The sequence below is a fragment of the Hyperolius riggenbachi genome, chromosome 6 (genome assembly GCF_040937935.1).
Source record: "Hyperolius riggenbachi isolate aHypRig1 chromosome 6, aHypRig1.pri, whole genome shotgun sequence".
In the NCBI taxonomy this organism is placed as follows: domain Eukaryota; kingdom Metazoa; phylum Chordata; class Amphibia; order Anura; family Hyperoliidae; genus Hyperolius; species Hyperolius riggenbachi.
The window spans coordinates 136,546,033-136,618,121 of record NC_090651.1 but is presented as its reverse complement, the minus strand read 5'-3'; the positions used below and the strand labels follow the sequence as shown (position 1 = coordinate 136,618,121).

Sequence of the window (72,089 nt, the reverse complement as noted above, 5' to 3'; positions counted from 1 at the left end):
GCCCCTGGCAGCCGTCCTGTTCCTTCCCTGCAGCTCCAGTGGCTCCCGGTCTCCTCCGCTGCAAAAGCCGACCTTGCCAGGTCAGCTTTCCGGGCCGGATTCTTGTGCGCTCCACAGCAAGGGTCACGTGGTAGCGCCGACGTCATCAGGTCTGAACTGCGCAGGCGCAGAACTACTGGCGAGGTCGGCATCTGTAGCGCAGCAGACTGGGAGCCACTGTAGCTGCGGCGAGGGCCCAGGACGGCTGCCAGGGGCTGGAAGAAGCCACAGGTAAGTGGATTTTTTTTTGTGCCTGGGCGTATCCTTTAAGCACTCCCTACCCAAAGAAAAATAGAAAAAATTAAACAAAAAAAAGTATCTAGAGGTGACAATGTAAATCTATGCTCCCATTCTGCTTGGTAGCAAAAAAGCATTCAACATCAGCTAAATAAGATGCAGGTAGAATAACGTGAACTGAACCTTCAACCTCTTCCCGTCAAAATACAGTTTTGTGTGTGTGTCTCTTGTACATTACCTGTGCAGAGCGTTAGCAAATGACCATCTGGTGATCGTGTGTGTGTGTGTGTGTGTGTGTGTGTGTGTGTGTGTGTGTGTGTGTGTGTTCTGTACATCAGCATACACAGCCATACAAAGCACGGCCGCATACAGAGCACAACAGGCTACACAGCACAGTACATCAGCATACAGTGCACAGCAGCATACAGAGCACGGTACAGAAGCATGCACTGCACAGCAGCGCACGCTCCTTCAAATTTTCCAGTTGCATGTAATTCCTCATCTCTGTGTAGCTGTTCCTTCAGAAATAATACAGTAATTGCAGTGAGACCAGAGCAGGGACAAGGTCCTACAGCACCCAAGGCTGAGACGCCAAAGTGCGCCCATCCAACCCTGCCACCGCAGCCATCACACACTGATTGCTATTAGACTAAGAGGCGCCACAGGGCCCACAACCTCCCCAACACCTTCATATTTAGTTATCTGGCTTGCAGTCACTGCCATGTATCCCCTTTTCTTATTTATTTCTGCTTCAAACACAATTAGGAATGACAGCTAAATGAATTCTGCGTCCCCTCCTACACTGCGCCCTGAGGCTGGAGCCTCTGCAGCCTATGCCTCGGCCCGGCCCTGAGTGAGACTACTAGTGGTGACAGACTCCTATTAGCAATAGCATGGAACAGTAGTAGCAGTAGGGCCGTGGCCATGTAGATCCGCATGAGCCATCCTCAGCGGTACACGAGCAGCCACCTGCACACGTGCGTCAGCCCGGTGTAGTTTCAGAATGGGCAGCCCCGCAGATTGGGCAGCCCCGCATGCGCAGTAGGAGCCTGCGTCCCATTAAATTGTGCAGCCACGTAAAACGTCCTAAATATCCCCGCTTCCGCATCACGTACACTCCCGAAATTTTCAGGGGAGGGAGGGGACCCCCAGATCTAGCTCTGTGCCGTATTGCAGCCCCCGAGCCCCACTAGTTCCCGAAGCTGATTGCAGCAAACCTATCGTGGGAACTAGCGGGGCTCGGGGGCTGCAATTCGGCACAGAGCTAGATCTGGGGGTCCCCTCCCTCCCCTGAAAATTTTGGGAGTGTACGTGGTGCGGAAGCGGAGATATTTTAGTTAAATAATGTCTAACTTCCCACTGAGCATGCGTCATACTCAGTGAGGAAGGCTGCTTCCGGGCTGCCCATTCTGACATTACACCGGCACCCCCCATCCTGCAGATGGAGCAGAGGAGACAGACGTGCAGCATTTCGCATCCCCGACAGCCAGGAGCCTTCTCAGCTACGCCACCTACCGGCAAACCATCCAGGAACAAGAAATGGAACAGAGCAGCTGTCCAATCAGTAATACCAGCTACAGTCGGGAGCGCCCCCTAGGAGCTGGTAGGAGAAATAGCACTGTAGAGTTTAGAGTGAATGCAATGTAAAAAGATTTCCGCGAATATAAATAGGTTTATAGTATTACGGTACCAGGGCACCGGCCTTTGCCACAATGTTCCCCTCAGAAGGGGAGACGCTCTCGCCTCGTTATATTGCCCATGTATGTACTGCACTCCCATCCTCCACAGCTGTGTGCAGCAATAATATGGGCAGTGCAGAGTGGGGGAAGGCTGGCACTAGGGATTTATTTTCCTATTAGCACTAGCATGGTGCAGCAATAGCAGAAGGGCCGAGGTCACGTGTCACTGCATGAGCCATCCTCAGCTGTACACGAGCATCACACCTGCCATGACGTCATTCTGGCACCATCACCGCAGACCGAGCGGCAGAGAAAGGCATGCGGCCTTTCGCTCCGCATTCCCAATACGCAGGAGCCGTCTCAGCTGCCACACCCACCGGCAATCATCCAGGAACAAGAGCGGCTGTCCTATCAGCAATGCCAGCTACAGCTCGGAACTCCCCCTAGCGGCTGGTAGGATAAATGGCACTGTTGAGTTAGAATGGGTGCAGAGTAAATAGATGTCCGAGAGTAAAACTTAGTTTATTATCACCAAGGGGCCGGCCTTTGCCTCAGAAAAGGAGGAGCACAAGCCCCATCATATTTCCCAGTGGCATGTACTGCCTCATCCCCATCCTCCAGTCCACAGCTCTGCCCAGCAATAAGTGGCAGTGCAGAGAGGCTGCTGGTGGGGACAGGCTGGCACTAGGGATTTCTTTTCCTATTAGCGCTAGTGTTGTCTGGATCATGAACGATTCGGATCTTTGATCCGAATCTCTTTTGTGAGTCGAATCATCCGGATCACCAAAATGAATGATTCTGATCAAAAAAGGGGTGGAGCCAGGAGCAGCACGCCCCCCTCTCAGCGGGCAGTGAGGTCCTGGAAGCAGAGCAGAGATGGATCGCTCTGTTGGAAGGGAGCCAGCCTTGCAGGGACAGGTAGATGAGAGAGAGGGGACATGGGTGCCACTGCCAGATATGTGTAGAGCACACATACTGGCTATAATGTGCTGCTGATTTTAGGCTGTCTGTTCCATAGTTGTACATAGTGAACACATGGGAAACTTTTGGCTCAGAAGCACAGCTCAGTAACTTTGCAGACAGGTGCTGGGCTAGAAGGGCAGGCACTGTGATTGCTGTGCAATATGATCCTCCTGCATTCTGCTCTAAACTGCTGCATTTCACTTCTCCCTACATTTATGATGCGTGTTGGAGGTGAAAACAGGACACATTGGGGTGGGGAATGCTTTCTTTCACTGTGAGCATATGATTGCAACATGTGGGTAATGTGTGCAAAAAACATTTCTGCTCTCTGCTCACCCCTTTGTCCACTTCCTCCCTTCTCTATCTGTCCACCACCCTCCCCTTCTCTGTCCGTCCACCCCCTCCCCTTCTCTGTCCACTGCAGGGAGAGTCCTGTCCTGCTAGTCATTTCACCCCCCCCCCCCCCCCCCCCCAATGCTTCCCTAGTAAAAATGATTCGCAATTCGGATCAAAGATCCGGATCTTTTCAATGATCCGATTCGAATCATCCGAATCATTGAAAATATCGGAACTTCCCATCTCTAATTAGCACTAGCATGGTTCAGTAATAGCAGCAGAAGGGCCGAGGTCACGTGTCACTGCATGAGCCATCCTCAGCGGTACACGAGTGGCCCAGCTGCACACGTGTCACACCTGCCATGACGTCATCCTGACACATCCTTCCTGGTGACAGACGTGCAGCCTGTCACTCCAAATTCCCAATAGCCAGCAGCTCTCAGGCCTGACACCCACCAGCAGAACTTCTAGAAACGAAGTGAAGAAGAGAGGCCGTCCAATCAATAGAAACTACAACCCGGAGCGCCTCCTAGCAGCTGTCCAATCAGTAAAGACAGCTCCAGCCCGGAGTACCCCCTAGCAGCCATGCAATCAGCAGAGACCGCTACATCCTGAAGATCCCCTTATCGGCTGTCCAATTAGTGGGATAACTACAGCCTGGAGTACCCTCTAGCGGCTAATAGAAGAAATGACACGGTTGCTTTAGAATGGATGTAAGTAGATTTCTATGAGTAGTCATTTTTTTGACACTCGTCATGGGCTGATGCAGACTTAAAAAAAAAACTGCTGTGAATGCCATTTGGTATAAATTATACAATACTGGTCAGGGTCTTTTCCAGGTCTTGCCTTTGCCACAATGTTCCCATCAGTAGGGATGCATGGCCACTGTGAAGCCACGCCCCCAGATCAGCACAACACTTTGCCCCCAAATCGCCATGGTAAGTTCTGCCTCCAAACAGTCGTATGCTTCTGGCTGTGAACCTGGAGGTGAGCAAAATGTAAGCCTTAAGTAAAAAAAAAAAAAAAAAGTTTCACTTACCTGGAGCTTCTGCCAGCCCCTACAGCCACCGTGTGCCCTCAATGTCCTGGGACAATGCTCCTGTTTCCTGCAGCAGCTAAGTTTCGTTTTCGGCATTCACAGAGCCACGGTGCGTGCGCAGCCCTGGTCGTGCACATCCTCGCTCATATTGCCATCCGTGTCATGCGCACGACCAAGGCCATGCAGGCACAGTGGTTTGGCGACTGTTCAGTTGCCGAAAAAGAAAACTTAGCTGCTGCGGGGGACCGGAGCATCGTTCCAGAATGTCGAGGGAACAGGGGGGTAAAGCCTAGTACACACTAGCAATTTTGATTGGCCAATCATTGGTCAATTTTACCACCTCCATGTAGTATGACCATTTACCGATATAATCTGCATAGAATTGAAAATCTGTTTGGCCCTCATACTACATGGAGGTGGTAAAATTGACCAATCATTGGCCAATCAAAATTGCTAGTGTGTACTACCCTTAAGTGAAATTCTTTTTTAAATTTTGAGTGAAGATTCCCTTTAACTACTTCAGTCCACAGGTTGTTTTCACCTTAACCTGAACTCAGAACATCCTCTTTGCTCTAAAAGATACACAACAGCATAATAAACTTATTAAAGAACATTTCTTTGTTATAGCTGATAAAAATCCTGAAATAAATCTGCACTGTTTCTACTTCCTGCTTTCATGGAAGCAGACATATTGTTAACATCCTGTGTTTACCAATGACCTCTCTGCCGTGGCAGGCAGTCGATACAGCTCATGGAACAAATTACAAATTGTGCTTAGACAAAGATGAAGGGGAATTAGACAGGCAACTCTATCTAAATACAGATAGGGAACAATTCTATTTGTTTTCCTTCTGTCCTGTGCAATAGTTCATGTTATTGCTTTAAACATCTTATACAGATTAACAGTAGGGAAGGGGTACGCACATTGATGAGATTTAGATTAGATCAGGGATACTCTTGTACACAGACCTAACTACAAGTTATATTGGAGCAGGAGATATAGTAATGATGGTATTAGGGTAACTAGCACCAGACAGCATAGGCCAGTGGTTCCCAACCTTTTCCAGGTCGTGACACATCACGACAAACATTCAGATATCCGGGACACGTCACATCATGCCAAACATTCAGATATACATGACACGTCCCGTATGATAGAAAAGAGGGGCTCAGTAACAATCTGATGATGCTGCAGGCACAATGAGGGGCTCAGTAACAATCTGCTGATATTGCAGGCACAATGAGGGGCTCAGTAACAATGTGCTGATGCAGCAAGCACAATGAGGGGCTCAGTAACAATGTGCTGATGCTGCAGGCACAATGAGGGGCTCAGTAACAATGTGCTGATGCTGTAGGCACAATGAGGGGCTCAGTAACAATCTGCTGATGCTGCAGGCACAATGAGGGGCTCAGTAACAATCTGCAGATGCTGCAGGCACAATGAGGGGCTCAGTGACAATCTGCTGATACTGCAGGCACAATGAGGGGTTCAGTAACAATGTGCTGATGCTGCAGGCACAATGAGGGGCTCAGTAACAATCTGCTGATGCTGCAGGTACAATGAGGGGCTCAGTAACAATCTGCTGGTGCTGCAGGCACAATGAGGGGCTCAATGACAATATGCTGATGCTGCAGGCACAATGAGGGGCTTAGTGACAATCTGCTGGTGCTGCAGGCACAATGAGGGGCTTAGTGACAATCTGCTGGTGCTGCAGGCACAATGAGGGGCTTAGTGACAATCTGCTGGTGCTGCAGGCACAATGAGGGGCTCAGTGACAATATGCTGGTGCTGCAGGCACAACGAGGGGCTCAGTGACAATCTGCTGGTGCTGCAGGTACAATGAGGGGCTCAGTAACAATCTGCTGATGCTGCAGGCACAATGAGGGGCTCAGAAACAATCTGCTGATGCTGCAGTGCCCCAGTATAGTTAGTATAGTGCCCCAGTATAGCCAGAATAGTGCCCCAGTATAGTGCCCAAGTATAGCCAGTATAGTGCTCCAGTATAGCCAGTATAGTGCTCCAGTATAGCCAGTATAGTGCCCCAGGATAGCTAGTATAGTGCCCCAGTATAGCCAGTATAGTGCTCCAGTATAGCCAGTATAGTGCTCCAGTATAGCCAGTATAGTGCCCCAGGATAGCCAGTATAGTGCCCCAGGACAGCTAGTATATTGCCCCAGGATAGCTAGTATAGTGCCCCAGTATAGCCAGTATAGTGCCCCAGGATAGCTAGTATAGTGCCCCAGGATAGCTAGTATAGTGCCCCAGGATAGCTAATATAGTGCCCCAGGATAGCGCCCCAGGAAGGGAAGAGGACAATCCTGCGGCCGTCCTGCGGACCACAGGCAGGTTGGGGATCCCCGCCCTAACTCACTCCTCCATAGCCACCACTCCACCCCTTCTCCTCCCTGAGCCACTCATTCGCACCGTGGCTCCGTCCTCGATGCGCTGCCTCCGCCCTCTGCCTGTAGTTAGTGTACATCTACAAGAAAATGGCAGCCGCATGTCTGCAAATGTGAACGGCGGCGGCCATTTTCTTGTAGCCCTGAGAAGGGCGATCTGCGGGGGAGACGAGCAGGGGGAGCAGAGAGCGGCGACACATAGCTGGTGCTGCCGTGACACATGAATGTGTCGCGGCACACCGGTTGGGAACCTCTGGCATAGGCTATCATAGTGTAGTGAAGGACCCACTCTTAAAGAGTCCTCCTTGACGTGGTGGCTTTGCTTAAGATCCTATTGGCTAAAAGGGTTTTCCTTTTGGGCAGCTGGCTTATCTAAGGGACTCTAAATACTTGGATCACCAATCATAATTGCCCGAAAGTGCAAATTCTCAGCTTCCTTCACTTGAATGGAAGCTGATGTAGCAGCTGTGTGGTTTTTTTTACCAGCCCTCAGGATCGTGTCTTTTACATCTGGTTGCTGCAGATGTTTTTCCCAGTCTCTGGCGCTCCTGCCTTGCATTTTCCCAGTCTCTGGCGCTCCTGCCTTGCATTTCCCCCAGGACTAACAGTGCTTTATATATTGGGCCTGACGAAGGGCCTTGCCCGAAACGAACGTGTCCTTGCCTGCCTTTTCTGTAGCACTAAGTTGTTATATTCCTGTTTTGGAAGATATTTGCATATCTATAAGGAGCGTCTCACAGAGAGTAATTTTTTGGAAACCCTCTTTTTGTATTTGTGTCAATAAAGTATTTTTGATAACTTTTGTACCTAGAACGACTCTGCATGAACGTTTATGGTCCTTTCAATCTACAAATGGAAGCTGGGAAGCACATAAGGCCATCCGGGGTGAATGACCCTTGCAATAAATGCATGGTTACAAAAGAGTAGAGACAAAAAGGAAGATTCAGGAGCCCCAATAATGCAAAATCAATGCTATACAGGTTATTAATTGATAGATTAGTATACTCACAAACACAGGTTGCCGAGCTAGGCAAACACTGAATACACCAATAGGGAATTTTTCCCGTTCCCACTCGGGCTAAGATATCGCTTTCCGTAGATTGAAAAGGGTAGTAACACCCATCCAACGGGTGGGTAAAAGATCATTTTGAGGAACAGAGTCACCAATGAAGTATAAAATAAGTTAAAAACGGTTTAAAATTGGGGGGGGGGGGGGGGGGGGGGGGGGACTTACCTCCCCGCAAATGAAGACACAATAATGTGTAATAGACAAATTACATTTATTTCTTACTCCAAAAGATCTGCAACGCGTTTTGCGAGTCTCATGCCCGCTTCCTCAAAAATACAAAAGCAAGGTACAAAGGTCCAGGTCAGCACACCTTTTTCAAGATAAGAATTTTCTCAATTTATTGCTCCATAAGCACGTGAAAACATGACAATTGTTTCGGGGCCACGGCGGGTCCCCTTCTTCAGAAAGTGCAAACAAACAAATAGTTTGTTTGCACTTTCTGAAGAAGGGGACACGCCGTTGCCCCGAAACAATTGTCATGTTTTCACGTGCTTATGGAGCAATAAATTGAGAAAATTCTTATCTTGAAAAAGGTGTGCTGACCTGGACCTTTGTACCTTGCTGTTGAATTCTGGATGCTGGGGCTCAGTATCCACAGGCCATAGCACCCACATCTTGGGTAAGGTGTGCCATCTCCGCACTTGAACTTTACAAAAATACAAAAAGGAGCAACTCTAAGTGTGTCTATATGTGGTATACAGAGGCACTATACCACATATACACACTCTTAACCACTTGAGGACCCAGCCTTTACCCCCCCCCCCCCCTTAAGGACCAGCGCTGTTTTTTGTGATCTGTGCTGGGTGGGCTCTGCAGCCCCCAGCACAGATCAGGTGGCATGCAGAGCGATCAGATCGCCCCCCTTTTCCCCCCCTATGGGGATGATGTGCAGGGGGGGTCTGATCGCTCCTGCTGGCTGGCATGTTGCGGGGGGGCACCTCAAAGCCCCCCTCCATGGCAAAATTCCCCCCCTCCCTCTCCTACCTGTCCCCCCTGGTGATAGGGGCTGCAAAGGACGCTATTCGTCCTGTGCAGCCTGTGACAGGATGTCCTCTGTCACATGGCGGCGATCCCCGGCCGCTGATTGGCCGGGGATCGTCGATCTGCCTTACGCTGCGCCGTTCAATGTAAACAAAGGAGACAAACGTCTCCTGCGTTTACATTTAGTCTGCGAGCCGCGATTAGCGGCTCGCAGGCTATTCACGGAGACCCGCTCCGTGATATAACAGGAAACGGCCGCTCGCGCGAGCGGCCTTTCCTGATTAATTAGGGAGGCACCTGGCGACGCAGATGTGCGTCGTTGGTCCTCCAGCTACCACTTTGCCGCCGCACGGTATGAGTGTGCGGTTGGCAAGTGGTTAAGGTGGCCACACGATACAATAAAATGACCCGATTTTACGGTAATTCAATAAAAACGATCGGATCTCCTGAAAAAAATCGAAAGCTTTTTTTTTTCATTCGACTGAAAAAAATGATCGGATTTCCCATTTTCTTCGATTTTTATCGATCCGGAATGCCAGATATTTTTCTTCAATCTTTTTAAAGATTGTATGATGTGTGTTAGATTGCCAATTTATAAATATATATACCCTAATTTTGTCAGAGTATCCAATCATTTTTTTCATAATTGGGGAAAAAATGAAACAAAGGTGTGTGGTACATTGGTCATATTTTTGAAATGTTACAATCAGTCAGAAAAATTGATTGCAATTCTTAAATTGAACAGATATTTAACAAATTGTATGGTGTGTGGCCACCATTAGAGTTGCGCCTATTTTTGCCTTGTATATTACACATTATTGTGTCTTCTTTTGTAGGGAGGTAAGTCCATCATTAACCCCCCAATTTTAAACGTTTTTTAATTGATTTTATACCTCATTGGCGCCTCTGCTCCTCACAGTAACAAAAGAGTAGAGGGTCAGGCAGGAGCCCCCACTCCTTCCCACCCCAGTGATCAGAAGCCTGGGTGCAAAAGAGTTGAGGGACTGGGACTCCCATCCATCCTCGAGATCAAAGGAGGAGGACAGCGGCGAGGGACGGTTCAGGCCGAAGGAGGCTGGAGGAAGCCCCAGGTATGTATGAATTTCTTCTATCCCCCCCCAAATCCCAGGGCCCCTTGAAGGCTAATTTGATATACAGGCCTTGATTCACTAAAGCTACTGTGCACAAACAGCACCAGTTATTATTAGCACGAGGTCCAGTCAGTGTAGTGTGCGCTCTTAACTTATGCACAATGCTTTTAACTTCTGCGCAATGTGCTCACAGCACCACCGCCATAATCCACTGTAGCAGTGGCACTACAAGCACATTGCACCGCAGTTAGAAGCATCTCGTGTAAATTAAGCGCACACTATGTTGACAGGACTGCACGTGTGCTAATAATACCCTGCACTGTTTGTGCGCAGTAGCTTTAGGCCTCTTTTCCACGGACAGTTGAACTGCGTGCTCAGCAAGCAGTTGCCAGGCAGCAGCAGCAAGCATTTGAGAGGCATTTCACTGCCTATCAACTGTCCATGGAAAAGAGGCCTTAGTGAATCAAGGCCATTGCAGCAGGAGAGCTCAGGGCACACCAATTTCCCATGCATATTACACTGCGCCAAAGTGCACCGACAGGGTAATAGGTGTAGTGCTTCCCCCACTCAGTGATGTACTGCCTGCTGGACAGGAAGTACATCACTGGAATTTCATCGCTCTGTGCCTATGTGCAGCATTACTGCTGCAGTCGGGGATTCACACTTACCGTGGCATCATACACTTGCATTGTTGCATAATCCATGAGGTAGGTACAGATCATGCGGCAATGCACTGCAGAGTTTGGGGCAGCCTTGTGTCTATTGTAAGTCCCCATTGACTTACATTGCCCTTGCGTGGTGGTCAGAAGTCATGCCCAACTCTCCTCAGTAAGCTCCCTCACACCTCTGTCCAGCTACTACCTTCCCTTGTCTTCACTATCTTTCCTATTTTCATTCATGTCCCTTTTGGATTCTTGGTTTTTCTCACCATTTATATTTCACTTATACTTTTGGGATTCATTCTCATCCTATTGCACATTATCCATGATATATATATTTTCTTAAGCCCCATCTACACCATGCCATATTGCAGCGTGCCTCTTCCGCGTGCCCGCTGCGTCCCCGCTCGCCGCGCGTGCGCCGCATTCGATTCCCCGCTCGTGCCCACTCGTCCCCGCCAGCGCCGCTTATCTCCCGCACGATTCCCTGCCATTGTCCCCTCGCGGGGAGCGAGCAGGGAATCGGCGGTGCGGAGATCCGTCCTGTCGGATCTTATCAATCGAGCCGCATCAGCGGCTCGATTGATAAGGAGCATCGCGGCCGCATCTACTCGTGTAGATGAGGCTTTAGCACATTGCACTTTATAGTGGAAGTGCTGGCATAATTTATGCATATATTGCATTGCACTTTCAATAGTGTTTGAACCATATGTTGGCTACCTTGGAGTCATAGGGCCATATCATTTATCTGTATTTATTGGGATGATCAATATTATCATTATTTGTTGATACTCATTTTGAGCGCTACATCTCATGCATCTGGATTTTAAGTGTTTTTATGTGCAATATTTGTATTAATAAAGACTGATTCATATTCTAATTGGTTATTTGTGAGTGGTGAGGTACTTTTTAGGATCTTCTTGTCCTTATGTCATGCTCAAGGAAGGGGTACGTTTTGCTAGTGTCTCTTGCAAAGTACCTCATCATTCCCAGAATCATTACCATGTGGATGGGCTAGCGAGGAGGTTAGGAGGGAAATGCCTCATAGGTCCCTATTCCTGTGGGCCTCTAGCCATCATAGCTGGTCAGGGCTCTACTTACCATCCTTAGTAGTGCTACTGCTATGCATTTCTTTTTCCAATTTTAGCAAAAAAAAGGATGAAAGATGATCAGAAATGATATTTGAGGTTGCAGTGATGTTTTGTCATATAAATCTTCAATAGTAGATGAATTCCCCAGCACTGCGTAAACTTGGAATACAAAAAGCTTTGTGTTGGCTTACATGTGTCGTGCCCCACAGCCATTCCATCATTTAGGAACGGATGTATGTTTGTACATGCGATACGTGTCATGCTGGCAGCATACTGTTTTTTATACGGGTGTAAGCCAACTAGGGTTCCAACGGTATGAAATATGACGGTATGATAACTGCCTACAAAAACCACCGTATGACAGAATTACAAAATTATTTCCTTGCCGCTAATCTTTCGGGGGACGCGCTCAGCAACGGGGGACAACGGAGTAGCGAGGGAAGCCTCAATAGGATCCTGAGGCTTTTCTCTCAAGATAAGTATCTAATTTTGTACTCAAGCTTTGGCTCTGGTACACTTTGAAGTTAAAGTATGATACGGCCAGAACCCAAAAAATTTGGGGTCTGGCCAGCCAATACCCAAAACTGGCCAGCTATTGGTGCCCACAGTATAGGTTAGTCAGGTAGCTGCCTCCAGTACTGGTAGCCAGTATAGTTGCCCCCAGGATAGGTTAGCCAGGTAGGTGCCTTCAGCATTGGTAGCCAGTATAGTTGCCCCCAGTGTAGACTAGCCAGGTAGGTGCCTCTAGCAGATGTAGCCAGTATAGGTGCCTCCCGTATATGTAGACAGTATACTTGCCCCCAGTATAGGTATAGATGCCTCTCAGTATAGATAGCTATTATAGTTGCCCTCAGTATATGTGCCTCCCAGTATAGATAGCTAGTATAGTTGCTAGAGCTGATCGGAACAGCTGAATTCCGATTTCGTCGATATTTCGTGTACCGCATGCGAAAACCGAATTTCGTGTTCCGAGTGCATTTCTATTAAAGTCAATAGTACCAACTTATGCAGTTAATTGTAAAGCCTCTGTACATGCTATCATCACCAAATTTGGCATGTATATTAAGCAGATGAATACGAACATGGTAAAAAAAAAAAATTTGTGAAAAGACCTTATAGTTTTTGAGCAAGTAGATTTCAAAGTTTCATAGGAAAAATGTTTGTTAAACTGTGTAAAATGATACTGCTGCAGTACAGGTTACTGCATTCCGAGTTCTGTATACATATTGTATACATTTCATGAAAACAGACAGCGTGGGGTCCCCCCTTCCAAGCCTCCTCAACTCCTTGTCTCCCATGCAGGCTGGGGTAGCCAGAATGTGGAGTCCCGGCCACGTGGGGCTTCGCACCCTGAGCTATACCAGCCCACATGGTCCATGGTATGGGGGGGGGGGGGGAGGGGCTCTGGAGGAGAGGGGCGGTCAACCTCCCCCTCTCCCCCAGAGCCCCTGTCCAATCCATGGACAAGGGGCTCTTCCCCACCTCCGGTGCCCCAGGAGGAGGTGGGGGCCGCCGACATCCTGGGGAGTTCATGGTGCCATCCGGGGTTCCCCTTTAACAAGCGGACCCCGGAAGCCGCCCCCTCGGGCACCGGAGGTGGGGAAGAGCCCCTTATCCATGGATTGGACAAGGGCTCTGGGGGAGGTTGGCCGCCCCTCTCCTCCAGAGCCCCCCCATACCATGGACCATGCGGGCTGGTATAGCTCAGGGTGCGAAGCCCCACGTGGCCGGGACTCCGCATTCTGGCTATCCCAGCCTGCATGGGGGACAAGGGGTTAAGGAGGCTTGGGAGGGGGGACCCCACACTGTCTGTTTTCATGAAATGTATACAATTTGTATGTAGAACTCGGAATGAAGTAACCTGTACTGCAGCAGTGTCATTTTACAGTTTAAAAACCATTTTTCCTATGAAACTTTAAAATCGTTTAATTCAAAAACTAAGGTCTTTTCACAAATTTTTTTTTACCATGTTCCTACGCATCTGCTTAATATACATGCCAAATTTGGTGATGATAGCATGTAAGGGGGCTTTACAATACACCCCAGAATTTAGCACTATTGACTTCAATATAAACGCGAATTCGGTACTCCGAATTGCCGAATTTTCGAGTGCTTACTCGGAACTGCCAAATTCCGATGGCAAACTCGAAATTCGGAATCCGAGAGCTCAGCCCTAATAGTTGCTCCCAGTTAGATAGCTAGTATAGTTGCCCCCAGTATAGGTGCCTACCAGTATAGATAGCTAGTATAGTTGCCCCCGGTATAGGTGCCTCCAGTGTGCGGTGGGGGAGAACTTATCGAGGCTTCCCCTGTCCTCCTCCGTCCCACCGTGGTCTTGCTATGCCACTCTGAACGGCGGGCATGTAAATATTTACATTCCCGGGTCCAGCACAGATGCAGTAGTGGCTTGGGAATAGCTGATCCCAGTCAGGTCCGCTCTACTGCGCAGGTGCAAGTCTGTGATGCACATTAGAGTGGCCCTGACTGGGATTGGCCATTTCCAAGCCGAGAGCCTCTACAGCGCCCCCGAGAGAGTCCAGAGGCTTTCCCGTCCCAAGACAAGTACCCCCCAGGGGCACTTTTTCAGTACAGAGTCTCTTTAATAATGACAATATACAAGTACGTGCGTGCGTGTAAAAACGGACACTTACCTGGGGCTTCTACCGGCCCCCTGCAGCTGTCATGTGCCCACACCATCCTCTACAATCCTCTGTTCCCCGCCGTCATTATTTGTCGCTAGCGCTTTCAAAAGCGCTAACACAATATATGGCAGTGGTCTCACAGCGGGGATCGCCGGCGATTCGCATTTTGCGGAAAACGAAAAATGTTTTTAGAGTGATCACGGTTCTAATGTTTAAACATTGTGAATCTCGATTGCTCAAAAAAAAAAAAATAAAAAAAAAAAAAAATCACAAAGATGTCCAGTGAGAGATTGTGTTTTACAGAGGGGTTTTTCCCAATTTCTCACTGGACATTTTTGTGATTTTTGAGCAATCGAGATTCACAATGTTTAAACATTAGAACCGTGATCACTCTAAAAATATTTTTCGTTTTCCGCAAAATGCGAATCGCCGGCGATCCCCGCTGTGAGACCACTGCCATATATTATGTTAGCGCTTTTGAACGCGCTAGCGTCAAATAATTGAACGATGATGGCGGCGGGGAACGGAGGATCTTAGAGGACGGTGCGGACACATGACAGCTGCAGGGGGCTAGTAGAAGCCTCAGGTAAGTGTCCGTTTTTGTTTTTAACCCCCCCCCCCCCCCCCCCACAGAAGCCCTTTAATTGTAATATCAGGGATGTATGGCTGACCCCGACGAGATCCCCGCACTTTGATTGGCCCAATAGGCTGTCTGTCACTTGACTTTGGACCAATAGGCTGCCTGTAAAGTGATAGCCTGTTGGGCCAATCAAAGTGTAAGGATCTCGTCCAACAAAGTGAACCAAACCCCACGTCAGCTAGCTAATTGTACAAGCTGTTAGTGGGTATTTCTCGTATGGGTATATTCCAGTTTGAAATCTATTGTATGGCTTTCACAGAATTACATTTTAAAATGTGGCGTTTATGGCTCCTGACCCCTGACATATACAGTAGCAGAATGTAATAAATTATGCAGTATAACCATTATTTATCCTGGTTTCCACATCAGAAATGCTTCTGACACGTGTTCCCTGAAAATAAGGCAGGGTCTTAAACTGTACTATTTTTTTTTGCTTCAAAAGATCGTTTAGGCCCGATTCACATTGGGAATAGCAAAACGCTGCTTGAGCAGTGTAGCTTAGTAAATCAACGCCTAACTGTGAGCCAGATGTAGCCCTGAAAAGAGCCACATCTGGCTCCCGAGCCATAGGTTCCCTACCCATGGTATGTCATTACAGTTTTTTTTAAAGAGGAACTTTAACCAAGGATTGAACTTCATGCCAATCAGTAGGCAATAACCCATTTATCATGAGAAATCTTTACCTTTTTCAAATAGATCACCAAGGGGGTCTGTATGACTGATATTGCAGTGAAACCACTCCCACAATGTGATGTCATGACCATGGTCCTGATAATTTGCTGTCTGTGATCCTCGCTGCGTTAAGAGAAAGAACGTATTTTTTCAACTGTAAGGCAAGCAGTATCTCCCTCTGTGCATAGACCTTTCAGTAAACAAACATTCAGCAGAGATCAGCTGGCAGGACTAAGGCCTGGAACCTACTAGCAGTACGTTACTAAGCAATTTCTAAGCGCTTAGGATTTGAAAAGCTCACGCTAATGTAATGCTATGGGTGTGATCCCACTTGAGCAATATGATTTTTTTTTTTAAATTCCCCATAGCATTGTATTAGCTAAGAGGTTTTTAAACCACTAGCGCTTAGAAAAGGCTGCTAGTGGGTTTCAGCCCTAAGCAGTAGCCCCCTTTGATAAATGTCAGAATGTAAATCGGGGTGAGGAAAGATTTTAAAAGTGGGCACACACTGTCTAAATGAATATTGTAAAAAATGAGGAATTGTATTTATTGTGCCATTTTCACTACAAGTTTGCGGGTAGTCTAAAATACTGCATGCCATCAGCACACTGTTACGTTTACAATAACTATCAAAATGGAAAAATAGGATTGGGTTTACCAAAATAAAATTAAAATAAACAAGATATTTAGTGTATAGAGGAACATTTATTTATATTATTACAATAGTTCCATCTCTTGACAACAACCACCTTAACCAAACATAATTCATTTCATTGCAACGTAATTTTAAAAGGACCCGCTGTCTACTCACAGCAGTAGTAGCCATTTTGTATCCGGACTTAAAGGGAACCTAAACTGAGAAGGATATGGATTTTTCCTTTTAAAATAATACCAGTTGCCTGACTCTCCCGCTGATCCTGTGTCTCTAATACAGTTAGTCACAGCCCCTCAACAAACATGCAGATCAGGCGCTCTGAATGAAGTCAGACTGGATTAACTGCATGCTTGTTTCAGGTGTGTAATTCAGCCACTACTCTAGCCAAAGAGATCAGCAGAACTGACAAACAACTGGTATTGTTTAAAAGGAAACTTCCATATCCCTATGTTAAGGTTCCCTGTAAGACGTGACCGCTAGTTATGTATTTGTGTAACATCCATTTTATGCTGATGGTAAATCTTACTGGGGTTACATCAATTCATGTCATTTGCACATAAACCATTCATGTTATGTCTTCTAATGTACCTGAAATGAAGGGAGCATTTCTGGTGATTTGGACACTTAGGGCTTAATTCACTAACCGGCGCTAAGTGATAGCGCCGGAGTGAACAGCCATTTCGTGCCCCATAAGTAGCTTTGCGGGCACTAATAGTCCCTCAAAGCTACATAGCACACAAGACCACCCACATCGCGCGCGGCGGGACAGTAATAGTGCGCAGTGCGATGATAATGTCGCACCCAGTGCGTCGAAAACAAATGCGCTGACAAGGCAGCGTGTGCGATGTTATCGTTGCACCGTGCACTATTACTGCGCGCGATGTGGGTGGTCCTGTGGGCAAACCACCTAACACTGTGGTTTGCGCCCACTAACTGCTAAGGCCACCTAACCGGCTTAGTGCCGGTTAGTGAATCGAGGCCTTCATGTGCTTTAGTGATGATCACCAAAGCTGCTTGTCTATTAGCACAGGATGGTTAAAGGAATACCCCACAAGGTGTTAATAGAATTAGCCCACACATTTTTTTAGAAAACTGTACAGACAACAAGGTTGCTATAGAAATCACTGTGGATTATGGAGTGAATTTAATGTATCAGAATCTGACTTTTTTTTTTTTTTTTTAATTACTCTGACAAAAAATACTGACACATCCTAACTGTTTTATCTTTGAAGCTTTTAAAGTGAACCTGAGGTAAACATAAAAATGATGAAATAAAGTTATTTTTAGGAGTAGTAAACATAACGGTTAAAGAGAATCTGTATTGTTAAAATCGCACAAAAGTAAACATACCAGTGCGTTAGGGGACATCTCCTATTACCCTCTGTCACAATTTCGATGCTCCTCGCCGCATTAAAAGTGGTTAAAAACAGTTTTAAAAAGTTTGTTTATAAACAAACAAAATGGCCACCAAAACAGGAAGTAGATTAATGTACAGTATGTCCACACATAGAAAATACATCCATACACAAGCAGGCTGTATACAGCCATCCTTTTGAATCTCAAGAGATCATTTGTGTGTTTCTTTCCCCCTGCAGCTATCTTCCACTGAAGTGTCAGGCTATTTCTTCCTGCAGAGTGCAGACAGCTGTGCCTGTATGTAATTCCTCAGTATGTGAAAGCCCAGCCAGCTCAGAGGACGATTTATCCAGCTTGTAAAAGATAATAGAACAGAGAGAAGCTGCACTAATCTAAATATCACACAGGCAGTGTGCAGAGAGGGGCCTGGATGGGGGAGTTCATAGCAGAACCACAACACTGAAGAACTTGGCAGCCTTCCAGACACAGGCCTGACAAGTCTGACAAGAGAGAGATAAGTTGATTTATTACAGAGATGGTGATAGTAGAACGTGCTGCAGTAAGCCAGAACACATTAGAATAGCTTTTGGAACTTGTAGGATGATAAAAAAACAGGATGCAATTTTTGTTACGAAGTCTCTTTAAAGAGCAAAATGTTTATTTTTTTATATACCTCCCCCTTCCCCTCCTAATTTGGCCCTACACTACCATTCACACATTACATGATGCATACATAGGCATACAGTATGCCTACGATAAGGATCAGATTGTTATCTAGACCAAAGCACTGTACGTTTTACCTTTTTTTTTTTTTTTTTTTTTTTTTTTTTTATCTGAGCTGGCAGGCTGATTGCGGTGACCCCCTCTGCGTAGTGCAGGGAACACAGGCTCATGAGGGCGCTTGTTCCCTGCTAATCTCTCAAGAAGCGAGATGACTCCTTTTGGTGGTCCCCAGAAAGCTACACTGCTGCCGCCAATCGGCGTTAGGTGGTCGGGAGCAGGTTAAACATCTACAAAGTAGGTTGAATGTTTTAGGGCGCGTTTCCACTTGAGCGGAAACCGCCGCGAATCCGCAGAGTTTCCCCGCAGACGAATAGTGCGGGGAAACTCTGCAATAGGGTGCAATAGTAACGCCGGCCGAATCGCTACCACTAGCGATACGGCCGGCTTTTCCATCCGAATCGGCGCGGGAGGCTGCGGATCCCATAGCCGTGCATGGCACGGCTGATGGAATTCGTGTGCTTTCCCCGCAGACTCGGAAGAGCCGGTTCGCGTCTCGCAGACGCGCGCCGCTCTAGTGGAATCGCGCCCTCACAGTCTCTAATCAGTGTCAGCCTATTAAGTGTCTCAAAGTTAGAAAAAGATCAATAGTTCATGTATTTTATTTATCCCTGCCCTCAGAAGTTGTATTCTCCCAGGAAACTTATGTCTGTAATTTGCTTATCGTTGATGTTTACTATATACCCAACAATCTACTGGCAAGACAAAATCTCTCACTTACATGCCCTAGAAATTAACTTTTTCAGGCAACAAAATAATGCAGGTAAAACAGCCTGGTTATTAGTATTTTGTACTGCACATACCCGTTTATCTCATTTCACATTTTGCCTCAGGTATATTTTAATCAAAGAACTTACGTATTTTTCAGACTATAAGACGCACCTAGGTTTAGAGGGCAAACATTGGGGGGGGGGGGGGGGACATTTGTATCAATGTCATATCCCCTTTGTGTCCTCCAGATTTTCCCCTTCGTGTCCTCCAAATGTCCCACTTTGTGTCCAGATTTTTCCCAGAGTGTCCTCTAAATATCCCTCTTTAAGTCCTCCATTTGCCCCCCTTCAAGTCCTTAATATGTATCCCTTTGTGCCCTTCTGATGTCCCCCTCCATCACTCACTTCATCGCTGGAGCCCGCAGTGATGAGCTTCTGGCTGCCTCCTGTCTTCCTGATGTCCCCCTCTATGTCCTACTGCATGAATGCAATTAGCGGCAGTGGCAGCCGCTGTCACTCACCTCATCACTGGAGCCCGCGGTGATGAGCCGCTGCCAGCCCCCTCCTGTCCTCGGTGTTGTCCTCGGTGTGTCCGGCGTCTGGATCGATTTCCCCCTCTGTTAATACAACAAGCAGCGGCAGCCGCGGGCATCATCATCCACACGCGACTGGCACTAGAGTGAAGGCATGTGAGAGGGAAGCGCCTGACCCCGTGGATTCCAAGGATGAGGTATGTGATGCCCGCGGCTGCCGCTGCTTGTTATATTAACAGAGGGGGAAATCGATCCAGACGCCGGACACACCGAGGACAGGAGGGGGCCGGCAGCAGCTCATCACCGCAGGCTCCAGCAATGAGGCGAGTGACAGCGGCTGCCGCTAATTGCATTCATGCAGGGAAAGTTTAGGACACCGGTGAGTGCAGGGAGTCTCCGACATCGCGGCAGGTGAGCGGTTAATATCGGCAAGTCGGGGACTCCCTGTCTTTGGACTATAAGACGCAGGAACTTTTTCTCCCTACGCTTGGGGGAGAAAAAGTGCGTCTTATAGTCCGGAAAATACGGTAGTTCTTTAGTTGTCTTTAGAGACTCATATAAACAGAGTTAGCTTATCAACTGGCCAGTGAACGTGCTTACAATGTTGAAATACGCTTTTAAATGTAATGAAAAGCACCATATTTTTTCGGACTATAAGATGCACCTCTTCTCCCCCTAAAGTGTGTCTGTGTATCTTATAGTCCGAATAATAACACATTCGGATTGGCGCCAGGTGTCCCCCACAAATTCCTTCATATTGCAGCGTCTGCTGCCACCAGTCCCAGACACTGTGCCAGGGGTGCCCTTAGGCATCATAGGTATGGCGTGATAGGTGCATGCCTCTCCAATCAGCAGGAAGTACCGTGGCATCTGGTTACTGCTGCTGAGGGAGTGCACCAATGATGGAGCCGTGGTCTCGCCCACAAAAATCATCGGTTCCAGTTAAGAAAGGGAGCAGTGTGCAGCTGTGATTGGTGGGTCTGGGGCAGCACCCCTGCCTGATTGGTATATAGCTTTCCAAGGCTTGTCGAAGGCTATGTGCGGACCGAAGCGGCGCACACCGCACTGGCTGCATGGGAGACAGATGACACAGAAGGACAAATTACACTGGAGGACATGGAGATGAAGGAGGACATGGGGATAAATGAGGAGACGAGGACAAATAAGGAGACAAAGCGACACAAGAGGTACAAGGAAGGCACAAGGGGGACAGAATAAATGGGGGCAAAAAGGTCCATAAGATGACCCTGCACCATGGACGCACGAGGTTTAGTATATTTTTTCCCTGTTTTATGTCCTCTAAACCTAGGTGCATCTCATCATCAGTGTTACTCAGATGTTTCAGCAGGACAAGCTGTTCTTTGTATAGAGTTCTATGGCTTAGGCGCGGTTCACATTAGCGTTTTTTCCGGATCGTTCTGTATACTGTACAAACGGAACTGATGTGAATGGATGCAATGTTAACAGATTGGATCCATTCACATGCGTCCGTTGGTACGGATACGTTCCGGTCCACAGATCTAAAAAATGCTGCAGGCCCTAATTTTCCGGACCGTTCTGCCCAGCGGAATGGATCCGGACACAAAATACTGCAGCATTGGGGCAATGAGAAATGGAACGTTTTTTCTAACTAGTGAATAAACAGACTGTTCCACAGGGGATGGGGGCATGTGCCGACGTGCCGGGTGTTTGAGGGTTTATTCATACCTTATTTTCAGTAGTAGCCGGCGGTAAAGGCTTCCGTCGTCTTCCGCGTCATGTGACTGTGTAGTCACAGCGGAAGAAGAGAAAGCCTCTACCGCCGGCTACTACTGAAAATAAGGTATATATTTGCTGAATGAAAACGGATCTGATCAATCATTGATCAGATCCGTTTTCACTATGTGAACCAGGCCACGACTGAGCCATCCGGATCCGGTGAAGCGGAGACCGGATCCGCTCACTGGATCCTTTTGGCTCAAAACGCCAATGTGAATTGGGCCTTACTAGAGGGATAGTTGCAGTGAGGTTCCTAGTTAAACTGAGAAACATGTAACATTAGCGGTTGATGTTGGTCTCTTGGCTTCAGCTTTATCTTGTCAGTACTTCTTAGAAAGTTCAGTGTTTACTGGTGACAAAGTTTTTTTTTTTTTTTTTTTTTGCATGCAGTCTAACTTGAGACAAGTGAAAGTGGCCAGGGGGTGCTTGTTTTTGGAAATGCTGAAATATCTGGCTTGAGGTGGATAAAGCTCCCACAGTCCCAAGGTTTGAACCTGAGTCTTCTCCTAGCTGAATACTAGGATGGTTAAGGACGTCAGGAGGTGCTCTTCATAACCCAAGACCCGGACGTTGGGCTTCAGAGGTATTGTTTGAGGGACATTTGGGTTTTATCTCTGTGCTGGAGATTAGGTTTGATGGAGCCCATGAAACCTCTGGAGTTTCACCAGCACATTGCAGAGTGGGGGCTCTGAGGCTCCAGCCCACCAGGTTTTCCACCGGTAATTTCTCAGGAATATCTGCTCTCTTATGTTCCATGGTTTGCGTGTCCAGCATAGCCGGGAGAGAAGGGTTACCAATCATAGGAGTCATGCTGTTGCAACTGGTTGGGCGCATTAGCGTACTACCTTTGTCTTCTGGAGCTGGGCCACTTTCTACAGGAAGTTCACTGCTGATGACATCAGGATCCTGAAAGATATAATAGCTGGTGAGGATTTGTTATAGATGTATACAGCAGCATCAATACTAATACACAAAACTGCTCGGCAACCCAACAGTATGCCCATGCTGTAAAACATAGGTGTTAAACTCCGGTCCTTGACGGCCATATCCATGCCAATGTTTAGGATAGACTGAGAAATGAGTTCTAGTTGATTAACACCACCTTTTCTGATTTAGGCTTTGTTCACATTATAAATCGCCAGTGCAATCGCAAGCGCTGGGCTATTTATTGAGTTTTCAATATAGCAGAGGAGTTGGGTGTAGCGAGTGCACACTATATATATCAGCTGCAAAAACATTTAGAATGATGGTGCAACATCCAGAATAATGTATAGTTTATCCAACATTGCTAAGAGAAAAATAGAATTCCGGAAGCAGCTCATCATAACAGTAAAACTCAACTTTTAATAGACTTCCTTAAAATGAATGGGAACCGCTTTAAAAAAAAATAAAAAAAAAAATGAGATAGATACCCAAGGAGAGGGAAGGCTCTGGGTCCTATAGAGCTTTCCGGCTCCTCTCCTGGTCCCGTCGTTCCGGTGTTGGCTCGCCTGGTAGCAGTATTTGACTAAATTAGTCAAATACTGCTTTACCTGGCCAAAGGAGACTTCAGGGAGCCCTGTGCTCCTGAAGAAGGGCGGCCCTGTATTGCGCCTGCGCAAGCACACTCTCTTGCACGCTCACACCTGTGCAGTATGGAGCCGCACATCTTTGGGAGGACACGGCTCCCGAAGACTTCCAAATATCCTTTCGGTGGGGGATTGAAACAGGGAGAGCCAGCACAGGATAGAGAGCCCCGAGAGAGGAGACGGAAGGCTCTATACAACCCAGAGCCTTCCCTCTCAAGTATTTGCTTCATTTTTTTTTTTTTTTAAATGCGGTTCCCGTTTACTTTAAAAAGTACTTCCATGCAGCAATAAAATTGTAGATACAGAGAGATACTTATCAAGCAAATGCAGTCAAGATAAAGGTGCGGAGAATGAGTCAATCCTCCGCACCGCTATGACTGCATGTGCTTGATAAGTATCTCTCTGTATCTACAATTTTATTGCTGCATGGAAGTACTTTTTAAGGAAGTCTATTAAAAGTTGAGTTTTACTGTTATGAGCAGCTGCTCCCGGAAATCTCTTTTTCTCTTAGCAATGTTGTATTTGAGTTTTTCCCTGTGCTTAAAAAAACACTTTTGTGAGCTCTTCTCTAAGAGCTTTTGCTGAGCAGTTAAGATTTTCACTTCCTGACGTTAGTCAGGAAAGGAACTCTTGTAGCCGGAAATAAATACAATGTATTTATTAATAAAAGCACTTTTTCAAGCATTTTGCGATTTCCCTGTACCTTCCATTGAGCCAAAGTGCTCAGAAAATGGTACATGTAGATCAGTTTTCTAACTTTTTTTCAAGTTAAATTGAAAAAAAAAATTCTGTCAGGAAGGTTGGAAATTTTGATTTCATTTCATCATCAATGTGATGCGCGGACAACAGCGAGTTGGGGTCGGCAAGCATATATATGCTCTTAAATTTCAGCGTAGTTCTCAGCTGAGGTGGTTGGTCATAGTTGCCTCTGCTGAGAATCTAGGGTATGTCTGGTGGCCCCAATGCATCCCTGAGAGATCTATAGTGCCAGATTGTCTCAGCTGCCTGCATTGTTCTGCTTACCACTCCTGCTTGAAGCCACTCTGCCATGTTCCATGCTATTGTCCCGCCTCCTTTTCCATAGCAACAGAATGCATCAATAAACTGTGGTCTATCCATGTGTCAGTACAGCACTCATCCCTGAACGGTCGCCTGGGGGATCGAGTCCCATTCCCTGCAGGCAACAGTATGTACATATGAATGCACCTTTAAAGCAAACCTGTGTCAAATGTTCTTAAAAATGTAAATCTATGTACAGATAAAAGAAGTGATAATTAGGAGATACCCGTTATGCATTTCCTATTTTTGTGGCCTACAGGTTTTTATAATTAATATTTTAAATGTCTAATGAGTGCAGGATGTCTGTACCCCAATGTTCACCTGAGATCTTACATAAAAGAATGAGGAGAACCCAGGGCCAAAATGTATTAAAAAAATAAAAGACAACTTTACTTACGGTAACGTCTTTTCCGGTAGTCAGGAGGACAGCACCCCTGGATGAGACCCGTCTCCCTCCCCACCGTGGACAGGAAACTGCAAGATAAGAATTTGCATAAGCACTGGCAGCCTCCTACATAAAAGGTACCTACTTGCTACTATACCTCAGTTAATAAAAGAGATAACACGGACACTAATGATGCTTATACAAACCTTTGATTCTCCACCCAATAAGGGCGGGTTGTAGGGGTGCTGTCCTCCTGACTACCGGAAAAGACGTTACCGTAAGTAAAGTTGTCTTTCCCGGATCGTCACTCGGACAGCACCCCTGGATGAGACGATATAACAGAGATCAGGATTAGGGTGGGACCACTGCTTGCAGGACCTTTCTTCCAAAGGATAGATCTGCACTTGCTGATATGTTAAGTCGATAATGCTTCACAAAGGTGTTATGACTCGACCATGTTGCAGCTCTGCATATCTGTTCAATAGAGGCCCCTGCCCTCTCTGCCCATGACGTAGAAATACTTCTTGTTGAATGAGCTTTAATAGAAGAAGTTAATGTTTTCCCCTGTGTCTGGTATGCCGACACTATTGACTGTTTAATCCAGCGTGCCAAGGTTGTTTTTGAGGCCCTGCTCCCTTTTGATTTGCCTGCAAATAGAACAAAGATGGAGTCTGACTTTCTCCATGATTTAGTCCTCTCCAGGTATTCCAATAAACATCTTCTTACGTCCAGAGAATGAAGTTTCTTCTCCTTATCATTCGAAGGATTTTCACAGAATGATGGTATATATATCTCTTGGTTTCTGTGAAAGGAAGAAACCATCTTAGGCAAGAATGTTGCATCCGGACGCAATGTAATTCTATCCTCTGAAACCATAAGGTATGGTTCCTTTATGGATAAAGCCTGTAATTCTCCTAGCTGTAGTAATGGCCAGAAGGAATACAGTCTTTAGCGTGAGAAATTTGTCTGAAATCTGCGATAAGGGTTCAAATGGTGACTCACATAGACCCTGTAAGACAGTATTAAGGTCCCAAGCTGGTACCCTTGATTTTATACATGGTCTTAGTCTTCTCAGTGCTTGAAAGAATCGAATTATATAGTCTTCATTCGCTAATCTTCTTTCTAAAAACACACTTAAAGCTGAAACCTGAACTTTCAGGGTACTAACACTGAGGCCTTTTTTATATCCACATTGTAAAAACTCCAAAACAGATCTAAGTGACCTATTGCTGACAGACCTGTTAGTACACCAGTCATTAAAGACCCTCCATGCCTTTTGGTAAATTAAACGAGTTACCTTTTTTCTACTGTTAAGTAATGTCTCAGCGAGACCATCCGAGAATCCCTTGGACTTCAAGATTCCCCACTCAGGTTCCAGGCTGAGAGGTGAAGAAGATTCAGTTCTGGATGAGACACTGGGCCCTGGGTCAACAGGTCCTGAGTCAATGGAAGGATTATTGGTTCTGATATGGCCAGAGATCGAAGTAATGTGAACCATGGACGTTTGGGCCACATTGGAGCAATCAATATGACTCGTGCTTTGTCCTGGACTATCTTTTTTAATACCCTTGAGAGTAATGGGATTGGTGGAAACGCATACATCATCATACCTGTCCAACTGATTGTGAATGCATCCACTGCCCAAGGAGAGTCCTCCTGGTATAGGGCACAAAATTTCTGACATTTCGTGTTCCTTCTCCTGGCAAATAGATCCAGTTCCGGACTTCCCCAATGTGAGGTTATCATCTGAAATATCTTCTGATCGAGCGACCATTCGTTTTGATTCAACATCTCTCTGCTGAGAAAATCTGCAATCTTGTTTGATATTCCTTTCAGATGAAGTGCTTTTAGTGACTTGAGATTGTTCTCTGACCAAAACATAATTTTCGATGTTTGATTCCACAACCTTTGACTCCTTGTGCCTCCCTGTCTGTTTATGAATGCAACAACTGCTCTGTTGTCGGTCCTTATTGTAACATGGGATCCCCTGATCTGATCCCTGAAATGTAGTAATGCCCTCCATACTGCTTCTAATTCTCTGCTGTTCGAGGATTTGGAACTGATTTGTACAGGCCACTGTCCCTGAGCTGGGAGAGAATCCAGGTGGGCTCCCCATCCCCATAAGCTGGCATCCGTTGTAATTGTCCTCTGTTCTGGATAATTCCATAAACGACCTGTCGAAAAGTGAACCTGGTCCTGCCACCAAAGTAAAGACACTTTTATGCTGTATGGGATCGGTACTCTCTTGTCTAGGACTTTGAGACTTCTGTTCCATGACTGGAGTATCCACAATTGTAGAACTCTTGCGTGGAACTGCCCCCACTGAACTGCCGGAAATGAGGCTGTTAAGAGGCCGAGTACTGCCATTGCTTTTCTCAGTGAAATCGTTCTCGCTTTCTGAAATGAAAAAACAGTGTTTAGAATAGTCATTATTTTCCTATTAGGCAGAAAAATCTTCTCACTCCTAGTATCTATGTTAAATCCTAGAAACTCGATAACTTGAGATGGAACCAGGAAGGACTTTCCCCAATTTATAAGCCAACCCAACTCCTGAAGATAATCTAATGTTGACCTCAACTGGAAATTTACCACTTCTGCAGATGCTCCCCATATTAAAAAATCATCTAAGTAGCCAACAATATTTATTTTTCTTAGTCTAAGTTCTGCTAATACTTCAGACATCACTTTGGTAAAGAGCCATGGGGCAGAAGAAAGTCCAAAAGGTAGGGCCATAAACTGGAAATGTCTTACCTCTTCCTTCATGTGGACCGCAAATCTTAGGTACTGTTGAGATGATGGATGGATAGGTAAGTGGAGGTATGCATCCTTTAGATCTAGGGAGGCAAGAAAATCGTTTTTCTGCAAGAGATGAATCACAGATTTTATATTGTCCATCCTGAATTTTCTGTATTTCACATTTAGATTTAGTTTCTTTAAGTTCAGAATAAATCGGTAATCTCCTTGAGGCTTCTTTACTAGAAACACTGGAGAGTAGAAACCTTCTCCTTTTTGACAATTTGGTACTTCTCTTATCACCCTCTTCTCTAGTAGAGACAGGATCTCGTTTTGTAAGGCTAGACCCTTTCTCAGATCCTGAGGTTGAGGAGTAATGCAAAACTTTACTGGAGGAAGATGGTTGAACTCGATCTGATATCCCTCCAAGATAATTTTTAGCAACCACCGATTTACGAACTGTGGCTGCCATATTTCGTAAAAATTTGCAATTCTCCCCCCTACTGGAATTCTGGCGTCATTGTTTGTCCTGCCTTTTGGCAGGATTGAAATTAGGCTTTGCCTTCTGTGTTCTGTATGGAACCCAACGTCTACCCTTAGAGGACTTAGAGTCCTGTTCTGATCTGTTAGGGGGACGAAAAGGCCGTTTAAATTGAAAAGGTCTTTTCTTATCTGGAAAGTTCTTTTTCCTATCAGCTGTTCTATCCAGCGTGTCATCTAATTTGGAACCAAAGAGAAGACCTCCTTCACATGGAATACCACATAACTTTGATTTTGAGGAATTGTCACCATTCCAAGTCTTGACCCATATTCCTCTTCTGGCCGAGTTAACTAAAGCAGTAGTTCTGGCCGTAAGTTTAACAGTGTCGTCTGAAGCATCCACCATATAGTTAGAGGCATTCAAAACTTTAGGGAAATCATTCAGGATCTCCTCCCGGGGAACCCCAGAAGCAATTTTATTTTGTATTTCTAATAACCATGACTTCAATGACCTACTCACCGCCGTTGAAGCTACAGCAGGCTTGAAAGTTAAAGAAGATGACTCCCATGCCCTGCGTAAGAGATTATCCATTTTTTTATCGATTGGATCCTTCAGACTACCGAAATCCTCAAATAATAAATCGGTTTTCTTTGACACTTTTGAAAATGATGGGTCCAACTTAGGTGGAGTACCCCAAAACCCCTGATCCTCCGGAGAGAAAGGGTAACGGTTAGACAAAGATCTGGGCCAAAAGGCTCTTTTCTCAGGATTATCCCATTCCTTCTTAATCATACCTTTTAAGGTGGAATGGACTGGGATAAACTGAGGCTGGGGGTCCGCCAAAGTCCTGTACATCTCATCCAAAGGTGTCAAAGACTTTTGTTCTGTCTTAATGCCCATTGTATCATACATGGCCCTCAATAAGTCCTTCATTAAATCAGTAGAAAAGGCAAATTTTGGCCTATCCGCATTAGACAGTTCCTCTGTATCTGATGTCTGTTCAAACTCAGAAATTTCCCCGTCAGACAATTCTGATCCTTCTAAGTCACTTTCCCTCCTGCGTTTAGAACCACTAGGTCCCGGTTGGGATAGATTTAACACAGGAGATGTAGGGGTAGTAATAGCTGGTACTGCGTCAATATTCCCACTATTTCCAGAAAGGTCAGACGCGACTAAGGAAGTGGAAGCAATGGCCGAATCCTTAATTTCCTTTATAGCAGTGGACATTTCAGCCCGCATCCAGCCCATCAAATCCTTAAATATCACTGGTGACTCCTCTTTAACCACTTTTTCTGTACAGTTTTGGCATAACTTCTTAGATGATGATGAAGATACACGACTGCCACAAATTGCACACTTTTTCTCAGATCTGCTTGAACCATGCTGACCGGACTGAGTAGCAGGTTTGTCAGATTTGTCCAACTTGTCATGCTTTTTTGGCTATGAAAAAAACACAAACAAGGGACAACTATTACTATGGCTTCTCATACATAAGCAATCAAGCAGGAGTATCACAAGTACCACATCTACTTGCCAGAGAGGGGTCCTGTCCAGACTTAGCAGACTGCAAAGGAGCTGAACTAGAGGCGTCCTCCATGATCAAACATCAAACACTGATTCATGGACTATTAGCACATATATAGAAAGAAAGACCCAGCTGAAACAATTAATGCTGCTCCTGCAGTGTAATCAAACTAATCAGCCTCACATACCTTAATGAATCAGTGTTTCGTACTGATTTCATTTCCCCGCCGCGGCCCCTGCCGCTTAATTGGTCAGGCAATTGTTTCTCCAAACTGGAATCAGCTGTTTTCGCTGATAAGTTTTCCTGCGCCGCGGCCCCTGCCGCCCAGCAGACCTCAGATCACGCGGGACGCCAGCGCGTGATTACTTCCGGGTGACCCGGAAGTAGATTCTTCCATGCGCGCGCCTGCGCGCATAATACTGCTGCCAATGCTGGAGAAGCCTCCCATACGCTGCAGGACTCCGCACTATGCACTGCACAGCTCTATCCGGAGTCCCGCTAACCGCTGCCCCTGCCGACTGACACGGATGGCACCTCTGGAGACCTCTCCCTCCGCTTCCGTCCGGGACAGGAAACTATACTGAGGTATAGTAGCAAGTAGGTACCTTTTATGTAGGAGGCTGCCAGTGCTTATGCAAATTCTTATCTTGCAGTTTCCTGTCCACGGTGGGGAGGGAGACGGGTCTCATCCAGGGGTGCTGTCCGAGTGACGATCCGGGAAATAAAAATTATATATATTATATATATATCAATAATAATAATAATACTTGCCTAAGGAGAGGGTATCCTCTGCATCCTAATGAGGCTTCCTTGCTGTCCTTTGATCCGCCAGCTGATCGGGGCCTGCACGCTTCTGGCATAAGCAAGGTCACACCTGCACAGTAGCATGGAGCTGCTTGTGCATGAGCGGGTTCGGCTTAGACAGGCGTGGCCACTCTTTTGCCTCAAGAAGAGAGCAGCCCTGGTCAAATTACTGACAAGCCCTCGTCAGAGAACTTAGGAGGGTCTGTGCTCGGCCCCCAGGGGGAAGGATTAGGATCCAGAGGCTTCCCTCTTCTTAAGTATGCAATTTTGTACCCGAGCGTACGAGAGGAATTGGCGCAGGAGACTTGGGCGCTGGATACAGCCTGTATGGCTTTTCCTGCTTCTGCAAAATTCTCATCGATGTTAAATACTATTCCCCCTCCAGGCCACCATGGATGGTGGGGAATGAAATAATTCAGCTTCCAGCAGTTGCTGGAGGCCCGAATTATAGTGTTTTATAAGTAACTTCAGCTCACTACTGCGCCCAAGTCTCCTGCTCTGGAATGAAATTGTACCCAAGTTTCGGCTCAGGTATACTTCAAATCTTACATTCACAGGGGAAGGTAAAGTTTCTTGGGTACCTGTCCTTTACATTTGCTCTTTGCACTGTTTCATTGATTAAGGCAAATGTCACAGATCCTACCTGTGTGCAGTAGATTATCCGCTCCAGTAAGGTAGAGAAGTTTAGTCAGTAATCAGGTGTGTGCTGCCAACACTGCGTCATTATTCTATATGTAAAACACAGAGTGCAGAAAGCAGGTCAGTTAGCCACCACTACTTGCTCTTAGATTTCCTGAGATATTCCAACTTCCTACCTAAAGGTGCCCATTAACCGTACAATACTTTTTCTCGGATGTGATCATGCGATCTGATTTTTTTAAAGATCAAACTGTATAGAAAACCACCCAGTATGTGGCGAAAATCAACATAAGACAATTCTATGATTAATTGGTATACAGAATTTTGTCTATATGAATGTTTGATTTTACAATCGAAACTGAAGAGAGAAAGCACACTAATAAATCAGTTTATGGGAACAATCAATAATTACCCACCGATTACTTGTGATCATTAGATTTGCTGGGATCATATCTAAGTAAAATATTGTACCGTTAATGGGCACCTTTAGAGGACACAAACAGGAAGTGGCAATATCTGAGGAATGGGATCTGACAGAGACAAAGTAAAGGTAAGTAGCTAATCATGCTACAGAGAAGAACATACAAACAATTTTTATTTAAAGTAAACCTAAAGCTTAAAAAAAAAAAAAAAAAAAAACCTCATACTTACCTCAGTAGGGGGGAAGCCTCTGGATCCTGATGTTTATGACACCTTTGCTGCCAGCTGTGTCCCTCTTCCTCTGCATGGCCACGCTCCCCTCAGTGTACGAGCAGGGGCACATGGACGGCCATGCCTGTGCAGTAGCACAAAGCTGTGCATGCACGAAGATAAAAGCTGTGCATAAGTGGCTCCGTGATACTGCATAGGCGCCGGAAGTACTGTGAGCCTGCACCTACGTACACAACTACAGGCACCTGCGTACATGGAGGGGAGCACAGCCGAAAGGCTGTAGGAGAGGGCCTTTGGAAGATCAGGAAAGCCTCAGAACCATCTAGAGCAGGGGTGCCCAATAGGTGGATCGCGATCTACCGGTAGATCGCGGCCATTTGCCCGCGTCACATTAAATTTTGAGGTCGGCAGCTGTCAGATTCTGCTGCCGGTCAATCGGAGGAGGCAGAGAGGATAGGTAGCCAATAGGAGAAAGGCGGTGGAGGAAGCCGCAACGTCATAGCTGGGGCGGCGCTGGGCACACTGCATCCACGCACGTTGCCCGCCGCCCCCTTCACCCAAGCGTTCCTTTATCCGCCCATTTGCACTCCAACCGCGGCTGAAGGAGGGGAGACCAGGACAAGCCCCAGACACCCCGCTGGAACTGGAGGGAGGTAAGTGGCCCAGACCCCTGCACCTAGCTATATATACACTGAAGGCACCTACACCTAACCATGCTGTACCTGGCTACCTATACAGAAGGCCACTACACCTAGCTATATATACTGAAGGCACCGACACCCAACCATACTGTACCTGGCTACCCATACAAAAGGCCACTACACCTAGCTATATATACTGAAGGCACCGACACCCAACCATACTGTACCTGGATACCTATACAGAAGGCCCCTACACCTAGCTATATATACACACTGAAGGCACCTACACCTTACCATGCTGTACCTGACTACCTATACAGAAGGCCCCTACACCTAGCTATATATAATGAAGGCACCTAACTACACTATACCTAGCTATCTATACTGAAAGCACCTATACCTAGCTACCTAAATGTTGGTAGATCTCCTGGACTCGGCAAATTTTAGAGTAGCTCGTAAGCCGAAAAAGTGTTGGCACCCATGATCTAGAGCTTTCCCCCTACTGAGGTAAGTATCGAACTTGCGTTTTTTATGCGACTTCAGGTTTATTAAAAAAAAAAAAAAAAAAATGGGGAAAAAATAAATAAATAAAGAAAAAAGTTGATCCAGAGTTCAGGACACTTTAGAAACAGCCATTGCCCCTTTTACAGTCCATTGCCCCGTGCTGGTCTGCTGATAGCAATGAAGCACTGAACCCCTTCCAGACAGTTTTGGTATTGTTTGGTTTCATTCAGGTCAGTAACAAAACAATGAAAGGAAGAGCCCTGTGTTACACTATTTATAATCACATCAGCCAGAGAGGCTCTTACTGGCCCTCAACTTGAAGAAACACTTACACTAGTCCTGGGGAATCTTTTGGGAGGGGGGGGGGGGTTATTCATACGTTCACTACTCGTTACAAATTCCAGCACCTCTTGGTTGATTTTGCATGGGTACGGCATATATCCTAATGAGAAGAACTCCCACAGCAGCACTCCAAAGAACCTGTAACAGATTGGAAGTCTTAACTATACTTTTATGGCCTAAAGACTAATATTATGTAAAGCAAACTTGACCTATTTTTTCCTTGCTTAAAGTGGAGCCCGCTCCCCCACCATGTATGAGCAGGACAACTGTACTCTTACACAAAGATGAGCGCAGCCACAAACTTTCAGAGGGTCCCTGCAACTGTGATGGTCTCAAAGAAAATGAGGGAAGTTTCTGGAGAATCCAGTGGCTCACCTCTTCTTAGGTAAGTATCTCCAGTATTGGACATCTCCAGTGATCTTTGAGAATCCACAGGGAATAGCATAAGCGAAACCGTTAATGTGGACTGGATTTTTTAAAGATTGTCTTTAAAAAATCCAAAGGTTTTGGGACTGCAGTCACATTTTCCTTTTGAATAAACCTGGGTTATCCTGGAGTTACCACACACTGGGTCCGTATGGACAAGCCCTATAAGTACATAGACATACAAGCGTATCACTTGTTCAATATAAATTCTAAAATAGATGAACATGGAATCACATAGTTATGTGTTTTCCTCAGATGGGGTTACTGATATAGCTATACAGTGAAAGCTGCTAGATATGGAGGTCTTTGCTGATCCCCCACACTCCTGGCGTCGCCTATCAGAGTATGGTGTAGCTATTCCATACAAAATGCACAATCAGACCCCACTGACACTGAAAGATGCACTCCAAAAAACTCCTATCATAAATGTAGGGGACTAGTAGCCCAGATATGGAGTTCTCAGTAGGTAACAGTGCATACATTCAGAATGGCAAAGGAGGTATATACAAAGTGGATCGTGCTCTATAGTACAAGTGCTGTAATATGAATCATTTATGATAGGAGTTTTTTGGAGTGCATCTTTCAGTGTCAGTGGGGTCTGATTGTGCATTTTGTATGGAATAGCTACACCATACTCTGATAGGCGACGCCAGGAGTGTGGGGGATCAGCAAAGACCTCCATATCTAGCAGCTTTCACTGTATAGCTGTATCAGTAACCCCATCTGAGGAAAACACATAACTATGTGATTCCATGTTCATCTATTTTAGAATTTATATTGAACAAGTGATACGCTTGTATGTCTATGTACTTATAGGGCTTGTCCATACGGACCCAGTGTGTGGTATACTTTTCCCTGGTACTTTTCTCGGCTAGTGTTTGTTATCCTGGAGTTATTAAGGAAAAAAATTCCTTCTAGTGACGATGCTGAATGCAGCTTCATTTAATAACCACTAATACACACACACACACACACACACACACACACACACACACACACACACACACACACACACACACACACACACACACACACACACACACACACCTTAGCAGCTTTCACTATGATCTGATATGTCACAGGTGGTGGCAGAAAATCCTAACCACTTAATGGCAGACAGTCAAAGTCCTAGTGTTTAGAAAAAGAAGCGTTAGCAGTCAGGGCCAGCGCTACAATACAGGCAAGTGGGGCAATTGCCCCCAGGCCCCAGAGTCCATAAGGGCCCCCCAAGCAAGTGGATCTTGGTCAGCCGCAGATATGCGGCATAAGTTGTGTGGGTAAAGGAGGGTAGCCAGCAGCAGGCAGGAGCTCCCCAAGTGCTCTCCTCCCAATGTGCTGTGCGGTGGGCAGAGCAACAGAAGGGTCCCTGAGGGTACTACTCACCAGGGCCGTGCAGAGGCTCCTTAAGTGGGGGGTGCTCAAATTTTAAAAAAGGGGCCCTATTTCAAACGTGATGATCGTAATCTGGTAATTATGATGACTACATTTTCACAATTACATCTATGCATAAATTACAATTCTGAAATTATTATTATTATTATTGTTTTATAAAGCTCCAACATATTCCCTGGCGCTGAAATTCAATTGATTTTGTGTAATCCATTCATATCATATCAGTTAACAGCAGTTAATAGCAAAGCCCCCATACGTGCTGCCATCACCAGAATTGCTTTCACATCTCCCCCCAAGAAAGCAGCAAGTGGGCCTCTGAATATTTCTACCACCCTCCCTCCCCATTCTTTCCAAAGCAGCAATTGGCTTTAGCTGTGCTCAGACAGTATTTTGGGCGCCGTCAAAAGACTGAGGCCAAATTACTATAAAACAAAACAATAACATTTATATTGAGCTTTTCTCCTGTCCGACCAAAGCGCTTGAGCTGCAGCCACTAGAGGGCACTCAGTAGGCAGTAGCAGTGTTGCTGAGTCTGGCCCAAGGGCTCCTTACTAAATAGGTTCTGGCTTACTGGACAGGAGGAGCAAAGATTTGAACCCTAGTCTCCTGTGTCAGAGGCACAACCAGTACACTATCCAGCCACAGCAACAGCTGGCAGGCAAATTACGTCTTACCCCAAAGACGTGGTAAAAACAGGAAGATCTTTAGGCTCTGTGACTCTATCCCTGGCCTGCAGATCTGACAGCGGCGGGCAGCTGCCAGCCAGGGTTGCCAACCAAATTTTTACTGCCAACCAAATTTTAACTGACAAAAGACCCAAAAAACACAATTTTTTGGACCGACAGGAGTCAGAGGCAAAATATTAAGGAGAGTTGAAGGTGGAATTAAACTGTACATTATTATAATGTTTATTATTCCTTAGTATTTATATGGCATTGTCATCTCCTGCAGCACATTACAGAGTACATAGTCCTGTCACTGACTGTCCTCAGAGGTGCTCACAATCTAATCCTACTATAGGATCATAGTGTAATGTCCTACCAGATTATTATTATTATTATTATTATTATGTAATTATATAGCACTGATATCTTCTGCAGCACTTTACAGAGTACATAGTCATGTCACTGACTGTTCTCAGAGGAGCTCACAATGTAATCCTACCCTAGTCTAATGTCCAACCATATAATTAATATGTATTTTTGTAGCTCTGACATTTTCTGCAGCACTGTACAGAGTACATAGTCATGTCACTGACTGTCCTCAGAGGAGCTCACAAGCTAATCCTACCATAGTTATAGTGTAATGTCCTACCATATTATTATTATGTATTTATATAGCACTGTCATCTCCTTCAGCACATTACAGAGTACATAGTCATGTCACTTACTGTCCTCAGAGGAGCTCACAATGTAATCCTACCATAGTCATAGTGTAATGTCCTACCATATTATTATTATGTATTTATATAGCACTGACATCTTCTGCAGCACATTACAGAGTACAGAGTCATGTCACTGACTCATCAGAGAAGCTCACAATCTAATCCTACCATAGCTATAGTCTAATGTAAGGTCACAGTACCCCATGAGATAGAAGAATCCATTAGGGGAAGAGGGGGTCACTAGTAATGGAAGTACAGTAGTAGATGAGTAGAGCTGGGGTCTCAGGCCTGCAGAGACCTCCCCTCCAGTTTTGTTAAATTACCAGACTACACAGGACCATGCTCCAGCCAGGGCACTATTTATTCTGTATACTGTGCTCATGTGGATTTCCTATGGGCATTGCTGACCCACTGGCAAATAATTAAAAACTGGAATGCTGATTTATTTCCCCGGCACCTTCCAATACATTTACTGGCCAGATGCATCAGCCGAAGAGACCGTGGAGTGAGGAATTATAGGAGATAATACTGCTCTCCTCAGGCTCATTGTCCCAGGAAATCCCTGACCTCAGTGTCATGTGAGGTGGGCACAGGGCACATACCTGCAGGAATGAGGATCACATTGTTGGTAGGACTAGTGGGGGCCATCCAAGCAGTGACATCACCCAGCAGACTGTGACTACATCTGCCAGGTGCAGCCTGTGATGTCACACGGAACATGGCCTGACTTCCCATTCCACGGGGACGAGCTGCAGTGACAGCTGCACACCTCTCAACTTTTGAAGCCAGCAAAGAGGCACATTAACATATGCCCCTGCCACACCTTTAGCCATGCCTTAATTGTACATATGGTGTACCACACCCTGGCATCTTATGGCCACCTTTCCTCCCACATAAAGTAAACCCTGGTGTCTGGTGGTCCTCTCTTGCTAGTTAGAACCAATTCTACAGATGGTACACTTCACCATTCGAGATATGTGATGCAGGGAAGGGTAACTTTCATCCACAAAAGTTTGGAATTTAACTGTGGGATTTTAATAAGATCACCAACACTCATGATCTCCCCCAAACAAAGGAGGCTCCCATAACTACAAAAAACTAAGCTGTAAAAATACCCACTGCAACCAGAGTTGCCACAGCCTATGGAACGCTTTCAGTCAAAACACTGTCTGAGTAGCTAGTAATGTCCCTACCTGCAAAGCACCCACCAGGGAAAGCAACTGCACTGACAGCAGATGGAGAGGGCAGAGAGAACACATGGACGCTGGAGATGGGAGGAGCTGATTGGCTGCTGGTCTCTGCTCTCTGGTTAGCTAGCCGGACTGCACTTGCACATTGAAGCTGAATGCTTTTGTTTGATCTGCCCTGTGCAGTGTGTTTTATCAACAGGGAAGACGTGTGAGCTTATCAGTTTGTACAAACAAATTTCCACAGATATATACAGTCTCATATCGTGACACTCTCCTTCTAGCATTCCTTCCATGTGCATTTGGGATGTACAGTGAGTGAGTGTAGCTGTTCCGAGGATGCAAGCAAGGAGGGAAGAAGGAGGGCGGAGCATCCACACAGCTCTGACCAATCACAGAGCCACAATTTGGTGCTGACTGGGGAAAAAGAGACGGGCACTGGGGGACAGTGCAGAGCTGGCCTCAACATTAAAACAATGTCAATTTTTAAGTACATGTGTCCAAATAACGCTTGGCAACCTTGCTGCCGGCCATTAAGTACTTTCCAGGCACTACAAAAAGGAAGTTCAGTGTGAAGGGGCCACATTAGTGGATCTTACAAAAAGGGGGGTGCTGGAGCATCCTCAGCACCCCCCTCTGCACGTGCCTGCTACTCACCTGTCAGCGTCTTTGGGAAGTCCAGAAAGTCTTCTCCACTTCTTTCCGTCACAGCGTCTCCTCTCTGCTACTATCTAGTGGCGCCTCAGTACTGCACCACTGGAGGATTCTGAGAAGAGACGCCGTGACTGTGTGAAGTGGAGAAACCTTTCTAGACTTCCCAACGACGCTGATAGATGAGTAGTATCCTGGTCCTTTTGTTGCGATGCCCACCACACTGCATATGAGGAGGCGGCAACTCAATCCAGGGGACACCTCTAGCTATCTTGATGGGGGGCTAACTAATCATGTGGGGGGCACATCTGGATACCTCTATTGAAGGGGGGCTACCTATTTATGGGGGCACATCTAGTTATTTACACTGGGGGGGGGGGGGGACTACCTAATCATGAGGGCACATCTAGCTATCTATTCTGAGAGGGGGGCTGCCTAATCCTGGGGGGCACATCCATCTATATTGGGGGAAGGGGGGCTACCTAATCATGTGTGGATGGGGACACATCTGGCTAACTCTACTGGAGGGGGAGGCTATCTATTTATGGGGCACATCTATCTATACTGGAGGGCTACCCAATCACGGGGGCACATCTAGCTATCTATTCTGGGCTACCTAATCCTGGGGAACACTACTGGCCATCTATACTGGAGGGGGGGGGGCTACCTAACACTGGGGAGCACAGCTGGCCAGTCTGATGGAGACGGGGGGGGGGGGGGGTCCATCAGTGGTTGGGGAAGGAGGAGGGGTCAAGGCCCCCCCCCCCCCCCAAGTTACTTTTGCACTGGGGCCCCATTGGAGCTAGAACCGGCCCTGTGGGTAGTGAATAAATGACATCAGTGTATTAGTTACCAGGAGTCGGTCTTGGAGGTAAATATTCCTTCTACAAAGGCTTCAGGTGGCATCCACTTAAAGCGGACCCAAATTAAAAATATAAGATTTCAGAAATAAAATCTATTTTCTAAATAATAATAATAATAATAATAATAATAAATAGCAGCCTTTTTTCAGCTGCATGATGACAAATATAAAATATTTTACATTTATTGGAGGAACCCCTCCCTTCCTTCCAAATTGCCAGGGAAAAAAATGGCAAACTGGTGGAGTAGGTGGTGTCCGGCAATGGAGGAATTGCTAATGGCTGCCCCCAGTATAATCCTAGTTGAAAAGAGAAGGGTGAAAAGCATGCACTGAAATGCTCATAGGTTTGAAGGAGTGTTTATTTATCTTTGTATGTGTCAGAGTGGTGCAACTAAATATTTTTAATAAAAAAAAAATTGTTTGGTTTGGGTCCGCTTTAACAGGCACTCCCTTTCGAGAGTAACTTGCTCTAAAGGAAAAAAAAACAAACAAAAAAAAAAAAACAACCACACATCTTACGCATTTTCTGAGAGGGACAGCGAGATGGAAAAAATACTCCAGACAGAGCATTATAAAAAGGTTACATGGTACAATACAAAAAGACAGGCAGTTATGTAATTAGCTTTTCTCTTAATGGGAAACCGAGGTGAGAGTGATATGGGGGCTGCCAAATGTATTTCTCTGTAAACAATGCCACTTGCCTGGCAGTCCTGTTGCTCTTCTGGCATACGTAGTATCTTGAGTCAAAACTCTGAAACAAGCATATGGCTAATCCAGTAAAACCTGAGTCAGAGTACCTGATCTGCTGCATGTTTGTTCAGCGTCTATGGCTAAAATATTAAAGACACGGGACCAGGAAGACTGCCAGGCTACTGGTTTTGTTTTAAAAGGAAATAAATATGGCAGCCTCCATATCTTTTTGGAAAAGAGATATATCTTTATCTTATCAACAGATTAACTTTTTAGCAACTAGAAATTGCCCCAGAGGCTTCCCATGTCATCCTCAACCCCACCGCTGACCAGGGTCCTCTTTAGGCCCACACTTCCCTCCATGTACGAGTATGCACCTGTTTCATACTTGTGTTTACAAGCCCTAGTGGTAATAGTTATAAATCAGGATGGTACCACAGCGTAATACTCAGACTTTAGATTCTTACCTGTAAATGTCACATGCCATTCCAAAGTCAACTAGTTTGGCCACACGTCCACTGCTGGTGTGAGTCAGAAGGCAGTTTCGGGCCGCAATATCCCTTGTGGACAACAAAACCAGGTAAGTGCACTATGTAAAGGACTTTCAATCAGTTTCTCAGTTTCTCTGACATAACTGTATAGCTATTTACTTAAAGAGACACTGAAGTGGAAAAAAAAATATATGTGTAGTACAGCTAAGAAATAAAACATTAGGAGCAGAGATATGTGTCTAATATTGTTTCCAATACAGGAAGAGTTAAGAAACTCCTGTTATCTATGCAAAAAAGCCACTGAGCTCCAAGACTTTCAAAGACGCAGAGAGCTCCTCTTCTGAAGTTGTTATCTCAAGTGTCAGTCACTATTTTCTTTTTCTCTGCCAGAAGCCAGGTCAAAAGTTTGCTGGGCTGCTCCGTAAAAGCATTTAGAATGCTGAGTAGTGTATAAACTGCAAATTATACAATAAACTGAGAATGATAGAATGTTATAAAAACACTATAAAAACTGAAAGTAAAAATATGAGAATATTTTCTTTGCTTCTAATGTTCTAGTAATTATCCATACTACACAACCAATTCATTATATTACAATTTTTTTCCGCTTCAGTGTCTCTTTAAGAGGCCTGGCTGAATCTGGGGCCTAAGGCCGTATACTATATGCTTTAAAGGAGTTATCAGGCAATTATAAAGCAAAATAAGTGCTACTTACCAGGGGCTTTGTCCAGCCCCAAGCTCCCAGCATGTCCCTCGCTGCAACTCCTGTGAGGTAAATCTCGGCCTGAACTCTGTGTGATATAAACTTTGATGTCTGGCTTACCTACGACTACCCTTTTTCTGTACACTTTTAAATACTAAATAAATCCCAATTGATCGTCTTTAACCAAGTGAGGTGGTGGGTCCACGTATTATCAACCATATCGGTGGCCAATGTGGTTTGCATAGGCTGAGTGACCACTATTGAGCATGACCTGATGGTGATAAGTGGAAAAGTGTGATGGAGTGCTCCCCTCCTGTCTTTATGGTTTTAATTGGAGTTTTAATAGGGGATATCAAGCGGTTTTGTATTGCATATATTTGATAAGCACATGTAGAGCCTCCTGATTCAGTTACTATATTATAGTGGTTTCAAATTACAGAAGGGGGGTAGTTTACTACATCTGAAACCTAGCAGTTCAAGACAGGGCTGTGGAGTCGGAGTTGGAGTCTGAGTCGTGGTTTCAGAAACTGAGGAGTCAGGAGTCGCATGATTTTTGTACAAAATCCACAGCCCTGTTAAGTATTAGACTAAGGAGTCGGAGTCGAGGAGTCGGAGTCTGTGCAATTTTGGGTACCCGGAGTTGGAGTGGGAGTCGTGGTTTCAGAAACGGAGGAGTCGGAGTTGGAAGATTTTTGTACCGACTCCACAGCCCTGGTTCAAGAGGGTGCCGTCCACCCAATCACGTTAGCAGAATTTCCCTAAGAGGTTTTCTGCTGGGTCCCTTAAAGTGAACCTAAAGTCAAATAAAAAAAAAAAAAAAAAAAAAAGATTAACTCACCTGGGGTTTCCCTCAGCCCCCTGCAGCCAATCGGTGCCTTCGCAGCCCCGCTCCGATGGTCCAGGACCCGCCGGTGAACACTTCCGGTTTGGCCGTCATATCGCCCCCTATGCTGCTATTGCGGACCATCGGCGCGGGGCTGCGAGGGCACCGATCGGCTGCAGGGGGCTGAGGGAAGCCCCAGGTGAGTTAATCTCATTATTTTACTTGACTTTAGGTTTACAGTAAAGGTAACCTTAAGTCAAAAATAAAAAATGAGTTTTATTCACCTGGGGCTTCCCTCAGCCCCCTGCAGCTGATCGGTACCCACGTAGAGTCGCTCTGATGCTCCTGGACCGGCGGTTACTTCCGGGCTGGGAACGCGAGTGATTCTTTGCGTTCCCAGCTACAATAGCACCCTTCCTTGCCGCAATAGCAGTATAGGGGGTGCTATTGTAGCTGGGAACGCGAAGAATCACTCGCGTTCCCAGCTTGACGGCTGTGACGGCGAAACTGGAAGTAGGTCCAGGAGCATCAGAGCGACTCTACGTGGGTACCGATCAGCTGCAGAGGGCTGAGGGAAGCCCCAGGTGAGTAAAACTCATTTTTTATTTTTGACTTAAGGTTACCTTTAACCCCCCTGGCGGTATAAAAAATTCAGCCAGGAGGGAGCGCAGCAGTCTTTTTTTTTTTTTTTCTTATATCATGTAGCGAGCCCAGGGGGGGGGGGGGGCGCGGCGTGACGGATACCGGCGATCGAGTGCGGGGCGGCGGCGATCGGTGTGCTGACGCAGCTAGCAAAGTGCTAGCTGCGTCCAGCAAAAAAAAAAATTAAACAAATCGGTCCAGCAGGGCCGGAGAAAACCTCCTGCGCGGCTTACCCCGAACTACCGCCGGGGTTACCGCCAAGGAGGTTAAACAAGGTGCTATTGCTCAGAGGGGAGCAAAGACCTGGACTTCAAGAGAGTACTGGGCAACGGGGAAGATCTGGAGGAGGACATGGGAAAACTCTGCAGGATCCATAGACTTCCCTCTTTATAGGTAAGTATCTGTGCTTTAGGTCACAATCCCATCAATGCGGCAAAGATGGAGGCCCGAGCATTTGCAGCAATATCTACAATATGAATAAAAGTTAGTACAAAGGATTTGTTCCCCCATTAAAGGATACCACAACCGAAGGGTTGTGGTAAAAATGATTGCAGCATGATTAGCATGTGACGCTCGGTGTAATGGAGCGCACACGCAGCACAGAGGGGTCAGCGTGCTTCTGAGTCTCGCACTGTGCGCCGGCCAGAAGTGAAGGGGGAAGGACATACTGCGCACACAGGGCGCAGTATGTCCGGGGCAAAGTTCAGTAAAGTCGCCGCACACCGGCATGTATAGAGTGAGAACGGCGGCAGATGGAGGGGGGCAGGAGGATGAGCAGGTATGTGCTGATTACTACCTACACAGTGCTGCAATCATTTTTACCACAACCCTTCGGTTGTGGTATCCTTCATCAATGCTCACCAAGTTTTGCAAATCAGGCCCACAGTGACTGAACAAAAAATAAATAAATAAAAATCCATCCAATGAGAAGTGGCAGTGGGTAAAAAGCAGTGCACCATATTTACCAAGCGATCCCTCACCAGGCGTCATGGTCAAGCTGTCGAAGGCCACCACTGCGCTGGGACTGGTCACCACAGGCTCTTCTTTCTTCATCCAGACCTGGGCAAATGATAGGTGGTGAGTCCAGAAAGCAGTTAATGTCCATGCTAAAGCCTGGTACACACACATGCAATTTTGATTGGCCAATTTTACTACTTCCATGTGGTATAAGAGCTTACCTGCACAATCTGTTCATACACAGTGTTCTCCCCAGGCCTAATTAGGTGGGCGGGCCGCCCGGGTGTTTTAAATCCCCGCCCGGCTGCCAAAAGTCAGGCAGGACTTTTTTTTAATACAAGCGCCGTAAGAGGGCTGCGTGACACACAGGCACTCTGGCCCTTCTATCCACTTTCCTTCCCACAGCACTATCTCCTTTTTACGGGATGGAGGCGGGGGGGGGGGGGGGCTTACTGGACATCCAGGGCGCACTGTGTATCTGTGCTGCAGGAGTCGGCTACTGGACGGCTACCCACATAGACTTGAAGTCGGCTGCAGTACCGGATCAGCTGAGCCCTGGGATGGCTACTGACACATGGAGGGACCAGAAGATGCACCTCAGCATCAAGGACAGCAAGGGAAGTCGACCACCAGCTGCACCGGGCTCCCAGCTTCAAGCACGAGACGCCAGAACACCGCTCATTGCAACCATGCAGTCGCACCACTTGGCTGCCAGGACGCAAGCTGGGGAAGTCGGAGGCTCGCTTGGGAAACAACACTGAGCCTCAGCAGCTGAGTGGCCGCCACACACGTTGTTGCGACCGCGGGCCCAGGAACCTCACTGCCTCACTCTGGCCACCCACGTGCCCAGCCCTCCGCATCGGAAATACATTGCTACTGTTTCCAGGTATGCAAGACCCCACCTGACGCCATTCAGTGTGTGAAAGTGGGAACAGACCGTACCATTAGCACCGACTCCCCCTGTCTGCTGCGTAGAAGAAGAATCCTCTGGCTAGTAATAAAGGTGCAGTTATTAGGAATATCTAGAATAATTGATTGTGCTGACAGCTGGGATCAGAGGCGCGCCGGGGCCCAGGGGGAGCAGGTCTGTGGCCTTTGCTTCAGCCAGACCCAGGGGGAAGGGAGAGGTCACCCAGCAAACCATCCAAAAGGTTTAATCATCTTATTCGAAGGGGGAGGGAACACCTGCAGCCTCTCATCTTACAGCCCCCGTGTATCATCATGCAACCCCCATGTGTCACGGTCACCATGCAGTCCCTCATCATACAGCCCCCCAGTGTCAACATCATCCATGTGTCACCGACTCACCATGCAACCCCTTATCATGCAGCCTCCATGTGTCATCGTGCAACCCCCATGTCACACCATGCAGCCCCCATGTGTCATCATGCAGCTGTCGCTGTGCAGACCCTCCTGTGTCGCTGTGCAGACCCTCCTGTGTCATCATGCATGACAAATCATGTGCATGATGGATGGGGCATATATGAGAGCATGCTGCATCATTAGGTTAATATCTGTCCATATGTAGCAGGACGTATATCTGTCATCAGGTGTATATTTATATCAGTATATACATCCACATCCCATATATAAATTTATAATATATAATGCACTGGCACACCTATCCATTGCTGGGCACTGAGCTCTGCACAGGTGCCATGGCTGGAGCTAGGCCCTTCACTGTTGAATTTTCTGGGGCCCTTCCCGCCCCTCGGCTGCTGGGCCCTGCTCCACCTGCATCTCACGCTAGCGCCCTGGTCCTACTTACTATGATGTCGAACAGCTGCAAGCCAGCCAAACTGACCACAACCACAATCCCATGGGGTCAAACTCTCACTTTTGCTGTCTTTCACCTTCTCTCTCTTCTTGCTCTAACTTTCCTCTCCTCCCTTTCTTCTCTTGCTCTGCTCTTTCCTCTCTTCTCTAAAAGTACCCCAATATACTACACTGCTCTGTGCTCAGTAATGTGCCCCAGTATATTACAATGCACTATATTGACCTTAGGGCCCTTTTCCACTAGCTGCGATCTGCTTCAGAAAGCGTATCGCAGCAGTTTTGCAGATCACAATGAGAACCATGATAACATGTTAATCGCCGTGCTCCTTTCCCACTAGCATTCGTCGTTTTTTTCTGAATCGCAATTGGTGAGCGATCGTGCTCCGTTCCCGGCAGCTATATGTTGCAATTGCGGGTAGTGGAAATTGTAGGTTTCGCGATTGCATTTCCTAGTGTAAAAGGGACCTTACTTCCCCACCCGGCTACTTTGTCATGCCACCCGGCTGAAAAGAATTTCTGGGGAGAACACTGCATACAATCCACAATCTGTTGACCTTCCTACTACATGGAGGTAGTCAAATTGGACAGTGATCTGCCAATCAAAATAGCATGTGTGTATGCACCCTAAGTTGCAGTGGATGAGGTGGGGGCTGCAGAAGCTATGTGCCGACTCAGACTGCTGGTGTGTCGGTATGCCCTAGATAGTTGGCTTCTCCTAAATGCCACAACATAACCATATTGTGTCACAGTGAGTAGAACAACTGGTGCACTCAACCACCTTACAGTTGCCATGTGCCTCGATCGATACAGCAGCTCCCAGGATCATCAATGGAATCAAAAGCAAAGGATCGGCACTGTTGTCCTGTTCTTTTGATAACATATTGTGACATCACGCTTGCTCCATGTTACTCCTGCACATTCGCAAAAGAACTTTCAGTCTCTGAAATAGCCGATTATCAGCTGATTTCAGGGACATGAGCATTTGCCCTACATTTTGTGCTGCCCTGCCTGGAAACCACACCTTAAGCTGTCTAAAGGTCTGCACCATTCTCTGTACGGATTGTAGAATTCTGCAGACGGACTGCTCCTTTCTGCGTACGCGCTGCCCATTCTCTGTACGGACTGCACCTTTACTTCAGTGCCACAGCAAGCAATAGAGCACTATGTATGGAGAATGCTGCACTCCAAACAAGGAATGGTACAGTCCTTTATGCAGCTTTCAATGTGGCCTGCTGGCAGTGCAGCACAAAATTACAGGGCAAATGCGCATGTCTCCAAAACCAGCTGATAATCAGCTGTTTCAGACACTGCAAGTTCTATTGCACACGACTAACATGTTGCTAGCGTGATGACGCAATACACTTACAATCTTCTAGGACATACCAAGGAGGTAAGCTGAAGGGCAAAGGGCTTGAACATTTGGGCCAGTGTGCAGACACAGGGACATACATACAGCACCAGTAGCATTGAAGAGGGCAGCAGCAGTGACATACTGAGGGGCAGACCAGTGTTACAATGCCTAGCTTTAGGTAACAAGATGATGGCTGCAGCAGCTTTGCTCGAATTATAATCATGCTGCCAGAAAGAAGGCAGTAATGCCTAGAGATGGGAATGGAGCCTCCTACTAGGCAACAATAGGGAGGGGAGAAGCAGCCACATTCTAAGGGGCAGGCCAGAGGAGTACATTTTAAATCGGCGCCGGTAGACTTGGGCGCAGGATACAGCGGTATATGGCGGATCCTGCTTCTGCACAAGTTTTTAATTTCTATTCCCCCTCCAGGCCGCCATGGATAGTGGGGGAATGAACTAATTCAGCTTCCAGCGATTGCTGGAGGACGAATTATTGTATTTTTTAAGCAACCCCGGCTCCGTCTTCTGACGGAGCCGACGTTACTCACTGAGCGCTGCAATAGGAGTGATTCCTATTGTAGTCTATGGAGGCGCCGGCTGCGCCCAAATCTAGCAGCGCTAAAAAGCACTGCTCCGAGGCCAGAGTACTCTAAACAGTTGGGCCCTGTGTACATCACATTAAAGTAGAGGGAGGGGCAAAGTAACAGGTAAAGTAAAAGGTGGCCACTAACAATCTAAATTCTAGTGAAAAATCGTTCAAGCGATCAATAAATTCTAATTGGAAAAAAAAATTGTTCACTACACTATCAACAGACCAATCTTTGCTTCCTATCACAACCAACAAGAAAAGCCAAATTTTGATTTGACAAACATCCAATCGGACAACTGATTTTTTTTTATTTTTTTTTATAATTGTTTGTAATCGAATGTGCCCATCAACAGATTATTTACAACCAATCCAATCAGAATGTCTGAGAGCTCAAACAATTTTTCCACTACAAATTGGATAGTTAGTGGCCTCCTTAGGGCGGAGCAGTGCTTTTCAGCGCTGCTATATTTGGGCGCAGCCGGCGCCTCCATAGACTTCAATAGGAATCATTCCTATTGAAGCGCTCAGTGAGTAACATCGGCTCCGTCAGAAGACAGAGCCGAAGTTGCTTAAAAACATAATAATTCGGCCTCCAGCAATCACTGGAAGCCGAATTATTTCATTCCCCCACTATCCATGTCGGCCTGGAGGGGGAATAGTAATTAAATCGGCCCGGACTTGTGCAGAAGCAGGATCAGCCATATACTGCTGTATCCTGCGCCCAAGTCTACCGGCGCCGATTTCAAATGTACGCTCCTTAGGGTGCATACACACATCCAAAATTGATTTGCCAATCACAAGCCACTTTTACTGCCTCCATGTAACATGAGGGCCAACAGACTTTGAATGCTAAACACAGATTATGCAAGTAAGCTCAGAGTCACATACCACATGGCAGTGGTAAAATTGGAGTGTGGGTAGGCATGTGCACGCCTGAATACATAACTGCATGATGCACCTGCAGCAGTATATACAGCACGGCGCACTCCCTCATCTTTCCCTGTTGCACATAATGCCTCCCCTCCATCCACTAGCATGGCACAGCAATAGCAGATGGAGCAGTGGTCACGTGTCACTGCAGGTGCCATCCTCAGCGGTACACGTGAGGCCCACCTGCGTCACAGTAACAGCTATGACGTCATCCTGGCACGCGACCGACCTCCTCGCAGACAGAGCAGCAGCAACGGCGGAGACAGACGTGCAACCCTCTCTCCGTATCCCCGACAGCTAGGAGCTCTCAGTCAGGCCCGACATACACCGGCTCCAGGAACAAGCAGCCATAGAGACCGGCTGTCCTGATAGTAGAGACGGCTACATCCCGGAGCTCCCCCTAGCGGCCGCTCGTAGAAATGACACTGTGAAGGTAAAATAGATGCCATAGAATTAGATTTCTGAGAGCAGAAATCAGTTTCTGGCGGTTTGACGCTCATCCTGGGCTGATATTACTTAAAAAAAAACGGATGTAAATTCCTTGTGGTAGCAATAATACGTGATCAGTCATTTCCAGGGCCAGACTTTGTCCTGAGCAGCCAGACATTGGCCAAAATGTTCCCCTGCTGCCGCTGCAAAGCCCCGCCTCCAAATCGAAAAGCATTCCCGCCCCCCATTTGGTCGCGATAAGCCCCGTCCCCGTCCGTTTTAAGCTGGCCACTAATGATCCAATCTTACCATTTCTATATAATATAAGGTAACTGTCTAACGTATCCATTCAGTATATTCACTCACTTTACCCTTATACTACATAGATTTGGTAAGATTGGATGAAAAAGATTGGATCATTAGTGGCCACCATTAAGCTCCGCCTTCACAGCCTTTTGCATATGTGCAGGGGCGTAGCAATAGGGGGTGCAGAGGTAGCGACCGCATCGGGGCCCTTGGGCCAGAGGGGCCCCGAAGGGCTCAATCTCAACTACAGTATTAGCTCTTAATTGGTCCTGTGCTCATAGTAATCACTTCTACAGATACTTTGAATAGTGGTAAACATTGACAAACTGTTCCCCATCCCCTTCTTGCACCTCTGACACTGTAGTTGACAGTGGCAGGTTTTGGTGCGCCGTATCAATTGTTATGTATAGAGTGCATGGGGGGCCCATTGTAAAACTTGCATCGGGGCCCACAGCTCCTTAGCTACGCCACTGCATATGTGCAGTAGGCTGCGAACCTGGCGAAGTATGTTAAAGGGCAACTGAAGCAAGAGAGATATGGAGGCTGCCATATTTATGATCCTCTGCCTCTAATACTTTCAGCAGTAGCCCCTGAACAAGCATGCCGCAGATCAGGTGTTTGTGACATTATTGTCACATCTGACAAATTAGCTCCATGCTTGTTTCTGGTGCTATTTAGACACTACAGCATCCTAATACATCAGCAGGGCTGCCAAGCAACTGGTATGATTTAAAAGGAAATAAATATCGCAGCCTCCATTTACCTCTTGCTTTAGTTGCCCTTTAACTCAAATGAAGGAGAAAAAAAAAAAAGAAGAAGGCTTTTCAGTAACCTGGGACTTTTACCAACTCACTGCAGTCACCTGTGCCTTTGACATCCTAAAACGATGCTCCAGTCACCCCCAGCGGCTAAGTTTCATTGCCGAGCCACTGCGCCTGCATGGCCCTAGACACGCATTCTCGCTCACGTCACCAACCCCGATTTCTCTTATTGCGCATGCGCAGGACAGCGATGTGAGCGCAGATGAGCAGGCAGGGCCACGCAGGTGCAATAGCTTGGCGACTGGCCAGTCACCGAAAACGAAACTTAGCTGCTGCAGGGGACTGGAGCATTGCTCCAGCATGTTGAGGGCACACGGCCACTGCGGGATGCTGGTAAAAGCCCCAGGTAAATAAAACTATTTTGAGATAAGGTTCCCTTCAAAGCGGAACTGAAAGCTGAAAAAAAAAGTTTCACTTTAAAAGCTTGGGCGCTTTTGGGATTTTTTAAGCGCGCTTTTGGGATTTTTTTAAGCGCAAACAATTTTCAAAATCGCCCTAAAAAATTTTGTGCAATTATTCCATATGAGAGTGTTCACATATGAGCGGTTTGATTCCAATCCGCTCACCAAAGCGATGCCTGTACCATTTTTAGGGCGATTTGCCTCAATGGAAGGTATAGGGAAATTGCAAAGCGCTTGAAAACACGCTTTGTATAGTGATTTCCCGAGCGCTTTTAAGAATAAATACATTGGGCTCTATTCTCAAAGGCTTCCCGCATGCGGTAAAGTACATGCGGGAAGTTTGCGACCAAAACACCGTCAAGTTCACATTCTCAAAATGTTCTGCATGTTTTTTCCGCATGCAGAAAAAGTGCGGTAAAAGTGCGGGATTCATGCGGAAAAATTTCCGCAAAAGTCGGTATTTTCCGCAATAAAAAATCAATTCTCAAAAATGTTCAGGCGCATCATTTCGTCGTTATTTACCGATTTTTTTTATCACCTACAAATAGTAGGTGATATATTCCGCATCCCATTGACTTTAATGAAGTGTGGAGGCTAAGGGCTGTGCTTGGTGGACTTAAATTGTTTTTTTTCAAACACTTTTTCATGCGACCTTTTTACCGCATGATTCCCGCATGAATAATGGCTGTTTCTGCCTCTTTTTTCCCGCATGCGAAAAACATGCGGAAAATATTAGTGAATGTGGAAAAAATGCGGAGTTTACCGCTGGCGGGAATATAGCGGTAAAATTTTGTGGAAAATTTGTCTCTTTGTGAATAGAGCCCATTGTATTTATTATTTTACGGATCAAAGAGTTCATTTCCTGACTTGAGTCAGAAAGTGAAAATACAAATCGCTCTGCAAAAGCGCTAAGAAAAGCACTGTAAAAAAAAACCAAAAAAAACGAACGCGCAGGTAAGAGTTAAAATCGAAATCACTCACAAGATCGCAAAACACTGGCAACAGCATTCTGCATGTGCAATACTTCGTTTTTCATATTTCACATGTGCAGAGCGCTCTCGTCCATGGGAGCACGATTAGGAGGCCTGCAGACCAGGGCAGTGCATTAGAACGAAAGGAGGGTGCTGCGGGGGACCAGAGCATCGGTCTGTCCCCTGCAGGAAACTGGTACAAGCCCCAGGTACCTTAAAGAACACCTGTAGTGAGAAGTAAGTGGATGCTGCCATATTTATTTCCTTTTAAACAATACACATTGCGTGGCAGTCCTGCTAGAGTACATTTGAAATTGGCGCCGGTAGACTTGGCCGCAGGATACAGCCGATATATGGCTGATCCTGCTTCTGCACAAATTCGGGCCGTTTTTATTACTATTCCCCTTCCAGGCCGCCATGGATAGTGGGGGAATTAAATAAGTCGGCTTCCAGCGATTGCTGGAGGCCGAATTATTGTGTTTTTTAAGCAACCTCGGCTCCGTCTTCTGACGGAGCCGACATTACTCACTGAGCACTGCAATAGGAATGATTCCTATTGTAGTCTATGGAGGCGCCGGCCTCAAATCTAGCAGCACTGAAGAGCACTGCTCCGGGCCTGCTAAACTATATGGCTGCAGTAGTGTCTGAATCTGCATCAGAAACAAGCATGCAGCTAATCTTGTCAGATCTGACAATAATGGCAGAAACACCTGATCTACTGCATGCTTGTTCAGGGTCTATGGCTAAGCCTAAGTGAATTAGAGGCAGAGGATCAACAGGATAACCAGGTAACTGGCATTGCTTATAAGGAAATAAATATGGCAGCCTCCATATACTTCTAGAATTATGACCACAAATAGCACCACACCATTATATATCACAAAATATCACAGTTTTATTGATACAATTTATACAGCGCTGTCAAACTTAAAAACAATTAAACCATGATCCAATGTTAACCTACTTCTTGATCTGTTTCAGATATATCCATGTGCATCTATTGTTTCAAGGGTTTGTTGGAATATTGTGTGATGGACGTTTTACAAGGACTCTGGGAATTTCTTATTATGGACCATCATCATTGTTGCGTCGCTCTTTGGAGTTTTCATCGTTTGGTGATACGTGGTGTTTTTATACCACTAAGATTGATTGGATATTCAATTACTGCCTCAAAGAACTTTATATCAAAATATGGATGGTCTATGGTGTTGTTTATACACCCTTTGGAACTTTGGTTTGCCTGCTATTTCTATGCAATGCAATTTGTTTGCCGTTGTAATTGTTGTGTATATATATGTGTATTGTTATTGATTGTATATGCATGAAATTGTATTATCTATAATAAGGCTAATAAATATATAATTACACTATGGGGCTATAGAGGTATGGATGCTGAAGTTACTGCATATAGGAGCGGGAGTCTATTTATTTGTATCATATTTTTCTGCTGGCTTTGTTATATTCAATACCGGCATTGTATTCTTTTTGCTCCCTCTGATTCACCTTAACCCCCTTGCCGGTCCAATTCCCGCGGCAAGGGGGCAGCAGAGCACTTTTTTAAAAAAAAAAAAATTTTAAATCATGTAGCGAGCCCAGGGCTCGCTACATGATAGCCGCTGAGCAGCGGCATTTCCCCACCCACTCCGATTGCCTCCGGCGATCAGAGTAAGCAGGAAATCCCGTACAGAATGGCGCGGTAGCGGCGAATCGGCAGGTAGCGGCGGCGATCGCGTACCACACACAGTTAGCAAAGTGCTAGTTCCGTGTAGGGAAAAAAAGTTTGAAAATCGGCCCAGCGGGGTCTGAGAAATCCTCCTACGCAGGTTACCCCGAGCTGAGCTCGAACGACGGGTCCCGGAGGCCCGATTTGGCGTGCGGACGACTGAATGACGGGATGTTCAAACGACCCGTCGTTCGCAAAAATCTGCCGTCTGTATGGGCCTTTATACTTACGTCATATGCACTCCAGCGTTATCCTACTCTCCTTCTTGTGATGTGGACTACTTGTCCCTCCGGGCTGCCCATACACTTACATGTTGTGCGTTCCAGCGTGGACTGTTTGCTTCCTTCTGATGCCTCCTCTTCGCCGCATTGGCTGGCGTAATGGGGGCGGATCACGTGATGCGCGTCTGGTGCTCACGTGACCGCACCTCTAGCGCTATATCTTCCCGGCATACATGCCGGTTTGACACAGGATCCCCCTCTCTTGAGAAAGCGGCGTGACTGCCGCGATACCGGTAGAGAAGTCTGCCGGGGGCCTCCTCCATTCTTGAGACACCTCCATGGTCTTATCCTTCCTGGGTCATGTAAGCCTCGTTTTTCTGCACTCCATGCTGCCTATACGGTCCCAGCATCCTACCACTTAGCTTTTTCAGCATCATGGGTTATAATTACCACAGATTTTCATGTATGGTCTTGCACTATATGCACTTTTTTTCGCAGGTTGCACTTTCTATATATGGTTTATCCATAACCTCGTATAATGTTTTTGTATATGTGTTTGCACTTTATTATAATATGATCTCATGAACCCGGGTTCAATACCCGTGGCAGTTCTTACGTTGAACTACCCAGGTGATAGCATTATTGGAATGCCATCAGCTACTACATTATGTATTATATATTAACCATTGCAGTGTGGTGTCTCATGGGTTTTTTATTGTTTTTAAGTTTGATAGCGCTGTATAAATTGTATCAATAAAACTGTGATATTTTGTGATATATAATGGTGTGGTGCTATTTGTGGTCATAATTCTAGTTGTACATTGTTCTCAGTGACTTAGCACACATTCATTTTCCCGGTGCTGCCAGAACTTTTGTTTGATGGTTGAGCCTCCATATACCTCTCAACAGGCGTGGAGCTCACGAGTCCCTAAGGACTCTAACTTGTGATTTAAATGGGGCTTAATTGCCTTAGCTGTGCGGCTGGGAGAGAGGGGCTTAGTTACCCATAAGTCCGTCGGCTTTCCTGCGTTCCAAACGTCTTGCACGCGTCCTATTGGATGCGTTGCAGTACTCACTACTGCACACTTCCTCCTTCCGGTTTGAAGCCTAGAAACTTCCCTGACCCTTTCTCCCTATCTACCCCCAGAATCCTCATTAGCCTTACACTCTTCCCGTTCACACTGGGGATAGCAAAATGCTGGCTTTTTTGCGATTATCGTATTTTTAATACCATACATTTTTGCAATTGTGATTCACGTTTTAAAAACATTGCAATCATGATAGCTCTAAAATCGCAAAAAATGCTGCTTGTATCACGTTTGCGTTTACCACAAATCTTCGGTAATTGCAACAGTGAGATCTCTACCATTCTATCATATAGTTTACATTACACTAGCGACTTAAAAAGCAGATTGGGCCCTTACAGGCTGTTAATAAGCACCTCTCTCTTCCCATCCATCCTCAGTAGCCTTACCCTTTTTTCTTCAGATCACACAGATCACATTGTAGGAATGTCATGTTTAGTCAATGACGGACAAAGTCAACAGTGGGCCCCTGTGCAGAATAAATGTAGGGGCCCCATGTGAGTGGGCGTGGTCATAACAGATCATGGGTCAATTCAAATATTGTCAATAACATAAAAGTATGTGAACCTAAGTTACAATCTGTAAGCACTGTATTAATGTCGCACATATTTTCCACCTATTCATCATATCTTGTACTTCACTAGGCCACAAGCAATTATCACTGCTCCCCATGCAGAAGTGTCATAGATCAAAACTTGTAAAAATATAAATGGGCAAAAACCTTTTGTTGTTATTATTTAGCACTGTTATCTTCCACAGTCGTTTTACATAATAGTCTAATGTCCTACCATATTATTATTATTATTATTATGTATTTAAATAGCACTGACATCTTCTGCAGCACATTACAGAGTGCATAGTCATGTCACTGACTGTCCTCAGAGGAGCTAACACTCTAACCACTACTATACTCAAGGTCTAATGTCCTTCCATACTATAATTATGTATTTATATAGCACTGACATCTTCTGCAGCACATTACATAGTGTATAGTCATGTCACTGACTGTCCTCAGAGGAGCTCACATGCTAACCACTACCATTCTTATGGTCTAATTGTAACGATTGTGGGATATCTCCGTGTTCAGCGCACAAAGATGTGCGCTGACACTGCAGAGGTCCTCCACAAGCGTGTCAAGATACTAGAACCCAGCTTTTGGTGCAAGCACCAGTAGAGGGAAAATTCCTGTCGGCAGATGGCGCTGGGGAGTGCAGAGGAACCAATCCTCTGTACCTCCACAAATGCCAGACAGGAATTTGTACGAAGCGCAGAACGCAATCGCAAGAGAGGCGATTGCGAATGAGATTGAGCAAAGGGATAGGTTGTATGTGTGTGCGCCAATCTAGTCGCCACCCCGCGACCGCGCACACACAACAGCAGATACGAAACAGGAACGCGATCGCGAGAGGTGCGATCGCCAGACGTGACACAAGGCAGATCAGAATAGAATACGAGGGTAGCAAAGGCACAGCAAATACAATGAGAATATACGGAAAATAATAAACGCTAGCTAACCGCGAACACCGCACTCATTCGCAACAGTGCACGCGGTTATGCGCGGTCTCCACGTGATAAGCACAATAGAGACAAGCACGCCTAACTAACCATCAACAGACAAACACGAAACAAAGAACGTGAACGCTTGCTTAACGGTTACCTCATCGAGCCTACAGCAAGCGCCCGTATCAGACAAGACAGACAAACGAGAAACAGGAACTAGGCAGAAAGGATCCACCGCTCTTCCGCCAGAGCAAGTGTGATCCAAGCAGGAACACAGATCAGAAAGATCCACAGCCGCTAACGCTAGCGGCTAGTGCGATCTAAACAAGACAGATCAGATGAGGTAGCCGGTAGCAACCGCTGCTCCAGCTTACACTCCAGGAACTCAGATCAGAAGGATCCACAGCCGCTACCGCTAGAGGCTAGTGAGATCCAAACAAGACAGAGCGATTCGCTATCAACCGCCGCTGGTGACAGCGCAATCGCGACAGACAAGACAAGACAGAATAGGCAGTACAAATTATACACAAACTGACTGCACTAACTAGGAATGCAAGGAGCACTCCCCAAGAATTAACTATACTAAGATAGCAGTGGCTGACACTCCAGGTGAGTCCAGCAGGAACAAACCTCTATGAGCAGCGAAGCATTGTGGGACACACATACTACTTATAGTACACGCCTCCAATGAATGTGGCCAGGCAATTTGCATGACAACGTATGCAAATTCCTCAGCAAGCACAAGCTGCAAAACTGACAGAAGGTCTACTTTCCAGAGTCCTGCAGCATGCAGACCTGAATAATGATCAAAAGGCTGCCTGCCTGCGCAGGCAGCTGAGCGGATCGTTACAGTACCCCCCCCCTCTAGAGACGAATTCCAGACGTCTTTCAAAACTGGCGTTACCAAAAAACTCTAACTGAAGACTCATGAAGGTCGGGGCAGCCCGACAAGGTCCAATTCCAGAGTCAGTCCACCCGAAACCGACCTCATCGGAAACAGAAGCCACCGAAACATGCCCATCAGTACTACCAGTCTTAGCGTAACACCCATCAGGACTGTGGATACCAGAGAAAAAGCCATCGACACCCTCCAGACAATACCCACCACCTTCCAAGGAGCGTCCGAAAATACCAAATCTGCCACAATACCTGTTCGAAGTGTCCCTTACAACACAAAAGCCACCATTGATCTTATCCAGGGGACCAAGCAAAATCTCTCCCGGAATCTCCCAGAACCTTTTGAAGCTCCACAGAGATCCCAAGAGGGCAGAACAATCACCAGGCTCACATGGAGAATTACCAAGAACCCCCATGGAACCAATGACAATTCCGGATTCAGAATTACGAGGACACCCATCAAGATCAAGACTTTCAGGGACCACTTCTGGGCATGCAAGCAGGCAGGCTAAATCAGAGCATGTCTCCACCGAGGAAGCATCTGAGTATGCTGGTAACCGAGGCACACTTGGGCTTTCTGGGTCACAGAGCACACTGGGGTACACCAGCACAGGAGAAACCTCAGTACATGTCGGGGAACTGCCAGCCTCAGAGTCCGGCACGACAAGACCAAAACCAGTACCGGACAGAGAATCATCATGAGTGGAGGTCACAGGCACTGGACTTTCACAAGAAGACTCGGATACAAATTCAGAAATTTCTGTGACAATAATATCATCATTGACTACATATGAGTGAAGCTCCATCAGAGCTGAAAAGGTAGCCAGCAAGGCAGCAATGCCTACGGAAGAGGGTAACACCTCAGAAGGACTTGGGGGGCAGGAGACATCTCCTACAAGTTCTGCACCCTTTGGGAGGAACTCGGAGACCTCCAGAACATCTTTTTTCAAGTTTTCTCGGAAGGATTCTGAACTATCCATGTTACAGGGCAAAACTGGAACTTTATTTTGTGGACAGGGCAGATGTCCCAGGAATGGTTCCACCATAACCTGAGACTGGATCTCATCATCATGAGGGGAATGTGCAGGTATATTTACTGGAACACACACTGACTCCCTAAATTCATTCTCACTGTACCCAGAATTCTGTGTGGCAGTCAAACTAGCTTGTAACTCCAAAACTGCAGAAAAACAGGTGAGTATAGTGGCAATACCTAGACGAGCCTCTAGGGACACTGCAGGAGACTCTAAACAAGGCCATCTTAACTCATCCAGAGTACAGGGTGCAGAATCAGCACTTTCCTCAGAACAAGAAAGGGACTCACAAATGTCAGTGTGATTGGACATCATATTGTTATTCATGGTACAGGGCAGGCTCAGAGAAACTTTCTCTGGACCCAGCAGAGATGTTTCAGAGTCAGATTCGCAAAACGGAAGCGCTGTCTCACTCTTAGATTCGGCTAACAATGTCAAATCCGAGGAGCCAGAACGCAAAACCTGCGAATCCAAGATCGCTTTAGGTTGTGAAACTGACGCTTCCATAGCACAAATCTCCGCGATCTGCGGAGCAGACTGCAAGGCATCTAGGGTCGAAACACTGGAGCAATTGTCCCCAGGCAACGGACCCTTACAGGTGTGAACAGGGTGAGACAGAGACTCATCTGCAGAAGAAATAGCGACATCAACAGAATAAACTTTATTAGGCATATTAATTTCACTTTTGATGCTGCATAGTTTAGGAATTTTTCCTATAGCAGGATCATAGATGGAAGATCTTAAAGATCTGTTCTTAGATGACAAGGGATCCCACATCTCTTTGAGAAAACTGGCACATTCATGTTGATCACAATCTGCAGGAACATCTGAGAAACAGGCATTACATCGCATAGATTCAAACTTCACGCAATCAGGAGAGAATCTTTCAAGATTCGCACAAGAATCAACCACAGTAGTGCACCCATTCATGTCAGGTCGCACAATATCTAGACTCACATGCTTTACCCCAGAAAGGCAGGAACAATCATCCGATAACGATGTCTCTTTATTGAAGTCAATTGATTGGTGTGTGTGCAATTCATCCAAAATCGTCTGCCACACATAAGTCACCGGATTCACAAAACATTCATCACACTCATCAGAGTCAATCAAAGCGTACACCGAATCAAGACAAGCATAAAGAATCTCTGCGCTTTTTGCGATGTAAAAATCGCAAAACGCCTTCCAATCAATCTCGAACTCCTCAATTAATGCTCCAATATCCCCTGGAGCAAATGGGGGTTCAAACAACTCTGTTTCCAAGAAACCCTCATAAGGGTTGGGGTCAGGAACATGCAAAGACTTTCTCACTCCTTTAATATAGAAAATAATTCTGCCTATCAAAGGATCCACAAATGCCCTTTCTTGGGGTAATGAAACCTGAGACTGAGAAATTTCAGACTTTACAGACACAATTTTTTTATTTGTAGTTGCTATGGGCAACGGATTTTTCAGCTGAGAAGTCTTCCTTTTTTTCCTGCTTTTAGTCCTTGCTGCTTTAGGTGGCTGCTGTTTAGACACAGGGGAATAGTTACTGCATTCATTTTCAAACTGAATGGTTTTGCATGAAGTAGGTAGAGCAGCTGACTCATTAGCAACTACACACTCATACAGGGCAGGTGGCAAGCAAGGCAACTCAAACCAGTAGGAGAATGTAAATGTAAGAAACTGATATAGATTATCATTCCAAGAATTGTCTTGCAAGATTTCATGAGCCCATACAAACAGATCATCTTTCAAAAGCACATAAGCTAATTGGAGAGCAGACGTGGACGGATCAGTAATTTGAAAAGTAGGATTCAGACAAAATTTTACGCATTCAGAGAGAAAATCCTCTTTCGTCTCTGAATTTAATATTTTGAAACTCTTAAAGACACAGGAACCATACTCAGCAAAATCGTACAAATCAGAAATTCCGTCTACACTGGGGTTTTGGGTTGGGCTGCTCATAATGTAACGATTGTGGGATATCTCCGTGTTCAGCGCACAAAGATGTGCGCTGACACTGCAGAGGTCCTCCACAAGCGTGTCAAGATACTAGAACCCAGCTTTTGGTGCAAGCACCAGTAGAGGGAAAATTCCTGTCGGCAGATGGCGCTGGGGAGTGCAGAGGAACCAATCCTCTGTACCTCCACAAATGCCAGACAGGAATTTGTACGAAGCGCAGAACGCAATCGCAAGAGAGGCGATTGCAAATGAGATTGAGCAAAGGGATAGGTTGTATGTGTGTGCGCCAATCTAGTCGCCACCCCGCGACCGCGCACACACAACAGCAGATACGAAACAGGAACGCGATCGCGAGAGGTGCGATCGCCAGACGTGACACAAGGCAGATCAGAATAGAATACGAGGGTAGCAAAGGCACAGCAAATACAATGAGAATATACGGAAAATAATAAACGCTAGCTAACCGCGAACACCGCACTCATTCGCAACAGTGCACGCGGTTATGCGCGGTCTCCACGTGATAAGCACAATAGAGACAAGCACGCCTAACTAACCATCAACAGACAAACACGAAACAAAGAACGTGAACGCTTGCTTAACGGTTACCTCATCGAGCCTACAGCAAGCGCCCGTATCAGACAAGACAGACAAACGAGAAACAGGAACTAGGCAGAAAGGATCCACCGTTCTTCCGCCAGAGCAAGTGTGATCCAAGCAGGAACACAGATCAGAAAGATCCACAGCCGCTAACGCTAGCGGCTAGTGCGATCTAAACAAGACAGATCAGATGAGGTAGCCGGTAGCAACCGCTGCTCCAGCTTACACTCCAGGAACTCAGATCAGAAGGATCCACAGCCGCTACCGCTAGAGGCTAGTGAGATCCAAACAAGACAGAGCGATTCGCTATCAACCGCCGCTGGTGACAGCGCAATCGCGACAGACAAGACAAGACAGAATAGGCAGTACAAATTATACACAAACTGACTGCACTAACTAGGAATGCAAGGAGCACTCCCCAAGAATTAACTATACTAAGATAGCAGTGGCTGACACTCCAGGTGAGTCCAGCAGGAACAAACCTCTATGAGCAGCGAAGCATTGTGGGACACACATACTACTTATAGTACACGCCTCCAATGAATGTGGCCAGGCAATTTGCATGACAACGTATGCAAATTCCTCAGCAAGCACAAGCTGCAAAACTGACAGAAGGTCTACTTTCCAGAGTCCTGCAGCATGCAGACCTGAATAATGATCAAAAGGCTGCCTGCCTGCGCAGGCAGCTGAGCGGATCGTTACACTAATGTGCTTCCATACTATAATTGTGTATTTATATAGCACTGACATCTTCAGCAGCACATCACAGAGCACATAGGCATGCCGTTCACTGTCCTCAGAGAAACTCACACAATCTGCCGACATACACAAACCTAGAGGATGATCTGGGCCTGACTGATGGAGCTAAATGGGCCCCACATGACATGGAGCCCCTGTGAGGATGCACAGACAGCACAGGCCTACGGCCGCCACTGGATGTAGTATTTTATATCTGTCATTGTATATGTATACATATAAGATGGATTGCCCATTTCTGTGTTGTCTCTCTTCTATTCTCTTTCAGATGGGGTTTAACAAGTAGTTTTCATGTTAAAGAAGAGTTGGACATGTGAACAGTTAAAACATTTATTTGTTCCTCCTCCTTTCAACTTTCTTCCAATCTTTGGGCTTGATTCACAAAAGGGTGCTAATTTAGTTAGCACGCCTAAAAGCCCCTTAGCACGCCTAACGCCCTTTAGCACGCAAAATGTTGCACCGGGTGCACTTAAAACGTCGCACCGGGTGCCCCCTAAACGTCGCGCCGTGCGCCGTTTTAGCCGCACCCGGTGCAACGTTTTGCGCACTACCGGCAGCGCTAAACTTTGCGCGCGATCAATAAAAGCTTTAGGCTGGTTTCACACCAGGACGTTGCGTTTTAGGGGACGTTATGGTCGCATAACGTGCCCCTAACGCAACGCCTGGTGCTCTCTAATGTGGACGTCAGAGTGAGCCGCGTTGTGCAGCTCACTCTGGCGTCCGTGATGCCGTGATGCGCACTCTTGGACGCATGCAGCATCACGTGGTCCCGCCCGGCCAATCGCCGCACAGAGCGGCCGCTCCAGGAAGTAAACACTGCATGTCACTGAGTGCAGTGAATATTAATTAGCCATGTGCTTGGCCGCTCTCCGCTCCTCCCCAACATTACAGCGCATGTGCAAGCAGTCTAAGTACTGCATGCAGTACGTTCTGTTATGGCGCAGCGTTACTGAGTAACGCAACGTGGGCACTGTGAACAGCCCATTGATTTTTCATTGCTGTGCGGTGGGCTGCGTTACAGGCTGCTCTAACGTGCGCCTGTAACGTCCCACTGTGAAACCAGCCTTAGGCCTGCTAACTGCTTAGCACCCTAGTTAGCATGCCCAAAGCTTTAGACGTGCTAACTGAGTTAACACACTTTTTTGAATAGAGCCTTTTGTCTCCCATTCATTCTTTTTTCTAGTATGGTATATATGCTATATGAACCATTTTTATTTACAGATAACATTGTATGCATGCACTGTGTAATATTTTATAAGTGTCATTATATGTGTTTATACATGTAAGATGGATTGTTCTTTGCTATATTGTTTCTCTTCTGTTCTCTTAGGACTTATGGTAAAATCGCGATCGCAGAAAAATTGCATAATTTTGACTGCAAACACAATTTTACTAAGATTTTTCCTGCAATTTTAATGTAAGTCAATATGAAAGCTCTCAGAAAACTATGGAGGTGTAACGATCGGTGTAACACAGAGAGGGTCTGCTTACCGGTGATCTGCAGTATCACCGAGAATACAGATATATACCCGATTATTGATGATCTGCAGTATCACCGATAATCAGATATATCTCTAACCTCTGGACACCTGGGTAATAAGAGTGTTTGGTGTAACAGAAATACTTTGAGGACTGCACCTGAGGAGCAGGTGCACAGCAGTAAGGAGTACTGCACAGTAACACGTTCCTTCCGTAAGCCTGAGACTCTCCCGAGGGAGGGGTCAGGCTAGGAGTAGGAAGGACAGAGTGTGAGTGACACCAAGGAAGGGTGTCACCCCCAGGTCTGTGAGCTATCTCTAGACTGGGGAGATAGCTCTCAAGGTCGGACAAGCCGGGTCGGTAACAGACAGACAGATCAGGGACAGAGACAGGAGACAGATGCGGAATCCTAAGACAAGCAGAGTTCGGCAACAGAGTATCAGATATAGCGAAGTACCTAATCAGAGATCAGAAGAGTAGTCAGGAAAGCAGAAGGTCATAACAAATAATCAACAATGCCTAGTCTTGGGTGTGAGCTCCTTGATCATCAACACCCTGGAACTGGTCTAGGTAATAACACAGATAATATACAGTTTTCCCTAGACTGAGGTGTGAGGTCCTTGATCGTCAACACCCAGGAACTGGTCTAGATAATAACACAGATAATATCACAGATACTGACAAGGTCTGAGTGCTACCACATAGTAATCGCAACGGCAGACAACCAGAGAATGACCAGCACCCAGTATATATAGCAAGGCGCTCTCCAGCGCCTCCCCTAAGTGCTGGACCAATGGGAAGTGGTACTGCCGTCAGCTGACCGGCTTGGTCAGCTGACTTCCTTCTGGCTGTCATATAAGTTCTGCCTCTCAGCGCGCGCGCGCGTCCTTCTGAACCTGTGTGGACTATCAGTCCCAGCCACACCAGACGTGTAATGTAAAGCACCCGCCACGCTGGACGCGGAAAGCGCCGCACCGCTATCAAGGCATGCGGCGGTTTCTCCGCGTTCGGCCATACTACTAGATGTAGGCCTATGCGTGCCAACCACCGCGTTGGACGCGGAATCAGCCGCCTTGTTCTGAGTACACGCGGCGGCTTTTCCGCGTTTTCTCACAGGAGGCCAATAAGCGCTCAGAAAAGCGCTTATAGTGTGTCTGAGTACTTACAGATAGGACTCAACAAGTATTTTTCATGTTGAAGAAGAGTTAAAGGACCTACGAGGCAAAAAACTTAAAAAAGTTAAATACCTATTGCTATTTATCATCCTTAGGGGACAACATTCCACCCAACCCCCCCCCCCCAACCCCCGTTTCATTCTGCCAAGTCTTATGTGCAACTCCCAGTCTCCAGTGGGGGCCCGACATGCTCCCCCGGCTCGTCCTCAGCTTCCCCAATTAATATGGCTGCCTGGTCCTGCCGCACCTACGCTGTTCTCATAGCTGCAAGTGCGGCTGTGCAGCTCTGAGTCCTCCTTAAGTTCTGACCTCGTTTCCAGCAGCCTTGTGTACATAAAGCACGCAAGACCCCCGGGGATGAGGTCAGAGCTGGAGGAGGACTCAGAACTGCGCAGCCGCACTTGCGGCTATAAGAACAGCGCAGGCGCGGCAGGACCCTGCGGCCATATTATCTGGAGAAGCCGAGGACGGTCCGGGGGATCGGGTCGGGACCCCATGGGAGACTGGGAGTTACACATAAGACATGGCGGAATGAAATGGGGGGCGCAGGTGGCGTCCACTAAGGATGATAAATAGCAATAGGTATTTAACTTTTTTTTTTAAAGTTTTTCACCTCGTAAGCATCCTTTAAGCATGTGAGTTGTTAAAACATGTAATAGTTCCTTCTCCATTCAACTGTCTTGCACATTTTGTCTATCTTTTACTCTCTTTTCCAGTGTAATATATACACTGTATATGCAAATATGAACCATCTTTTTTTTTCACGGATAACATTGTACACATGCAATGTGTAATATTTATTATTATTATTTATATATATTTTTATACTCTCTGTGGACTAATTTAAAAGGCAAGTGCTGTCTTAAAGTGTGCATTTGTTTCCTGTATTTGACATATTGTTTCTGTGGCAGCTGTGGGTGGTTTCCCCAGTTAGTGGGAGCACTGGGGTCCACCTGCACTTCCCTTTTGGTGTTACATGAGGAGTGGGGGTCCCGGCGCAGCAGCAGAGCCCGGGGCCCCTGCTATTCATGTGCCCCCTGCTGGTCACACAATCTATGATTGTGTGCGACCAAGGTCTCTCTCCAGTCTATGTTCAACTCTTGCTGGATTTGGTACTGCAGATACAGGTGCACATATTTGCATCTTTTTAATGGCTGACCGGCTGCCTGTGGACCCATTTAAAAGGCAAGTGCTATCATGGACAGTGGATTTGTTTTCTATATTTGGCATATGTTTGTCTACATGTAAGAGGGATTATTCATCTCTGTGTTGTCTCTCTACTGTTTTCTTACAGATAGTGTTCAACAAGTATTTTTCTTGTAGAAGAGTTGGGCATGTGAATTGTTAAAGAGACTCCGTAACAAAAATTGCATCCTGTTTTTTATCATCCTACAAGTTCCAAAAGCTATTCTAATGTGTTCTGGCTTACTGCAGCACTTTCTAATATCACCATCTCTGTAATAAATCAACTTATCTCTCTCTTGTCAGACTTGTCAGCCTGCGTCTGGAAGGCTGCCAAGTTCTTCAGTGTTGTGGTTCTGTGATGCATCTCCCCCCTCCAGGCCCCTCTCTGCACACTGCCTGTGTATTATTTAGATTAGGGCAGCTTCTCTCTTCTCTCTTATCTTTTACAAGCTAGATAAAGCCTCCTCTGAGCTGGCTGGGCTTTCACATACTGAGGAATTACATACAGGCAGAGCTGTCTGCACTCTGCAGGAAGAAACAGCCTGACACTTCAGTGGAAGAGAGCTGCAGGGGGAAAGAAACACACAAATGATCTCTTGAGATTCAAAAGGAAGGGTGTATACAGCCTGCTTGTGTATGAATGTATTTTCTATGTGTGGACATACTGTACATCAACCTACTTCCTGTTTTGGTGGCCATTTTGTTTGTTTATAAACAAACTTTTTAAAACTGTTTTTAACCACTTTTAATGCGGCGAGGAGCGGCGAAATTGTGTCAGAGGGTAATAGGAGATGTCCCCTAACGCACTGGTATGTTTACTTTTGTGCGATTTTAACAATACAGATTCTCTTTAAAACATGTATTTGTTTATTTTCCTTTAAACTTTCTCCCATTCTTTGTCCCTCATTCATTCCCTTTTCCAGTAGAATATGAACATGCAATATGAACCGTCTTTTATTCCAGGTGACATTGTAGAAATTTCTTGTGTAGTATTGTATATCTGTCATTGTATGTGATAATGCCTGTAAGTTGTTTTCTCTTTTTCTATGTAGTCTCTCTTCTGGGTCCATATGCAATTCACTTTTTTGCCGAAGTTTTCTCCTAGGAGATAATTGTTTTATCTTCGATTTATAATAACTTTTAATCACTTTGCAATTTAAAAAAATTCCAAAAAGTAGGTGAAATGGTACTATCAAAACTATTTTGCGTATTTGTTTGCTTTCTGGTGGTTTAAAAAAGCATTTTATCAACAAGTTTAAAAATATCACTTAGGACAGGGGTCGGCAACCCGCGGCTCCAGAGCCACATGCAGCTCTTTTTCACCTTTGCCGCGGCTACTAGGCCGCGGCTCCAGTAGTGTGTGTCAGTGGCTGCGGCGCGCGTGTGACGTGTGCTGCCGCTGGCCGGTGTAATGTCAGCTATTGCAGCCCCGCACGTTGTGCAGCCCCGCATGCGCAGTAGGAGCACAGGGCTTCGGGCGGCCATTTTCCCGTAGCCCTGCAGTGTAATGCAGGCAGGACGTGACGTCGGGAAGGAAGAGGATCGTGGGATTTGGTCGGGACCGGAGGTCGGGACAGGAGGAGATCGTGACAGGAGGTCTTCTGACTAGGTGAGTAAATGGGTTTTTCTTTTCATATCTGCTGAAGGATTGTGCATATTGGGGTCAGATCTGCTGAAGCATTGTGCATATTGGGGTCAGATCTGCTGAAGGATTGTGCATATTGGGATCATATCTGCTAACGATTTGTGCATATTGGGGTCATAGCTGCTAATAATTTGTGCATATTGGGGTCATATCTGCTAACGATTTGTGCATATTGGGGTCATATCTGCTAACGATTTGTGCATATTGGGGTCATATCTGCTAACGATTTGTGCATATTGGGGTCATATCTGCTAACGATTTGTGCATATTGGGGTCATATCTGCTAACGATTTGTGCATATTGGGGTCATATCTGCTAACAATTTGTGCATATTGGGGTCATATCTGCTAACTATTTGTGCATATTGGGGTCATATCTGCTAAAAATTTGTGCATATTAGGGTCATATCTGCTAAAGAATTGTGCATATTGGCTTCATATCTGCTAACGAATTGTGCATATTGGGTTCATATCTGCTAACAATTTGTGCATATTGGGGTCATATCTGCTAACAATTTGTGCATATTTGGGTCATATCTGCTAACAATTTGTGCATATTGGGGTCATATCTGCTAATGATTTGTGCATATTGGGGTCATATCTGCTAACGATTTGTACATATTGGGGTCATATCTGATCCTGTATATAGCATTAAGGTAAGAAACAATATATGCAGTGTTAGATTTGTTTTATAATGGTTTTGCGAAACCCAGTTTTTTTCTCTTTTCGGAAACGGGTCCAAGTGGCTCTTTCTGTCTTAAAGGTTGCAGACCCCATGACTTAGGAGAAAACTCAGGTGAAAATGTGATTTGCATATGGGCCCTGTTCTCTTACAGATGGGGCTGGAGAAGTATTTTTATGTTGAAGAAGAGAGGGGAATGGGATTTGTTATAACATGCAGTTGTTGCCTTTCTAAGTGAACCTTAGTAGGCCCCTTGTTTCTGCACATCAATGGAATTTTCACACCTCTTCTGGCAGATTCTCAAGGCCAGCAGTTTGCTTTTGTCTACCCCCTACTGATAAACAACAACAATCGAGGAAGAGCTTAATTAACCCATTCCTTCCCAAAGAGAAATGTTAATATATAAGGCCAGCTTCTTACTGTCCCTCAGGCCATCAAGAGCTGCTTCTCACATTGGAAAAAAACAAGCTAATTTGCTGGAATCTCTAGGGATTTTAAATAAAACACACAGAGGTAAAAAAGGTGGTCTGGCCCATAAAAAGTGCCACACTCAGACTCAGTCCACCTTCAGGGACCCAGGCCCATTCAAGGAAAAGAACTTTCCAGCGATCTCCAGTGATGTTTACTGGAAATCAGAGGCTGAAAGTAGCAGTGGTTGCCATGTCCCTAGTCAGAGATGCAGTAACACCCCGGCAGTGAACCCAGTCATCATTGCTAAGCCCCATTCAGTCACAGCATCACTCTGCAATGCCTACTGTATAAACAATAAGACAGCCATTATTGCGGACCTTATTCAGACATGCGATTTTTCATGCATCACTGAAACTTGGATTGATGAAAATGCGGGCCACAAATTTGAAGTAACCATCCCATACAATTACTCAGTCCTAAGTAAGGAAAGACGAGACCACAGAGGAGGGGGTGTAGCAATTTGTGGCAAAACAACCCTGCAGCTCAGAGACCTGAATGTTGGCTCAACAAAGTCCTTTGAATCAGATCCGGCCTTGGGGGGGGGGGGAAAAGGAAATTGGGGCAATCACCCCAGGCCCCGCGCTTAAACAGGCCCCATGCCCCTTGACCGTCCCCAGCCACGTGCCCTTGCGGCCAGCTGGAGGAGAGCAGCGCTGAGAAGAGGGAGAGCTGTGAGCAGCGGTGGAGAAGGGGGGCCATCTCCCCTCCCTTCCCTCACCTTAGGGTTCTCCCCTTCGAACTAATGTGCGGGTCGCTGGCAGTGGGCAGAACTTACCTTCCGTCTCGCGCCAGCGCCGGTAGTTCTGGTTCCCCTGCTCTGGACTGGACCAGACCAAAGTAGCAGCAAATCCATCCCGCGCTGCTCACAGCTCTCACTCTTCTCTGCGCTGCTCCCCTCCTGCTGGGGGCACACCTGGCTACCTATTCTGGGACATATACCCCCCGACTACATATACTGGGCACATTTACCCCTACCTACATATACTGGGTACATATAACCCTGACTATATATACTGGGGACATATACCCCTGGCTACACATACTGGGCACATATACCCTGCCTACATATACTGGGACATATACTGGACACATATACACCTGCCTACATATACTGGACACATATACCCCTACCTACATATACTGGGCACATATACCCCTGCATACATATACTGGGCATATATACCCCTGGCTATTCCCCGGGGGTTCGATGAGTATTTTTCATGGAAAAGAAGAGTTGGGCATGGGATATGTTATTACATAACATGTATTTGTTCTGTCTTCTTGCAACTTTCTTACACTTTTAGTCTGTTTTTAATGCTCTTTTCCTGTATAATATGTATGAATATATAAACTAGTAGTAGTATTTTTTATCTGTTATTGTATATGTTAATGCATGTAAATTGGTTTCTCTTTTTTTGTGTTGTCTCTCTTCTGTTTTCTTACAGATGGTGGTCGACAATTATTAAAGAAGAGTTTTGCATGAGATTTGTTTTATAACATATATTAATTTTTCTCCTTGCAACTTTCTTACTCTTTTTGTCTGACTTTTTTTTTCTTTTCCAGTATAATATGTATGCATATATAAACAATCTTTTTTTACAGGTCACTTTGTGTGCATTTTATGTGTAGTATTTTATATCTGTTATTGTATGTGTTAATGCATGTAAGTTGGTATCTCTTTTTTTGTGTTGTCTTTCTTCTGTTTCTCCTACAAATTGTGGTCAACACGTGTTTTTCATGTTGAAGAAGAGTTTGGCATTGGGTTTGTTATAACATGTATTTGTTCTTTCTCCTTGCAACTTTCTTACTCTTTTTGCCTGACTTTTTTTTTCTCTTTTCCAGTATAATATGTATGCATGTATAAACAATCTTTTCTAACAGATCACTTTGTGTGCATTTTACGTGCAGTATTTTATATCTGTTATTGTATGTGTTACTGTTAATGCATGTAAGTTGGAATTTTTTGTCTGTCTTCTGTTTTTTTACAGATGGGGTTTACAAGTATTTTTCATGTTGAAGGAGAACTTTGCATGTGAATTGTTATGGCGGTGACAGTTGAGCGTATTTGTGTCTTCACATTCACTGTGCAGATTTTGCACACTAACTGTTAAAGAAAAGAAATCTGGAGAGGAATAGTGTGGCTATTGGGGAGGAGGAGGCCACAGTACAGGGTGGGCCATTTATATGGATACACGTTTATATGGCCATTTATATAGATACACCGTTTTATGTAAATGGTGAAGTTAACAAACAACTACCACTATTGGTCTGACACTAACCCACTGTAACGTTTGCGGAACTATTTCTGTGGGCGGGGCACAGAACGCGCCGACACTATGGAAATCCTCCACAAGAGTGTAAATATATAGAACCCAGCTATGGTGCAATGCACCTGTAGAGGGAGATTCCCACCGGCAGATGGAGCTGTGGAGTACAGACAGACTTGCCCGAGTTGAAGCAATGCAGGGCAAGTTAGCCCTTTAAGAGAGAGAGCACAGAGACAGACTGAATGTGTGTCCACCAATCTAGTCGCCACCCAGCGACGGTGAACACACACCAGCAGAAACAAAGTATGAACGCAATCGCAAGAGTGACAATTGCCAAAAGCGACACAAGACTGAGAGAGCACAGAGCACAAGAGTAGCAAAGACACAGCAAATAACCAAGATCAGAATATCAAGGAAAATAACAAACGCTAGCTAAACGTGAATACCGCACTCATTCGCAACAGCAAACACGTTTAACCACGATCACAGCACGTTAGGTGCCCAGTGATAAGCGTGCCACCCTAACTAACCAATGACACACAAACACGAAATAGAGAACGCGAACGCTTGCTAAACGGTTACCTCACCGAGCCTACAGCAAGCGTTCGTACAAGACAAGACAGAGAGAAGGAGCAGCCAGCAGCAACCGCAGCTCTGGCCTACACTCCCAGACAGAGTTCAGACGGAACCACCGCTGCTACCGCTAGAGCGAATGCCTGTCGACCGCCGCTGGCGGACAGACAGAGAGGGAGAACTAGGCAATACAAATAATACAATCTGACTGCACTAGAGGAGTGCCTAATGCAGTCCCAAGGAATTACTCTAAGATAATCTTTAGCAACCAATAGCAAAGCTGACACTCTAGGAGTGTTTGCAGGAACAAACCTTCATTACCAGCAAAGGAATCTGGGAGCACATGGTATTTATAATGCTAGCCTTCAAAGGAGGCAGTTAGGCAATTTGCATGACAAATGTATGCAAATTCCTCAGCAGCAGAGCAGGTCTGAAACTTGAAAAGTAAAGACAGGTCTCTTTTCCAGAGACCTGCCTCCCTCAGACTTAAGGAATATACAAACAGCTGTCTGCCCGTGCAGACAGCTGAGCAGATCGTTACACCCACATTGGATAGATCCCTCCAAGAATGATGGAACAAAAAAAATTGATGGTATGGTGTGGTTTATGGGGTGTATCCAAAGATACGGTGTATCCATATAAATGGCCCACCCTGTAGTATCCTTTAGTTTTGCAATGTGTAATATTTTATTTCTTCCATTGTATGTGTAAATGCATGTACGTTGTTTTCTCTTTTTTTGTTTTGTCTCTCTTCTGTTTTCTTACAGATGGCGGTCGACAAGAATTTTTCATGTTGAAGAAGAGTTTGGCCTCGGGTTTGTTATAGCATGTATTTGTTCTTTCTCCTTGCAACTTTATTACTCTTTTTGTCTGACTTTTTTTTCTCTTTTCCAGTATAATATGTATGCATGTATAAACAATCTTTTTTTACAGATCACTTTGTGTGCATTTTACGTGTAGTATTTTATATCTGTTATTGTATGTGTTAATGCATGTAAGTTGGTAATTTTTTTTCTCTGTCTTCTGTTTTTTTACAGATGGGGTTTACAAGTATTTTTCATGTTGAAGAAGAATTTTGCATGTGAATTGTTATAGCGGTGACAGTTTGGCGTATTTGTGTTTTCACATTCACTGTGCAGATTTTGCACACTAACTGTTAAAGAAAAGAAATCTGGAGAGAAATAGGGTGGCTATTGGGGAGGATGAGGCCACAGTACAGGGTGGGCCATTTATATGGATACACTTTAATATGGCCATTTATATAGATACACCGTTTTATGTGAATGGTGAAGTTAACAAACAACCACCGCTATTGGTCTGACACTAACCCACATTGGATATATCCCTCCAAGACTGTTGGAACCAAAAAATTGATGGTATGGTGTGGTATATCGAATCGTATCCATGGATACGATGTATCCATATAAATGGCCCACCCTGTAGTATCCTTTAGTTTTGCAATGTGTAATATTTTATTTCTTCCATTGTATGTGTATATGCATGTACATTGTTTTCTCTTTTTCTGTTTTGTCTCTCCTCTGTTGAGGAGGAGGAGGCCACAGTACAGCGTGGGCCTTTTATATGGATACACTTTAATATGACCATTTATATAGATACACGGTTTTATGTGAATGGTGAAGTAACAAACAACCACCGCTATTGGACTGACACTAACCCACATTGGATAGATCCCTTCAAGACTGTTGGAACAAAAAAATTGATAGTATGGTTTGGTTTATGGGGTATATCCATAGATACGGTGTATCCATATAAATGGCCCACCCTGTAGTATCCTTTAGTTGTGCAATGTGTAATATTTTATTTCTTCCATTGTATGTGTAAATGCATGTACGTTTTTTTCTCTTTTTCTGTTTTGTCTCTCTTCTGTTTTCTTACAGATGGCGGTCGACAAGAATTTTTCATGTTGAAGAAGAATTTGGCATCGGGTTTGTTATAACATGTATTTGTTCTTTCTCCTTGCAACTTTCTTACTCTTTTTGTCTGATTTTTTTTCTCTTTTCCAGTATAATATGTACGCATGTATAAACAATCTTTTTTTACAGATCACTTTGTGTGCATTTTACGTGTAGTATTTTATATCTGTTATTGTATGTGTTAATGCATGTAAGTTCTATTTTCTGTTTTGTCTGTCTTCTGTTTTTTTTACAGATGGGGTTTACAAGTATTTTTCACGTTGAAGAAGAATTTTGCATGTGAATTGTTATGGCGGTGACAGTTGGGCATATTTGTGTCTTCACATTCACTGTGCAGATTTTGCACACTAACTGTTAAAGAAAAGAAATCTGGAGAGGAATAGGGTGACTATTGGGGAGGAGGAGGCCACAGTACAGGGTGGGCCATTTATATGGATACACTTTAATGATACACTTTAATATGGCCATTTATATAG

General features: G+C 45.7%; 1 long non-coding RNA gene across 1 annotated transcript; it reads right to left on the bottom strand.

Moving 5' to 3' along the window:
• Positions 1-19,834: 19,834 nt before the first annotated feature.
• On the bottom strand, positions 19,835-47,884 carry LOC137521128 (uncharacterized). Its single transcript, XR_011022049.1, has 6 exons — positions 47,699-47,884; positions 42,879-42,972; positions 39,722-39,814; positions 30,529-30,613; positions 23,922-24,072; positions 19,835-22,236 (listed from the first exon to the last, which is right to left on the bottom strand). It is a non-coding gene; the product is annotated as an uncharacterized lncRNA (long non-coding RNA).
• Positions 47,885-72,089: the final 24,205 nt, after the last annotated feature.